Source organism: Mangifera indica, chromosome 18 (assembly GCF_011075055.1).
Source record: "Mangifera indica cultivar Alphonso chromosome 18, CATAS_Mindica_2.1, whole genome shotgun sequence".
NCBI classification, from domain to species: Eukaryota; Viridiplantae; Streptophyta; class Magnoliopsida; order Sapindales; family Anacardiaceae; genus Mangifera; species Mangifera indica.
In genome coordinates this window covers 9,542,356-9,614,444 of record NC_058154.1, presented here as the reverse complement: position 1 = coordinate 9,614,444, position 72,089 = coordinate 9,542,356, and the positions used below count along the sequence as shown (strand labels likewise).

The window sequence follows — 72,089 nt, the reverse complement described above, 5'->3', positions numbered from 1 at the left end:
TCCATTTTTTCTAATTTCAAATTTTGAAACTTACTTCTTATTTTTAATTCATTTTATAATTTTAAAAATATATTTTCACCAAACGGAATGATACCCGAAATCAAATAAAATCTTTCAAGAATTATGAATTTTTGAATTACAATTTATAATAATATTCATCTTTGATAATTTTTATTAAACAACAAAAACTTTTGATCAATATTATGTATACACATTTTTGTGTATATAATTACATACATAAATAATGTATTATCATATGATTGAATATTACTTTATCTTTAATTTAAAATCAATCAATCATATAATAATACATTATTTATGTATTTAAAATATATATACAAAATTTTATTGAAAACTTGTAAACGTGGACACACTAAAATTCACTTCCCTTAACATTTACTCCATGGAATAGAGACACACTTAGAGATTAATAAAACTATATACATATTTTGAATAGGCCAAAATATATATACGAAGACGATTTGTCTCTGTCTTTGTTGAAGAATTTTATATAAATAGATCTCTTTATCTGTATGCAATTTTTTATTTATAGGATAAAAATTAAAATTACATATAATCATATAATTGAATGCATTTAATTCCCAATACAATAATGAATCTACAAAATTATTCTAATTTTGCTTCTATGGTTAGTAGATAACCTCATTTTAGTAGAAAATGATTGTTATCTCATGAAGGTAAGATATAGAGAAGGAATGTAACCTCTATGACATTGGAAATTGAGTTTGACACATTGGGAATATCGAAGAAAGGTACAGACTGTCAAGTTCTAGTTTTCCCAATGTCTTTGGATAGAAGATCTTCTACCTTGCATTCTAAGTGGATTTACGTGTAGGTGATGCGAAAAACCATTGCATGCAATTCTAGTGGGTAGTTGCTTGTCATGATTGGATGTTTCTTTGGTGTAGCTTATGCGCATCTTCTCTAAGAATGAGAATGATCACAAAACAATCGCCTCTTCAAAAACTATTCATCTTCTGCACAAATGAAGGCCTTGTGAGCAAACCAGAGCATTCAATACGAAGATGCTTTTTGAACATTTGGTAGAATCAAGCCAAAAAAATTGCTTCTTCAACCTGCAATTTTGTCCACAACTCTCTGTATGTGCAAACTCCTCAAACAATCAATGCGCGAACTAATTCTTCTGCTGTTGAACAAATCTATGTGATCCCGTAGATCACCTGTTTCATCAAACGAAGCTATCTTGAAGTTGTAATTTGATGAACAGTCTCTTGGGTTGAGTCTTGATTGTAATGAGATTAAGAAATAAGGTTTTGAGAGAGAAAACAATTTTCTTCGAAAGTAAAAGCCTCTACAGATTTGAAGGCTTTATCATCTATTAAAACAGGTATAATATTCAAAACATGTTAATGAAAATATTTACTTAATAAACCTTAATGTTTTTTGCTAGTGACAGCCCGATCTGATTTGTCAATTATTTTTGTCTGCGTACAATGATTTTCCCAGTCTCAGTCTTCCTTACCTCTAACGATATCAATGACGAATCGATTCAAATGCTGGCCAAAAGTCTTTGTAGAGAAATTCTCTGTGACATGCTTCAGGGCCTCTTCACCCATTGTCTTAGCCAACTGGGGATCCTTGATGAGAGTACCCATGGCCGATGCGAAAGCTTGGGGCGTAGGGTTGCAAAGGAATCCAGTAACCCCATTCTTAATCGTCTCCACAGGGCCTCCGCTGTTGCATGCAATTACAGGTTTGTGCGCTGCCATTGCCTCTAATGGAACAATGCCGAAGTGTTCATCCTACAATAAATAACATTTGAACTATGCAATCTTTTTTTTTTCCATTTAATATTAATATTAAAAAAAAAAAACTGTAAAGAGAATGCTGGAGAAATCCACACCTTTGGTGTATAAAGTACACACAGGCATTCAGAGAGAAAGGCGTTTCTTTCAGCTGTGGAGCAAGACGTAACAAACCTAACACGGTTGGCAACTTTATTTTCTACTGCAAAGCGTTTAAGCTCCTCCAAGTACTCAACATTCTCCCTCAAGCGTCCATCATACCCACCTGCAACAAGAGAGAGAGGTCAGTTACTCTTACATCCAAAAACCATGCCAGTAATTCGCTCTCACATCAGCAACAATGTCGCATTCATGTAGCTTTCCCTGCTGGAGTTTATGACTTCCTAAAATTCCATGTTAAACGCCACCAAGAGTTTCATTAATCAACTCCATTTCACTTTTTCACCATGCATTTTACTAGCCACAACATTGTTCGCAAAGACTATTCCAGTTCTAGATGGTATTATGCTTTTTTTCTCCCATTTTTGGCTATGAACAGCAAAGTGAGTTATCTGCAACAACAGACCATAACCAAGAGCCCTTCCACTTATCACTGACTTGGGCCACCAAGAGCACTTTTTACCCTTATGTGTAGCATTACAGCTAACTTCAAGTTATTCAATATAAATATGAACGGAACTTGTATTATGATTCCAGTTCTTACAAGAGATCTATACTGCCATATATTTATAACTGTTTAATGTGAAGTCAAAAATTAATGGGGAAATGTTTCAAAGAGAGTAAGCTAAGACACTAACTCTCTCAAATGTTAAATAAATGAAATATTCCAAGTGCAAAACAATGATGGATCAAAAACACATCCTTAGAAATTTTACTCCCACAAAAACTATGTTTCTGACATGTCACCAAGATACAACTGTTAGATTGAAAATGATCACCTCTCTGGCACAAACATGCCTGTTACATGGGCATACACTTTCCATGTGAAAGATCCCAATGCACAGACATGCTTAATAGTCAGTAGCATAAGACATTTGCCAAACCAGAAATAGTGAGAGACTTGCCTGCAATGGTCAAGGTAACATCAGATATGTTATGATCCCCTTCATGCATTTGAAGCGTAACAAAGGCTGAAAGAGCTAAATCAATATTCTTTTTCCTTTCAAAACGGTTAATGGAGAGAAAATTCAACCTACATCAAAGGAAGTAATAAGAGTTCAGACTCCAAACAGTGACAAATAAAGAATACATGACTAATAACATGATACAATAGTCTTCTAAGAATGAAAAATGAGGGAAGACACAAAGAGGTATACTAATATGTCCATTACTTATTAGAATAGGGTTCATCAAACTGATCCACATTGACTGCCGGATATAGGACAGCTGGAAAAATTCCTCGTGCATGAAGACGCTTGAAAGTATTAGCAAAGGTAGTGGCTGTAAATTTACTATTAACAAGTATCATATCTGCCATTCCTGCATTTCAAAGAAGCAAGTAAAATAGATATATAGCAATATGTTTTTTTTTTGGCAAGTAACATTATATTACTAAAACCAAAAGAGACAACCTAAGCTCATCTTGTTAAACTATCTCCACAAAAGCAAGATAGGGAACAAGATAGCAACTATGAAAAAGAATTTTCTATCACTTTACAAGGACCCAAAAGGCACCCTATACATCAGGATCTCCAGCCCAACACACACAGAACATCAAGAGTACAGGAGGCACACAACACAGCACCCAAACCCTTAGAAAGGAAGGCAGCAGAGACAGACCATCTCTGGCTCAGCAGACTTGGAAAAAAGGTGCAGCATTCCCAGGCAGGCAAACAAAAATACACATATATAGCAATATGTTGCAAAAGAATAATAATAAAATACATACAAAAATTATATTTAAGATGAGCAGCAGAAAACAAGAATTTGGTATCAAACCAGTTGTTATTTCTTCAACAAAGTCTATAGGCATCCTATATATTCTCCTGAGAAAAGTTGTATGTTGAGCCAGTAACAAATCTGGGAAGTGACAATAGAATAAAACCTGACAAAGAAGTGCAATACATGAAACAACTATAGTGCAAGGTATGGCATATAAGAGTTGATTTTAATATAAGTACCTTTGTTGACCCTTTAAGTTTCAAAATTGGGATGACCACAGAAACTTGATCAGCCAGTATAATGTCAAATGGTGACCAATTGAGAAGCACACAAAGCGCAACAAAAATGCATCGCACGTATGCACATAATGCATGAAGACGGTAGAAGATATGGCGAGGTAGGAAATCCCCATACACTGTAACTGGGAAGGTACCTAGAGAGCCAAATGAAATAAATATGGTACATCATATGTTTTTTATTAAAGGACTGGACAACAGGTGAAAGCAGAAAGATCACTTGAAAGCAGGATAAAAGCATCAAGATGTGGCAGAAATAAACTTCAAAAGCTTGTCCATGACCCAGTAGTAATTCCTGTCACCCTCTCTCTAGATGTGTCATGAATATATTAGACATCCAAAAAAAAGGATATATATGTATGCAAATAGGACTTCCATGTACACAAATTTGAGACATGACATACCTTCACATCTATCCAACAGACTGAATTATTGAAATAGTATTAAAGCAATCCAAATTAACCTCAAAACGATACTAAATCTATTATTAACAGAGAGGAATTAGTAGTTACAACATCTGCTTAATCAACTAGGAATTAAGCTGAAATGAGTCAGTACTTCAACAATCAACAAAGTTCTCTAAACAAGCAAATACTATCCAACAAATCATAGTATCAGTTAAATAATTAGCAAGATATTGAAATTAATTTTGTTCCCAGCCCATCCCATCATTTTAGTCTTACATTACTCATGTGAATTAGCTTATATCACACTAATTTACTAAAAATAAACTAAGATTCAATGCCTTTTCATATATGTTTTTAGTCAGAACGCATGCTAACACACCAGTCACATTCCTTATCTTGTACAAAGAATTCAACAATAGAACCACGTACAACTTATAAAAGGAACTGATTCATTTAACTATCCACTTCGAACTTGCAACAGCACTCGTAGATAGCTTGTAGCCTTCTACATAGCACATAACCCCACAAAAAGAGCAAGAAACAAGATACAATAATCACATACAAAGTAATATATATATATATATATATATATATATATATATATATATATATATATATATATATATATATATATATATGTATGTATATATATTCAGTTTCTCTTCAAAACCACAAACTAAAAATAACCCATATTCATCAATCCTCTGCCCACTATTATACTACCATCAACCCTTCTACATCAGGATTATTAACCCACAAACCTTGCAACAGATACTTAGAGAAGACAATGGGTAAAAATTTCAGCTCTAATTCAAGTCAAGTTCATTTTTTATTTGCACTGCCAATTCAACGACATAAAAGTTAAACAATGGAAAGTCACCGACCACCAAGAGTTTCCTCAAAACACCGAGTCTTATCATGGTGAGCTGTAAAAACATGAACATTGTGCCCATGGGAAACAAGCTCAACAGCGGCATCAACAATCAATCTCTCAGCTCCACCTATCAACCATTGAAACATACCCAGATAATAAAATTAAAATTAACAGTTCCAGAAGCTTTACTGATGAGCTACTAAGAGCGTCAAATCCAATCAACTGAACATGGGAATTTCCATTTTTATTTTATTTCCAGCAAAAAAACTAAAACAAATACCGAATAGAAAGATAATCAATGGAGCTTTTTCAGAAACAAAATTACCGATTCCCAGATCGGGGTGTACGATGGCGATGTTCAGCTTTTTGCTTGCTTTGTTCGTTTCCATCGATTTTGCTGCTGGGTTTTGACTTGCAATTAACCGTTCTTTAGGTTGAGTGAGAAGCTAGATGGGTTCGAATACAGCACACAGAACGCATCTTCAATGACTTACTAATGCCGCACTGAAAATATCTTCCCAATGACTATTTCCCAAACAAATTATCACCATTGAAAAGTCTAATTTGTCCATCCTCAATTTTGGTTACATAAAATACTATTACCATAGCAGGTAACTCAAAATTTTACAGGTAAGATAAAAAGTTTGAATTCAAATTTTCCTCTAAAAATTTTAATATTTCACTAATTCTATTAACTTTTAAGATTGATTTTTCAATACAATAATATTATATATGTAATTTTATATATAATTAAATATTAATTTATTTTTTATTTTTAATTATTTAATTATATAACAATTATTATTATTTATACATAAAATTATATATATATCCCTACTCTTTGCAATATCTTGCCTTTACCTTCTTCTCCTACTTATTTATTATTAATAAATATCATTATCTCCTCTCCCTTTTAGTTGTCTCACTTATTTTTTATTATATTATTTTTTTATTTCACTAATTTATTTTAGATAAATTAAAAAATTCAAGAGTGATGATTAAAATAACAAAAAAAAATCATCTGATAATGATAATTGGAGGAGAATAAGAGAAGAAACAAGGTAATGCACCATTGATGATGAAGAATTGAAGATAACGAGAAGAAAATGAATAAAAAATAAAAAATTATAATTATTTTATCGTAACAAAAGGCCAAAAGATTAATTTCCACCCAAGGTTTAAAGTATTATCAATTTTTACTTGCAATTTTTCGAAAATCTAAAATCCCACCTACCATCCAATTTTGTTAATGAATTTTGTTAGTTTAAGGCTTAAATGAGTATTTTACCCTTTTTAAGTGAAATAACCAAAATAGTCTCTAATTTAAATTATTAATTTAATACATTAATTTTGTGATTAAATATGAATTATTGATTTACCTTTCATTATATAATGATCAAATAATTGCTCCTAAAATTGTAAATTAAATTTCTGCAATTTGTTTACCTTAATTACATTTTAGGGTAAACAAATGTGTTGGATTGATTTCATTATTGTGATTGACATTATATGAAACTTGTTAAATTTGTAAATACTATAGTTTTGATTTAAAATTCGAGAGAGTGGAAGATATACTAACAAAGTTTTTGTATATCATCATATGTTATCAATGTGTTGTCGTTGTCTTAGTCGTCATTGTTAACAATACATCGATTTTTTTGCAAATTAATGGGTGCAATTTTTCAAAAAAAAATCTCTCACAAGAAACGCAAAAGGAAAAAAAAAATAGACTCCATTTCTTTTCTTCAACTTTGCGTTTAAACCTTGGAGTACAAGTGGCAAAAACCCATCCATGAATAATAGAATAAAAACAGAAATTTAATCGCAAATTTTTTAAAACTAAGCGTTAAATAACCTTTCATGTGTCATAATTCTATTGGCTAAGTCAATCTAAAATGATCCATATCCATTGATCTTTCATAAAAAGTTGGAACCATCAATCTTGGATAATAATGGCGCATTTAAACGTTTTATAAGAACTGTAATACCTTCAGGTACGTTTTAGGGATATTTATGTCTTTTAATCTTATTTCAAGATATTTTCAATTTTAAATATATATGTTCACATGCATGTGTGTGTGTGTTTTTATATATATATCTATATAAATATATAGATATACATAAAGAAATTAAAAAAAAAAAAAGAAAAAGAAAGAAAAGGAGATAAGGATTATATAAAGAGAAAGGAAGAAGACAAAACAAAAAGAAACTTCAAGACTTTTCTCTCTTCTCTGCCTCATCCAGCAGCCAGCCTTCTTCATGCTTTTTCTTTTTTTTTTTTTGAAGAAAAATGAAGGATTTGAAGGAGTTTTGGAAGACAAGGAAAGAAAAGAAAAGAAAATGAAGCACTTTGAAAGTCTTGGTAACCAAAAGATCTCTTTCTTTTCCCTTTACCTATATTTATATATATATTGGATGCATGTTATATGAATATGTTAGTAAGTTTTGGTGTTGATTTAAAGTGATTTTGGTGATAAAGGAAGCAAGACAAGGAAAAGGAAGCCAACTTGCAAAAAATTAGCTTGAAATATGGTAAGGGGTATCATTGTTGATATGTTACATGTTTTAGGCTTTTGGTTCATTGGATCTATGTTATAAATGATGATCTTGAAGTTGAGAAATGTTGTTTTGTCATTTTGGGTGCCTATGTGTATGATTTTGTTAATGGCAAAGAGTTGGATAATATTTATCGTTTTGCCACTGAATTCCTCCCATGTTTTGGCTGTCTTATCTAATGAATTATGAGTACTATTATAGCTTTTTGGAAAAATCTTTGAATCCTCTTTCCAATGATATATAGCTTGTATGAATTAGAGATCATTTGGACTGTTAAATATTGTATGAACCAGAAAGGACTGTTTTACCAAATAAACAGAGGAGACAGTTTTGCCATTGATTTCGTCTCATGTTTTGGCTGTCTTATCTAATGAATTATGAGTGCTATTATAGCTTTCTCGAAAGCTCTTTGAATCATTTTTCCAATTATATATAGCTTGTATGAATTAGATATCATTTGGACTGTTAAATATTGTATGAACCACAAGGATTGTTTTACCAAATAAACAGAGGAGGCAGTTTTTGCCACTGATTTCATCTCACATTTTGACTATCTTATCCAATGATTTATGAGTGCTATTATATCTTGTTGGAAATATATTTGAATTATATTTCCAATGATATATAGCTTGTATGAATTAGAGATTATTTGGACTGTTAAATATTGTATGAACCACAATGACTATTTTACCAAATAAACAGATGAGGCAGTTTTTGCCACTAATTTTATCTCACGTTTTTGACTGTCTTATCTAATGAATTATAAGTGCTATTATAGCTTGTTGGAAAGCTCTTTGAATACTCTTTTCAACGATATATAGCTTGTATGAATTAGAAACCGTTTGGACTATGAAATTATATGAAAAAGAAGGTTGTCCTGTCAAATGAACAGTGTTGTGAACAGTATTTCACAGTTTTGGAAAGGAAAATAAAGAAAAGAAAGGAAAGGAGAGAAAAAGAAAAGAAGAAGAAAAGAAAGAAAAGCAAAAGAAAAAAGAATTTAGGGCTTAAGATTCAGAGGTCGTCCCAAGAGTAATGTCTAGTGAGTTATGAATAAATTTAGATGGAAGCAAAATTAGTAAGATATAAGACCCACATGCATGCTATAAACTATGAGGGGGCATTTTACACTACACCGCCCGCAGTAGGACACGTCCATAGTAGGATATATACCCCCAGTAAGCTCCGCTCGTAGTAGAGCTCAATTCAGATTCAGAAATTGTGTAGTGAAAGAAAGAAAGAAAGAGAGCTCGAGCTTAGAAAAGAATCAAATCTCTATAGTTAGCTTACAGAAAGTATCAAATAGATACCATATGGGACAAAGTATGACCCAAATAGTAAAGAATGAACTAAATTATCCCTTCAATCTCTTATAGAGGTGAGGATGTGAGGTTGAGTCCTGAGAGTGAGTTAGAACAGGAAAGAAGATAGTTTACTTAATTCTTTCCCCTTACTGAGTGTTCTTATCTCTCACTTTTTTTTATTTCCTGATTGCAGGTACAGGTGATCGAGGTAGTTGCGAGGCAGGGTCAGGTCAGTGAAGATAGATCCGACTGAAGCAGATTATCTCTGATTTATATTACATACATACAGTGACATGCTCTTGTCAACAGTTGTATATGATTACTCCCTGTTTTCAGACGCTTTCAGATGAGTTTTCATATGAGTATATACATTTTTTGTTCGCTTCTAAATTTTCAGTTTTCTTGGAATACTTTCTAAACACTTTTAGTGATGCGTTTATTTTAAAGTATTTTAAAAGAAAAAAATAAACGTTCAGGATATTAATTCCTAACATTTCTCCTTCGGTGGATAGTATTTCTAGAGAAGGTTGTTACAAGAACTATGTTCGAGTTAAGTATTTAATGTTATCGCTTTCATTTAAACTTGTCTGATTTTCTCACCCTAACACACATGTTCAAGAGTCATTCTACCATGCTAGCGATCAGAAATTAATCACCCAACAATTTCTTGTAACATGCCAAAACAACAAAATTTAAAACGTAAATTTGCCACAATAGCAAATAACATAAAGAACTCTTTTAAATTTTTGTCGCTCCTATGTCAACTTTTTTAAAATTCTAGCAGAAGATAAGTTTAAATAAACGAATTTTATATTAGTTTATAACATTTTAAATAGGTGATGTATAATTACTGTAATACCCTTTTCACTTGCAAAATCCGTTAATTTTAACGGTTCATAACTCATGAGTCACTCTTTGGATTTTCAAAAAGTTATGGGTGGCACTCTGGTTAAGCATCAAACTTTGGGTGGGAATAAGTCCTTTGGCCTTGACAAAAAAACAAAACAATACTTTAAACTAAAACCAGACTAAATTTACAAACAATAATAGATGATAAGTGTGAAAATAAAATTGAATAATATTATCTGTATATGTAATTTTAATATATATATAAAATATATTTTTATATAATTAAATATTATTTTATTATTAATTTAAAATTATTTAATTATATAATAATATATCACTTTTTATAATGAATTTATGTATTAAAAGTATATAGGAATAGTTTTATTATATAAAATTTTCTCTCCAAGGAGTACTATGTAATTTCGTAACTTTGTCATTTTCGGCCTACACATTTTTCTCAGTTCGGAGACACTCACCAAGAAGTTGCACGGTGATAAGCAAATAGGGAGCAAACTTGAATTCAGGGGGACGAAGATGACCGGAGAAGAAATGTCGGGGCCTCCCGGCCCAAAGGTTCTGCGTCTCCTCTATTTCGTGGGGGCCGGATGTAAGTAAAATTTGATTGATTTGATGCACAAACACATAAATTCATATTCTCTCTAGCTTTGAATAATTTCAGTTTTAAATTAAAATAAAATCTGATGAAATATTAATCTTATAGTCATCTGTACTGCGGCAATCAACAAGTGGCGAGAACTGGAGCGGAAGTCTCTTCAGAAGAAACAGCAAGAGAGCAATCTATTGACGGATGACGCGGCCAATTCGGTACAAAAAGTGGTCAAATGATAGATCTTGTTATGAAATTACAAATTTTATGGTAATAATGTCGACTTTAATTCATTTTTACATTTCAATTGTGTATTTTGAGTGATTTTGATAGTGTATAACTTTTAGAGAGGTTAGGGTTTATGTTTTGGGTTTTGGAGCTTTCAATTTAGTCGTCATGCTTTGCTGTAATTTTATTCAATAATCTTTTTATTACAATTTCCTAAAATTATATTGTTTGATAAGCTCCTCAAATCCATCTAAATTACCATGCACTGGTTAAAATTGATAGCATTGCTCTGTGTGTGTATATTCAGATGCATGAATTCAGAATTAAATTTGAACTTTGGATTGGACCATCAAATATTGAATTGTTTGGATATCATATTTGACTCATGATTTGGAATTGAATTGTTTTTTTGAGGGGTAAATTTTTTATTATTGATTGAAGACTTGTTTTGCACCACTGGCAACATAGATATGAGAATAGATTTTATATTCAATTTTTTGATAATGGAGTACTAAATATTTACCCTCTTTCTCAAAAAAAATTGAGTTTGCTTAAAATATTTGAGATGCTTTCCTTTCTTAATCAAGCATCCTTTGTTTAGTGGCCATGTGTAAGAATTCAATTTTGTGAACCTAAAAAAGGATAGCAGCTATGAAGTAATACATTTGTCAGTCAGCCGATATTTCCTTAATGAACTAGGCAGGTTTACCTAAACTAAGAATGGACCTACCACTGTATATTGTCTAGCTCAGTACTTGCTTTGCTTTTACTTTTGGTTTACTCACTAGAGGCCATGGTAAGATAAAAACCTGGGGCACTGCAGAGCAAAAATGGAGGTGGAGCAGAGGAGGAATTGTATGTTGACATCAACTTATACTAGGATATTTGAATGCTTTAGCATTAATCTTTTATGCACCGGCTTAAATTTCTTTGTTAAGAACAGTTGCTAGGATGCATGCAATTCTGGGTAGCATGTTGTTCCATGTATTAGATTCTTAAATTTAGTTTACATGATGTTTTATATATTATCATTTTGTTGTGTTTGACCTGATTACCTAGTTATGCAAGTATCATCAAGGATCACTTTGTTTATGCATTTATTTATGATCGTATATATTGCTTTTCATGCTTTTGAAGTTTATGTTTAGGAAATCATGAAGATCATTCACATTAATATGTTATCTTATGTATTAAAAATTATGTACTGTAGTAAGTGAGGTAAAAGTTTTGATATTTAAGCCCTTTGCTCAAACCACAATAAGCATTAACATCAATATCCCTGTTCATGATATCGATTATAAATTGAATGAAAACATTTTCATGCATATCAGTTATGTTTGGATGTTTTTGCCTCTTTCTGATGAAATCCTAGATGTTTTATCGGAAAACCAGCTTCGTGTTTATTGCTTATTGTTGTACCTTTGATATGGATTTAAAACCATATAATTTGCATAATGAAAGACTATTGGTAGCTATTTCTCAGAGTAAGATATTTACCATGAAAAAGTATTATTCTGCATTTTGTAAGGAAATCCTAGGAATAAAAACTATGCACAAATTTGTCTGAAGTCTTCATGAAATTCGAGTAGTTTTGCAATGAATTTTTAAACTATAGATATGTGTACTAAAACATAGTAATGGGAAATCTATGATATTTCCTCTAGAAAGAGAAAGAGGAAATTGATGGGACTAGTTAGAACTTTCAGCTGTGATTTTATATGATTAAAGGACATTTCACTCTCATCTTTCTGGAAAGCAAGAACAAAAAGGAGAATTCCACATCAAACGAAGTCTATAGCTACAAAATTTGTTAGATGTACTTAATATTATGAAATTCACATGCCTAGCATTATCATGAAAGCAATCCATCACTAATGGCAATAGAAATCAAAGAAATTTCATTAGTAATAATCCAACTTTCTTTGTTTCCACATTTTTTGCTAGCAATGATCATATGTCTCCTTGTTATGTCATAAAAAAGGGGTAGTAATGATCATTTGATTCTTGTAGTGGGAACTGAGACTGGAGAACCACTCATGGGTACTCAAATAGAAGTCAAGAAACAATTGTCATTGAGTTTTAGGCATTTTTGTATATATAATATGATGATTTATCATTAAAGTTGTCCATGATTGAAAGTTTTTAATAGGTTGAATAATGGAACAGTAAGACAGAATAATTGGGAAGGTAGAAGAAATTTGTTTTTTAAGTTGATTATTGGTTTTGGGGCAAGCTTGGGTCTCGATCGGCCTACAGAAAAATAGTCTGAACTTAGAATCATTAGTTTTATACATATATATATAAAAAAAATCTGGGTATTTACCATACATTTTAGACATGAACATCAAGACTAAATAATTGGGAAGGTAAAACAAAACCTGTCCTTAAGCTGATTATGAATTATCTATAGGGATATTACATTGACAGAGGGGTTGTGGACTAAAGTTAATCTATGAGCTTACCTAATTCAATACTTAGACAAGTGGTTAACTTTATTTTTTTAGTAGAATGAATTAAAATGAATAATTAGTGTATTGAATTATTTAGATACAGAAAAATTCAATAATTAATTATTGTGCCTATATTATGTATGTTTATTAGTCTCTCCATGAGCTAGTATTTTCTTAATAATAATTTCAATTAAATCTGAGAATTTGTTGTCATGTTACTGGTTTTTCACAAGTCCTTATGAGGACTAAAATGTGATACACGGCGCAAATTTTTTTTTCTTGAGAATTATTATTTTTAAGGCTAAATGTCTTATTCCCACCCAAGGTGTTTCAAAAATTTAAATACTCATTCGTCAGCTGTTAAAATTAACAAAATTCGTTAAATATAAAGTTATAAATGTTATTTAATTAATAATATTAAAAAAATAAAATTTTATCTTATTTTTTCTTCTTATTTTAAAAAATTAACAATTTTCTTTCACTCAAAAGTTTGAAAAGTTATATTCTATCATTTAGAGTTTATTTTTCTAAACCGTACACTTTCCAGCCATCGAACTATTTTCGGTTGCCTTCTTCAGCGCACTAGACTCTCTCTCTCTCTCTCTCTCTCTTTATGCATCTTCTTCTTTGACCGAAATCACCTTGTTGTGATGTCGTCATGCACGAAGATGAAAAGTCGATTCATCTTCATGCACGACGACTCTTCGATTTGTTGTCGTGAGCTTATGACAAACAAAGAGTTGATGAGAATCAAAGAGCCGAATCGAACAAATGGTTCTCATTGGCTCTTTGTCTGTTGTCAGCTCACAATGATGAATCAAAGAGCCATTGTGCACGAAGACAAATCGGCTTTTTATCTTCATGTGTGATGACCCCATACCAAGGGGATTCTAGTGGAAGATGAAGATGCATCGAGTGGGCTGAAGAAGGTGATTGAAAGCAGTTCTAGTAGTTGAAAAACTTAGGGTTTAGAAAAATAAACCTTAGAGAGGGAAAATGTGATTTTTCAAATTTTTGGATGGGAGAAATTATTAATTTTTTAATCTAAGGGAAAAAATGAGATACCATTTTTTTTTTAATATTATTGGTCAAATAACGTTTTTATCTTAAATTTAACCAATTTTGTTAACTTTTATAACTGATAGATGGGTATTTGAGTTTTTTAAACTTAATGAATAAGAGTTTGGAAATTAACTAAACCTTGGGTGGTATAAGTCGATTAATTAATTAATTCTAGAAACAAACATGTGAAATTAATTGTTTCTTTATCTAAAAAAGATAATTATATTTTAATAATTAATTAAAAAATTCGAATTTTAACTGTTTTAATGTTGTCAACGTGAAATAATCTAGAAATAGATGATTACGTGAAGAAATTTTAAAATTTGAATTTAAATTTTGGAAATTATAATTTAAGTAGTCATTTTTAAATTTTAAAAAATTGAATTAAAAGTTTCTTGCAGAATAAAAATGAAAAATTCAATAATATTAATTTTGTATTAATTAATTAATTAATTCTTATGTTGAATGAATCAAAACTACCAAAGAGATTTTCTCAAAGTTAAATTGATTCAACATTATCTAGATAATTATCTATTAAACATAAAATAATAATTGAAAAATATCTTATGAATACATCTGAGGAGACTAATTGGTTGAAGCTATTTCTTTAACAGTGGTTGTTTTTCATCTTTCAAATTTGTTGGTTCTTGGATTCGAGGTATTTATTTATACAAGAACATAGGAATGATTGAGCATTTTAAATGTTATAAAGCTTGAGATGCTATTTTAATTTTCATTGTTTTCGCTGTGGTAATTGTTATTGCACTTTTGAAATTATGCTATGATGAGTATGGTGGAAGTAAAAGTAAAGGCAATACCTGCAAATGTGGAATTGTATGCCCAAAGTGGAGGGTGTGGTGGTGGTCTTCACCATCATGTTTGTCAAGGAGGTGATGGGGGGTGGTCATGGTGGTGGTGGTGGTCATCATCATCATGTTGGTCAAGGAGGTGGTCATTGGGGAGGCCATCATGGTGGTGGTGGTGGTCATCACCATCATGTTGGTCTAGGTGGAGGTGGTGGGGGTGGTCATGGTGGAGGGGATCATGATGGTGGTGGAGGGTTTTGTAGTTGTATTGGCAGATAAATGTTACAGGAAGTTTGGCAACAATTTTATCTTCATGGGAAGAGGTCAAGATATAGATTGCCAAGTTCTCCTCTTTCATTGTATTTAAAATCTTGTGTTACAAACATAATATGATTAGTAAATTTTTGTAAGGCCAAAATACTTATTCCCACCCAAGTTTTACTGTATTTTTAAATGCTTGACCATCAAGTTTCAAAAATCGAAATACCTACCCGTTATCCAAATTCTGTTAAAATTTTTTATCAATGATAAACGCCATTTAATAAATAATAATCGTACCTTCTGCAGTCGTTACGCTTGGTCGGTCATGTTGGGACCAAAGAAAAGTATAAGCTTTTATTGTATAGAAGGCATTATAACTAAAGTACACGACCTCCAAAATCAACATCTACATCCTGTCGCTACCCTTTCAGTTCTTTCAATGTTCATCTTTTGGTGATCAGCACTCTTGTTCATGAAGCCAACCAACTTCCTCATCGGAAGAAGCATGTGGGGGAGAAGGATCTTTAGTCGTCTCCCTCCTGACGCTTTCTTCGTCATTCATCGACAATTTTATCTTTGTCGTTTGATTGGCAACTGATCAAAAAAATCAAAGATGGGTTTATCGTCGATTCGATTTACTATCCCTGTCCATTGTTCGATGATGAACCCTTTTTGTCACTCATTTCATTTCAACAATCGATGACAAACAAGGTTCAACTGAGAACTTGACTGATTGTACTCGAAGACGAATGAAATTCCTAGACCTTTAGCTAATATTCGTCTTTGTCCTATGAGATTCGATCGATTTCATCTATTTTTCTATCATCGAGAGTGACAGTGCATGCCAGAGAAAGATGGTCAATCTCAAAGAAGGCTGCCAAAGTGGATTTTATCGCCAGAAAATGGGTTAGTTTTGAGTTAACCCTAGCAGGGGGAAATTGCTTTACTGGTACTTGACTAGCCATCTCACTCTAATTGTGATCCCAAAATTTGCAAGAAAATAAACAAACCAATAAAAAAATCCCATGAACTATCAAAACTCAAGACACGAAAAATATGAAAGTTATGAAATTTAAGAAAATCTCTTGATTGAGTAATCAAGATTTGAATTTCAATTGATGAATGCCTGAGTCAAGAAATAGAGTCATGATAGTTTATAATATAATATTTACATATCTTATTTATTGTGTATTTTAGGGGTGTTATAGTTAATTTTAAAATTATTGAGGGCATACTAAATTTCCAAAAAATACCCTAAACTTTTTCAAAATTTAAAATAGCCCCTAAACTTTTTTCAAATGAAAAACCCCTTAAAATTTTTGTTAACACCAACAATATTTTTCAAAAATTATAATTTATCCCAAAAATATGATTACATGTTATTGACACCTCTGCATATATTTGTAGTAATAATTTTTTTTATCATTTTCAATTAAAATAAATATAAATTATGGTATAAAATTATTTAATCGAAATTTGATAATAAAGTATTATTTAGTTTGAGAGTTTTTTAATCTTTTCAGTAATATTATAAAAAAGTTGATAGAATTAAAAGTTCAACAGATGGGTGATAAATTAACTTTTTCAATTTAATGGATGACTTTTACTTCATAGAATCTTGGGTACGGATTAGTTCTTTGAGCTAGCTTGTTTTATAAAAGAACACGTTTGTGCAGCAAACTCCAAGGGGTAGGAATATAAAATTACTGATATACCCTCAAATGTTTAAATTTTTACCATGTGCACCCCCACTTGCGACGGTAAACAGAAATACGCATATACAGTCACTCTAACCATAAATTTATGTTGCCATAAAATCCTGTTTTTATATTTAAACATAAACATATATAAACAGTAAAATTAAGATTAAATTCAAATCGAATTAAATTTAAATTTAGATTTAAATTTGATTTGATTCATATAAAACCGAATTTAAACTCTTTTTAAAAGAGTTTAAGTTCAATTTATTACAAAAAAATCAAACTTGAGTATGAGTTTATTGTGAGTTTTGAGTTCAATTTATTTTTAAAATGATACCGTTGTAATATATATTAATTAAAATGATATTGTTTTATATTAAATTTTTTATACTCGTGAGTTTGATGAATCGAATATAACCGAAACTCGAACTTAAACTCAAAAATATTAAACTTTAGGTTTAAATTTGAGGTCAAACTCGCTTAAATTAAACTTGTTTTAAGTTTATTCTAACTTAAATAAATCCGATTGAAATCTAATTATAAATAAAATTATTAAAACAAATAAGATAATATTAAAAAAGGAAAAATGTTTTAGCTGTAGACATACCATTGGCTATCCTTGCATTTACGAATAGTTTCTGCCACCTTTCACAAGAGGCGACCTCCCTGACGACACGTGCACTCCAGTAAAAACACGTGTCAAGCACGCCGCTTCTGCATGCATGCAAACACGTCAAACCACTTCATTTAACCATTTGTACTTTTATCTCATTAATTAATTATCTTAAACTATATTATATAATTTTAATATAATTTTAACAATATCGTTAGCTACACTAACCCTTATATATATATATATATTATTCAATACATAAATAAATATATAAATAATAAAATTTTATATAATTAAATATTATTTTATTTTTAATTTAGAATAATTAATAATATTATAATATATTATTTATATACTTATTTATATATTAAAATATATATATATATATATAATTTCTTTCATTATAAATACTTTATAAAAAATATCCAAATAAATTTGTCATCAAAAATTTTTAATTTACGAAATTTCACTTTTATTTTATTTACTTTGAATTAAATTTTCTTTCAAACTATATGAGTTAATAAGAATATACCAAACCATTTACGAGAAATTTATACGAAGATCCAAATATAGAATCAATTTTTTTCCCTTTTGGTCAAGCGACTTATTCCACCCAAAGATTTAGTGTAAATTCAAACTTATATATGTTAACTTTAAAAATTTAAATACTCACTTATTTGTTAAATTTTGTTATTGTTGTTAAGGACAAAATTGTTATTTAATAAAAATATTTTTAAAAACTAAAAATTTATCACATTTTCCTCTTAAGTTAAAAAAATCTAACAAATTTTTCTCACCCAAAGTTAGAAAAATAAATATTTTCTCTTAGAGTTTTTTCAACTACCACTACTAGAGATGGTAACCATTGAGTTCTCTCTCTCCCAAGTTTTATCTCCATCTTGGTTCATCTCTAGCTATCACCGATCAACGAAGGTTCTCCAATATTTGGATAAACAAATAAATATTTGAGTTTTCGAAAATTAACATATATAAGTTTGAATTTACACTAGACCTTGGGTGGAAATAAGGTTTGTGGCCTTTTTTTTATTGGTAATGGTCGGAAATAGAAACTTCTCGAAAAAGTTGGATAGCAATGGTAATATATTAGTAATGTTTTGATAGAAACTTCCGGGAAAATGGTAATGATAATATTTTAATTAATTTATTATTAATTTAAAATTATTTTATATATATATATATTATTTTTAAAATCATTAACCAACATAATATATTAATGGAAAAGAAAAATTAAAGATAAATAAAGATCGAGAATTTATTAGAGCAATCCTAATACATTGCAAAAGACAAGTATTAAAACCGTCTACTGCATTTTGATCAAACTAATGGATTAATTGCCACGTTGACGGTCCTGATCCAGCCCCCACCGCCGCACTCCGAACTGCAACTCGGCGGCGACGATCAGGAACTCCGCAGCCTGCTGGGTGGTGAGCAATTCCACGACTCTTCTCACTGTTCGAAGGCGGAGATCGTCGGCCTTCTGCACTATCCTCACCAGCTGCAGAATCTTCTCATCCAGATTCGTCCCATCTCCCATTAATTCGCTTGCGCCGTCTTGCCACTCCGATAACTCGTCCGTGATCACATTCTCTTCTTTCACAGTCTCGCATTGCAACTCACTCACCCGCCTGTTATAAAACGCCGTCGTTTTATAAAATCTCTCTTATTGCTATAAAAATTAAATGGAATAAAAATTAATTGCTGTTTTTCCATGGAATAAAAAAGATGAAATTCTATTCGTTAACTCGCCTGAATTGGCTAGGGGAGAGATCACCGAGGTCACCGGTTCTCTGGCCACGAAGAATGTCGGCAATATGAGACTCGAAGAGAATGCTGGACTCGGTGTAAATCAAATGGAACACGGTGGTGGGTCGCCACCCGGCAATCCAGTGGAGGGAGCGCTCGAGGGAGGAGGCCCAAGGGGCGGCGAAGATGTTGAAGACGTCGCGTTCGGCTGCGAAAGCCTTAGCCCCGTAGTACTCGGCGTAATGGTTCATGGTCTTGGCAACCAAGCGCTCCAAGTCGCGGTGCTGGTCGATGGTGGTAGGAGGCCTGGGAGCCGTGGCCAGCTGGCGCACCAGTTGGCTCAGGTGGTCGAGCCAGTTGTTGTAGAAGGTGCTGAAGCTGGTCATTCGGTGGATTTGGGTGGGAATTTTTTAGAGAGACAGCCAGGAGAAGAAGTAGTCTTTGTGGCCTTGTTTTGCAATTGCGTTTGGTTTTTATAGTAAAAAAGGAATTATATGGAGAAGGAAATGAAACGGAAAGTAGCATGCTTATCACGATATTCTGAGACATAATGCGCATCTTATTATAATCAAATATATTATAAAAATATTATATTAATTAAAATTTTTATTATTTTATATTTTAAAATAAATGTGGAGTGGAGATGAATTATGGTGATGTGCGGGCAAAAGGCGCATGCTGACCACGTGGAGCAAGATGGCGAAATAGAGGGGGGCGAATTCATTATTATTTTTCAGTTTCTTTGCCGTGTTCTGGGTAGGTTGTTGAGAATCATTACCCCTGTTTCAACCATTTGATATCAGCAATGGCCATAAGCGTCCATGGCTGGCTGGCTGGCTGGCAGGCAGACAGTGGCCATCGAATGAGTTGGAGTGTAATTAATTAACAATGTCAAATATTTATTACAGGCCGCAAAGGATTTTGTTAAAATAATTATCCAAGCGTATAAAGGAAGTTTAACTCACTGGAATTTCATTTTTCACTTGCCAAAGCCTCATCCTGCAAATCTTTGATTATTCAGTAATTTTTAATCAAATTCATCTCCAAAATAGATTATAAGGTTAGTATTAATTGATTTAATTGTTTGATTTTTCTTTGTTGTTTAAATTTTCATAACGAATATCATATTTTTTTTGATTTAAAATTAGTTGCTTGTGATTAAAAACTAGTAATTTTTAATCAAACTATTTATTGTTTTGTGTCTTGAAACTACGGAAAAATGATAAATTTAGGGTTATATTTTTTAATTTTGTTTAGGAACATAACGTTTTCAAACAAGTCTGTGGGCACTTTATGGATTGAATTGTGGCGTGGCGTGGCATGGCATGGCATGGCATGGCAAATTTGACCATCAACGGGCAGGAAAAACCAGCAACTACAAATGTGGCACGCACTTGTGTTGTTCATCGACACATGGGCTAAATTAAAAGGGGTTACGCCTGTCAAAGGCAAATAAATAAATATTTGCATTGACACGTTTACCAAGGAAAAATGTTTTTTTTCACCTAGGTTAAAATGATAGTTTACATTTTCCCTTTTCTTGTAATTTTTTTTTTTGGGCCAGAAGACTTATTCCCACCCAAAGTATAGTGAATTCCATTCCCACCCACCAACTTTCAAAAACCCAAATACCCACCCATGATTTGGAAAACTAACACCTACCCTCCAAAATTAAGTTAAGATTAAGGGCAAAATCATCATTTAACAATAATATTTAACATTTATATCATTTTACCTTCTTAATTTGAAAAACTAATAATTTCATCCAAAATTAAGTTTTTAAAAAATGACATTTTTCCCTCTATCTAGGGTTTTCAATTTCGTCGATGAATTTTTGACCAACAATGGCCGATCTCTCTCTCTCTCGGTGTTGTCTCTCCCTTCGGTGTTCAATATAGGCCGACGACGTTTGGATTAGATGAAATACAGACGAAGAGTCAAAACTCTTCGTTTGGATCTTTGTCATCCAAATAAAGTCAACTTCATCTAGATGACGACGACGGTTTAGATGAAGAGATCGGTCTCTTTTGGACCATTATCATTATCCAGATGAAGTTGGCTTTGTCTGGATGGCGAAGATCCAAACGAAGAGTTTCCACTTTTTATCTGGATTTCATCGAATCTAGACGTCGTCAGCTCAATGTTGAACATCAGAGGGAGAGACGATACTGAGAGGGAGAGAGATCGCCCATCGTTGATCAAAAATTTGTCAGTGAAATTGAAAACCCTAGGTAGGGGGGAAAATGTCACTTTTCAAAATTTAATTTTAGATGAAATTATTAGTTTTTCAAATTAAGAGAGTAAAATGATATAAATGTTAAATATTATTATTAAATGATAATTTTGCCCTTAATCTTAACTTAATTTTGGAGGTTAGGTGTTAGTTTTCTAAACTATAGGTGGGTGTTTGAGTTTTTAAAAGTTGATAGGTGGGAATTGGTCGTTCACTATACCTTGGGTGGGAAAGTCTTTTGGCCTTTTTTTTTTTTTTTTTTTTTTTATAAAGTATGGGCGGTAAATATTCTAACATTTTATTTATTTTAATACTTGATTAAATTAAATCAATATAAAATTTACTTTTTAAATGAGCATTCGGCATCAAAATCAGAATAGCTGAAGAAGTACGCATACCTTTTAGGGTGCGATTAATGGTGAAAGAACCTAATCCTAGCTAGTAAATATATGCATTATTTATGTATTATTTATCTTTTTATATTATTTATGTATTAAACATAGTTAAACAAATTTTGAACCTAAAATATATTAAACGTGTATTTTATGTTATTCTCATATTGAACAAAAATTATATATCATATTTTACATTTACTGTATTTTTAAATTTTATACTAAACTTAAAGTACAAAATTGTTTTTTTCATTTTTAATTATTTATGAAAATATCACTGTCATTATAAAAAAACCCACTAATATTTCTTTGTTAATTTTCAATTATAATTTTACGTTTTTCTCTTTTGTAGCCTATACAAAGATTCACTTTTTTTCTGTAATTTGAAATCTAAACTAATTAATTTGTTTGTTTTCCCAATTGATTGATACGTTACTTGTTGCACAAAAAATTGTGATTATATATTATGTTATATTAGGTTTAATAATTAATTAAATACTTTACGTTTGAATTGTTATATTGATTTTTAATAGAATATTCGTGAAAAAACACTTAAATTATTATGATATTACCGTATTTTTAGAAATATATTATTGATAATATACCGTATTAAACCTGTATATATATGTTTTGTATTTTCCTTATATGTGAATTTTAAGAATATTTTTTTACAAATATATTTTTCATTATTCATGGTATTATATCTGTATAATTCATATACCATTTTTTTCTAGGCCAAACGACTATTTCCCACCCAAGGTTTAGCGTTTTCTCAAAAGTCCCCCCTTTAACTATGGAAACACCAAACACCCACCCATGGCCGGTTAGATTTAACCAAACCCTAACGGCTGAAAATTTTATCTCCTTTTGCTCCCCTAAACTTTAAAAACTGAAATTTTCCCCCCGCCTAAGTTTTAAAAAATGGCAGTTTCACCCTAGGGTTTGGTTTTGAAATCTCCGGCGACCTCTCCGGCTCCGTTGCCGACGGCCGCTCCCTCCCAAAGCAACCTCTCCTTCCGACGATCTCTTTCCTCCCATTTGGAGGTCCGATCGACGCCCGGAGATGTCGTGGGAGACGAAGACTTCGTCGGGAAGACGAAGTTCTTCGTCTTCCCAGACGAAGCCGACGACCGTCTTCCCAGACGAGGACGACGGCGTCGGCTTCGTCTGGGAAGACGAAGAACTTCGTCTTCCCGACGAAGTCTTCGTCTCCCACGACGTCTCCGGGCGTCGATCGGACCTCCAAATGGGAGGAAAGAGATCGCCGGAAGGAGAGGTTGCTTCGGGAGGGAGCGGCCGTCGGCAACGGAGCCGGAGAGGTCGCCGGAGATTTCAAAACCAAACCCTAGGGTGAAACTGCCATTTTTTAAAACTTAGGGTGGGGGAAAATTTTAGTTTTTAAAGTTTAGGGGGGCGAAATTAGATTCTATTTTAGTTTATTTTTAATATTATAGTCAAAATGACGATTTTACCCCTATCACCGTTAGGGTTTGGTTAAATCTAACCGGTCATGGGTGAGTGTTTGGTGTTTCCATAGTTAAAAGGGGGACTTTTGAGAAAACGCTAAACCTTGGGTGGGAAATAGTCGTTTGGCCTTTTTTTCTATTCCCATATTTACGACCCATAGACATAATGACATAAGAGCCAAAATTGGGGGAAGCTAAGTGAGAGCCAGAGAAAGTTTTTTCAAAAGGCTTGCCTTGGTTCTTTTATATATTTTGTGATTCCTTGGGAAATCAATTGTGGGAACCGATAAATTGAGTTTTGCTTTCAACTAAACAGAGTTGATGTCTAGTTTATACTATTGAAGTTTGTCGTGGTGACGAGATTGAGGTTTAGTCACATGACTGACCTACAGTCATATGTGTCGGCTAAATGATACATTTTTGCCATAAATTGATTTTCAAACGATATCTTAAAATCTCAATCGATCTTTCATATATAATTTCTTATTAAATTATTAATATTTTTATAATTTTACCAATGTGTTACGTTATAATTATTATACATGAATATACAATGAATTTCAACAAATAATTATGGAATGTACCCTATGAAATTGCACATGTTTAAAATATATATTGGAACATAATTTGTAAAATGTTCATAAAACCCCTATATTTCTATAATTACGATCTCTCCTAAAGGTTTAAAAATTTGTAGTTTAGCCCACTAAGCGTAACTACACCCAGCGCACCTGCCCCGTTGACCACACCTGGTCCGCCCAAAGTACTCCTGCCCACGGTTTCTTCTATTTTAGCATAAATTCTAGGTCAAAATCACATCAACCTTTTATTCAAATGTAGCATAAATTCTACCTAATTGGAGGATACGTTCCTCCTGTGAAATAACTTAATGAAACGAACATTCTAGTCTTGAAACAATCGTTCCACCTATTGAAATTTAATAGGTCTATATTTATATAAAACGATCAATTCAGTTCTTGAAATGAACATTCAATTAGGATTTAGTTTATGTATCGAACAATCATTCGTGTCCTTAGAATAAGTGTTCCATCATAATATATACACAAACCTAAAAAATATTTGAAACGATCTGTTTTCTTAGATTTTTTCTATGATTCCAAACACAAAATCCAGCTTTAATCCATGTAATGGTTGATTTAACCCCCATCTTTCAATGCCTACTCAAACGTATACACAAATAATTGTCAAACAATCCATAAATTATATCAAACATTACATTCATCACTTTTCCCACAATCATCACTACCCAATATTTCAATAACCACAATAATCATAATCAAAACACTCCTAAATTGGATCACATCAATCAACATAATGCTCCAAATCTCAACAACATCATACAATCTTTATTATCATGCAATAAACCAAATCTTTCGATACGGGGAGGATCCTAGTTATCTTTAATTTGAAGAAGGATCAAATTTTGCTAATGGACTCTTTTGGACCTCTGATATTGGCGATTGGGGTTGAAATTCATGATTTAGGGTTTCTGAATCATAAACACAATTATAAGTAATGGATGTTAGGTTCGGGTAAGGATGTCTCTACATAGAATTTTTGAGTTAATGATTGTTGGAACATGCGTTCAATTCTCTGAAATTTGAAATGGTTGTTCATTTGTTTTATCTACTTAACTAAACATTGAACAAATGCTCTATCCTGTGAAACGCTTATTCTAACCCTTTTTTACTTGAACAATATTATGTATACCCACTTTGAGTATATAAATAGATGCACATTTATATGTATCATCATGTTAAATATATTTTATCTTTAATTTAAAATCATCAAATCACATGATAACACATATCAACTTTATACCCATTTATATATCAAAATAAATACGTATAATTTTATTATTTTTACTTATACCTACTCAGCCATATGATTCAATTCCCACTTTGATGTATCTATATCACATATATTAACATCAAGTCAAAAACACATATAAAAAGACCAAAATAGCTTCATAAAATGCCTATTGACATTACATGTCCCACTTCCTTACAAAATTTGGTCTTCAAAATTTATTCAAATAGTTCGAGATAATGATCTTTCATATTTTGCTGTACCTCCTAGGTAACTTTCTTTACTTTGTGATTCTTCTTGAGAGTCTTGACTAAAGAAATATTCTTTTACGAAGCTTCTTTATTTTCTTATTTAGAATCTACACTGATTGCGTTCCATTTATTATGTTGCCAATGAGGTAAAATTAATTCAATTGTAACTTTTTCGAAATAACATTATAAATTTGTACTAATTTTGAAATTCTCATTTATTTCATATAGACAGGGGGCTTGCCACACCAGCCCAACTTCCAACTTGCAAGGACATGATTTGTTATTATAGTAAATTATTATAGACTTGTAAATCAAGTGAAACTTGTCCAGGCCTTGGGATAAAACTTGTGGGTTGGTCTGAAATGGCCTGTTAAAATATATTTAAAAATTAAAATTAATTAAAAATTATGATTTAGTAGATTGGGATGCAAAATCACATGAAGCAACCTGTCAAAGATTTACAAAGGCACAACCTAAATGGTCTAGAGCTGTATCGTAAATCTTTCAATCCTAACAGAGTTGGCCGACCCCTAGGGCTGGATTCGAGCCGAGCTAGCTCTAGCTCAAGCTCGGCTCGACTCGATTCAAGCCCGAAACGAGTCGGGCTCTGCTCGGTTCGATCGAGCTCGAGCCGAGTCCGAGCTAGCTCGGGTTGGCTCGATATATTTAGGGCTAGATTCAAGTCGAGCTAGCTCGAGCTCAAGCTCAGCTCGGCTCGGTTCAAGCCCGAAACGAGTCGGGCTCTGCTCGGCTCGATCGAGCTCGAACCGAGCCCGAGCTGGCTCGGGTTGGCTCGATATATTTTTTTAAAAATTTTTTATACAAAAAGACGTCGTTTTGATCCTCATATATACACAAAACGGTGTCGTTTTGATATGAAAAACGAACCGTTATCGAGCCGAACTCGAGTCGAACCGAATCCGGCTCGAGTCGAGCTCGAACCGAACTCGAGCCGGCCATTAAAATACCTAGCCGAGCCCGAGCTGGCTGCAAGCTGAGCTCGGCTCGGTTCGAATCCAACCGTACCGACCCCCATGCATGACGCGTCGCCCGGCCATCTCGATATAGGTCAGTCATGTCATGCTGTTTTTCATGAATAAATAATATTTTAATAATAATAAACGTCTATTTTCAAAAGCATTTATTAATGAATTAAACATGGTCAAATTTGTGCCCTCATTAATAAACACATATTAGTCGCCCGTCACAATCTCTTATCATCAACGGCCCGTCACTTTACACTCTCTCACGCTCTCCTTTCGTTACTCTTCTTCTCCAACAAAACCAAATCTCTCTCTCAACAAAAATCCAAACATTTCTCTCTGTAGTTTCAAAATTATAATATTGTATATATTTTACAGACGCAAATGTCTCTGAGAAGGTCATTTCTCTCTCGAAGGATCTCGAGATCCTACAGCGAGACACATAAATCTTTGAAAGAAATGCGACTGGGCGGAGCCGGTGACGACTTGGCTGAGTCGGACTCGGCATCCGGGTCGTGGGCCGGGATGCTACCTGAATTGTTGGGGGAAATCATAAAGCGCGTGGAAACGAGTGAAGATCGGTGGCCTCAGCGCCAAAGCGTCGTCGCTTGTGCGTGCGTTTGTAAGAGATGGAGAGATATTACGAAAGATGTCGTTGGGTCTCCTCTTCTTAACGGAAAAATTACTTTCCCTTCTTGCCTTAAGCAGGTCATTTTATTCTTTTAATTATTGTTTTTTTTTAATTTTATGAAATGAAGTGTTGATTGAGTTGAATCTTTGTAATTAGAGCTTGATTGAGGGTTTTTTTTTTTTTTAAATGTGTTTTCTTGTTTAATTTAGGTTATTTTGTTGAGTTGATGGTAGGTTTATAGAGTCATTGTGTTATTGAAAGAGTAATAGTTCAAAATTTTTGATTTTGGGATTAAATTATGTTTGAATAGACACAATGAACAATTTTACTGAAATTTCTCTTAAAAAAGTTTGACAAGTATCTGATAAAACAGGAAGATTTTTGAAAGTTCATTTGGCCACCTGTCATTCACCTCTCTTCACAAAACCACTACCTGATAAAGCAAGAAGGTCATTTTGCCCACAAAACTTTAATTTCTTCCTAAAACCATTGTCTGAATCGTCCCATTTGTATCTCCATTTTTACGTCCCCCTCACCTCCATTATTCAAAACCAGAATAGGCTGCCGTACCATCCTCCGTAACCACCTCAAATCAAATCCTTTATCAAAACCAAAACAGCCCAGCGGCCCATTCATTCACAGTCAATTCAACTTAAACCAATGTCAAATGTCTTGTTGAGCTCACTAATGTTGATCAAACACAGAGACTAAAATTGGTCTTGTAAGCTATGGGTTGTTGATTTGCTGTTTGTCAATTAAATTGTATACAGTTCTGGGATTGATGTCTCTGTTATTTCATTTCTAAATGCAGCCGGGTCCTCGTGAACTTCCTCGTAGTTGTCTGATAAAGAGGAATAAGAAGACCTCAACCTTTTACCTTTATCTTGCTTTGACGCCATGTAAGTTGCTTTTCTTGAAGTTGAATTGGTCATAGATAGAGAAGCATGAAAGCTGCTTCTTGGTTAGACTTACTGTGTTTTCTCAGAGGTGACTATATATTTAATTCACACATGCAGTTAACTAGTAATAAATTGAAAGGGATATGTTGCATATTTTCAAATCTGTATACTTTTAGGTCTTGGTAGGGACATGAGATTTTAGTCAACTTGACTTGGTCTCAACTTGACAATTTTCAAGTTTTCAAAAGCAAATTAATCCATTTTCCTTTGATATATTCTGATTACTTGATCATCTCTTAAAACCATTTTTGGTTATACAATAATGGGATAGGTATGTTATTGGAGCAAACAAAGTTCAACTTTCCTTTTATATCAAGTAATTTTCCAAGTGAAATTCTCCCTTTTTAGCTGTTGAGAATGAACTGTATTGAATAGAATGTTTGTAATGGTACCCCCAACATCAAAATATCCATGGAACTAAAGTTGTTCATGAGCTAGGATATTGTGTTATTCTTGATCTGGGATTTTGATACAGGTTAATTGTAGAATGGACTGTGACGACCTTTTTGGGATTATATAATAGTGTTTATTAGTAGGATAATTACCCATTCATGCATCACTTAATTGTATTGCGGACCTGTCCAAAATTATCCTAATGACTCGCTTTCTTAATTGCTAAAATTTTCTCTTTCTAACATTGTGTAGAATTTAGTAGAATAGCTGACTTCGTATCTTATAGTCTATAGAATAGCTCTACAAAAGATTAATGGTGCAACGAATCCCATTTTCCTGCCAATTATATCTATTAGTCCTTGAATTCTTAGCCATGCCTTCAGCATGTGGGAGACACACAGGCTGGTCACTTGGCACTGACCATGACTATTACAACTTCTGTGAATGTGAATACAATAAATTGAAAAATTAAATCATGGATCCAAAATTTGTTCTTTCCACTTTCAAGTATATATGCCATGAAAATGTTTGTTTAAATTTCGATGGCTTCTCTTATTCTTTGGCAGTTGTGTATGAAAAGATTTATAATACGTATGGTGCAATTAGTTAATCAACTTGATTGGGTGAACAACCTAAGGTAGTCACATATCTGAATAAGTTTCATTCTAATTCATTTCTACCAAGATGTTAGAGGTTAACTTTCTATCTTCCCTCATTTTTGGATATGTATTGCAGTTTTTGCTTGTAATTAGAACTTTGATTGCTTTGATTTTAAACTCATGCTCATTCATTTTTTCCCAATTTCTTGCTTCTAGCATTCAACGATAAGGGAAAGTTTCTTTTAGCAGCCCGGAGATATAGGCGTGGTGCTCACACTGAGTATATTATATCACTTGATGCTGATGATCTATCTCAAGGAAGTAATGCCTATGTTGGAAAATTAAGGTACAATGTTTATTTAAAGAAGTTCTTGTGAGGCATTATAAATAATTCGCTTTGTTCATAGTACAACTATCATAAATTCGATGGTTGTGCTTCGATGACACTTCAACTATATGTGATTAAATTTGGCTTTTCAAGTTTTCTCTTACCGTGTGTGTTGAGTCTTCATGAAAGAGATAGTCTTCTTTTCAGGGTTCATTGTGGCATCTATTTCCTTGCAACCTTTTTTAGTTTATATTCTCACTTGCCTTTAAATTTTTGCAGTTCGGATTTTCTTGGCACAAACTTTACAATCTATGATAGCCAGCCACCACATAGTGGTGCAAAGCCTTCAAGCAGTAGGTCTAGTCGAAGATTTGCAAGCAAGCAAATAAGCCCTCAAGTACCGGTGGGCAATTTTGAGATCGGACAAGTCTCATATAAGTTTAACCTCCTGAAGTCAAGAGGTCCAAGGAGAATGGTTTGCACTTTGAAGTGCCCATCATCAGGGGAAACTACTAGTGACAAGTATCTGGACAATTCCAAGATGAAGAAACCAGACACTGCTGTCTCTGGATGCACAGTTTTGAGGAATAAATCACCAAGGTGGCATGAGCATTTGCAATGCTGGTGCTTGAATTTCCATGGACGGGTAACTGTAGCATCAGTGAAAAACTTTCAGCTAGTAGCAACAGTGGACCAAAGCCAACCTGGACAAAAAGGAGATGAAGAAACGGTTCTCCTCCAGTTTGGTAAAGTGGCAGATGATACTTTTACCATGGATTACAGGCAGCCACTGTCAGCCTTCCAGGCATTTGCCATCTGTCTTACAAGCTTCGGCTCAAAATTGGCTTGTGAGTAACAAAGTTCAGGTATGTTATATGTAGTCACCAGTTCAGATCGATGTTTTATGATTATTGCTTCACTTACCGTATTCTTGAACAGTTTTGTGGGAGGAAGCATATTATGTACATGTTGCTGTTGTATGAATACAACTTTGTTGAATTTTTATTATTTGCTTTAATAATCTCCCTAGGATTTAGTAACAGGAGTAATGCTACATGTATAAACATATTGTACAAACTTATTCATATAATATGATGTGATAATATCCTATTAATTAATTTTGGATTGAGAGAAAAAGTAAACAATCATATTACTCAATTATTAGTCATTCCAGTTTGTACATATACGTTCGTAAAATTTGCTTGTACATATGGTTTTACTCTTAATAACACTTTCCAAGAATTGAGTATTTGGGCGATTTGGTTAGAGTTCGACCGTTTGGTGCTGGGATGTCATTGTACTGATTTATTAAGATTTGATTTGTAAACCAAAAATTGTAAAACTTTGCTTAAACTGAAGAATTTTACTTGTACGTGTAAACTCTAAAACATGAATGAGAGATTCCTTCTAGTTCCCACAACCCCGCCCAGAAACCGCATAGTGCCCGTTGGTAAAACTCAAATAAATAATGTTACATATCCATTTAATATCATCAAACTTTTAATTTTAAATGATGTGTTAGGGCTGTAATGGAGTAGGGTTTACCTAAGTATTGTTGGGTTTGAGTTCAGTGTGATTGGGTTTATGCAAGGTTTGAGTTAAAAAACAGAAACTGTTGGCTTGAACTCAACTTGAAAGATAATGGTTAACTTTTATGGTTATATATATTTATCAATTATTCTTATCTATTCAAAGTTTAGTGTTGGATTGTAGGTGCTAATTTTAAAAGGTAAAGGGCTTGAGAAATTTTATTATTATAAAATATGCAAAGTTTAGGGGTTAATTAAGTTTTAGCAAGGGTTAGATTTGAGTTAAGTTAAACCTAAATAGGAGACAACTCAAGCTCAATTTAATACGATGAATTTATTAACAGGTTTCTAATGACTCAGAAAATTTGAGATAATTCGATTTAAACTCGAATCGGAGTTATCCCACCCAATTAAAGTTAGGTTAGTCCAAGTTAAACAATTGAATTGAGTTAATCTGACTTAGTTTGAATTTAATTTGAAATTTTTAGAAAGTAAATGTAAGATTTTAAAAGAATAAATATAATATGGTAAGATTTTACAAATTTATTAATATTACACAGTTCAATTGTAGCCTTGCGCTCCTATCTATCATATCTCATAAGAGGAACTGATCATTCATGATTGGATGACAAGGTTGGACAATTTGTACAATTGGCCACTTGAAGGGTACAAAAAGATACAATTACGCAAATAAGGCTCCATTCAACGTACTAGATTAGAAATCTTAGTGGAATCAAATTTGACCTTTGAAAACTTGAAGCCTGCACCTAGTGACGCGCGGTTGATAGCTCCAGAGCTTCACAAGCTGCTTGGAGACCAAGAAAGGGATCTGACTGCAACTGGGTCAACATTCTTATTCAACACCACCAATTTCTCTTGCTTTCGGTGGAATGCCAAAGAAACAATTCAATTAATACAAATGAGTTAGACCATACTTATCAATATTTTTTGATATATGATATATATCTTATGATATGATACAATATAATTGAAAGATGATATATATTATAAAATATATCAAATTTATACAATACAATGAACGTATCATATAATATAATACGATATATATTATCGATATGAATATATATATATATATATTTTAAAAAATAATGATATAATAAGATTATATATGAAAGTTTTTATAATTTTACAAGTACTTGTGATATTTGTCCAAATGATGATATATCAATTATAATTTTTTATTATTTTTATTAATATTTTATTAATTTATTTTTTAAAAGACATATCATACAATACAATATAATACACCATATACGATATGAAAAATTACATTTTCAATATATAATACAATATACTGTTCAACTACCATGTTAAGAACTACAATATGCTTTAGTAAAAATCAACCAACAACTATCCAAACGAAACTGAGAGGCTATTGCTAATAGAAAATGATTAGTCTAAGAATTCATATCCCAATTAATTTTTAATTCAAAATTATTCAATCACATGATGATATATTATCTATATGCTCAATTATGTATACACAATTTTATTGTATGCGTGATCCCAAAGTGATATAACATTGGCCTGTAACTTTCATAGAGAACATGTTATCTTCTAGCAATAAAACTATATGTTCTCATTTTAAATAAACAAATAGATATACATTTAATGTATGTTATCATGTAATTGAGTGATCTTGAATTAAAAATATATTAACACTCAATTATATGATGACATATATAAATATGTAATTATTTGTATATTTAAAATAAATATGTATAATATTACTCCCATAAGAGATGCCAATGACTGTATACTGCACAAATCATTTTCAACACGATTAGAGTAGAATGATAATGACACTTTCTACTTATGATGCAATATGTGCTTGAAATAGAGTTAAGCGCAAGCAAAGGCAAAGACCTCAAAGATTTATAGCGGTCACAAAGAGCCAAACTGCCAAAGACACTTATAAGCAAGCCATGACAATGGTAGAACAAGCTCGTATACACCACCAAATTTAAAGACTCACTCAACGACAACATTAAAAGTACTGGAAGCAGTTTCCTAAGGGATCCTCTTTACTTCTTTCCTCGCAGTTTTTTACCAAAAGCCCTTTCCAGCTTGGTAAGTATCTGCTGATTAGGAATGGCTTTACCTGATTCATACTCCTGTAGAATTTGAGGCTTCTCATTGATCAGCTGCACAGAAAATGAAGATTTAGTGAAATATCCTCAGAACAAGCTTAGTTCAGAAAAGTAGTTAAGAAAACACCTCTGTTTGTGTGTGTATAGAGAGAGAGAGAGACCTGAGCAAGTTGAGATTGGGTGAGTTTCTTTTCAGTTCGCGCCTGGATAATTGCTTTCTTGAGTTCAGTGGGTACTCGTTCATCTGTTCATTAATGAAAACATTACATAATTAAAGCTAGAATGGTTTTATCATTTTCTAATAAAAATATTGCAAAGAGGATAAAAGAATGCACAACACACCACTTTTTTTAAATTGAAAGTTGGAAACAACAAACTTTAGTGTGATTAAGGTAAGGAGAGGCTGGCATGAAAAAATTTCTTGTAATACCCATTTAGACGGCTTTACTTCCCAGTATCACATCACAGAATATTTATCAATTATGAAAGGTAATGAGAAACGACTTTGCTGGTTGAGAACAAATAACAAAGAGGGAAACAAATTCAGCAGCATGCGATATACTTCTTGATAGTCTTAACAAATTAAATTTCAATTCTTAAACCCTTGATAAGATTTATAATCTCTTGATTCCATGATTTCTGACCATTCAATTGCTTAGACTATTTATGTTATAACTGTGGAGCATCAACCACAATCCTGGGCGTACTTATGAGGGGAATAAATTTTTGGAATTTTATAGGCTGACTTGGAGACCTTAGTCAGGCAATAAATGAGGGGTAGCAAAACATTTCGAGGTTCAGCTATTTTAACAGTATGCAGCCACTCATGTTTTCCATTATTTGAACAAACCCTCCAACTTTCAATCCTCTACTACACTGATTGTACAATACTAGTTAACCTAAGAACATCAGAGATGCTTCAGACATGATAATCCACCCTGCAACCACTAACTAGCTACATTTTATGCAATATCAAAACAGATGACACTATCAAATGATTGAAGTTTCGCATCTAGCAAACCTACTGATCACTATATCAAAGCATTTTAAAGACAGATTGGCAGTATAATAAAGACAGAATCAATAACTTGAGAATGGATTGGTCGAAAGTTTTTCCTCTGGGAAAAGCTCTATAGACCTTCCAAGGCTATACAAGGTACATATTCTAATAATAAAAAGTAAACAGAGTTTAAGATACAAAATATAAGAAAAGGGCCACTCACGAGTAAGATTCTCAGTATCTTCATCAAGTTTCCTTGTGTTCAGAGAAGTGCTGCTAGAGGCAGCCTTGTTTGTGCCAGCATTTGCTGCAGGAGAAAGCAAGAGACATAAGTAATTAAACAGCCCATAATTGCATACTTACAAACAGACTTTTGCAAGATCACCATCAATCCAATCATATATCCTTAACACAGGCATAGGGTAAATAAATGCCTTCTCGTAAACGAATATCTCGTTACAGCACCCACCAAACTGATTCAAACAAGTTTGGTGTCAACATTACTCATTGTTCAGAATGATCCAAACAACAGGATAACCATCTCATTTTTAATTCAAATTTTGATGCCATACATACAATACAAACACAAACAAACACAAAATCAGCTTGCAAAATAATTCATTTCAGAAAAGAAGTACTCAATTTAGGATGATTGAAATTCAATATCAAACCCATCAAAGAACTTTTCATCTACACATTCCCATTAGGCAGAAATAATAACCCACTTAAAAAATGAAAAACCCTCAATATTCAATATAGAGATTATTCATCTCCCAAAAAAAGAATACAAAACCTATTGACAGAAAAAGAACAAGAAAAAAGAACAACAATTCCTTTTCAGCTTATATGAAAAACCGTTCACAAAGATCATATGGGCATCTAAGCGTAAGAAAGAAAAGAACAGTTTAAAGATTAAAAGGTAAAAATACAAAGAGAGTTAACATTTTTTAATAGTTTCGATATCGGCGCCAGCGCGACGGGCGGCGTTGACAACTTTCTCGTCCTTCTTGGTGGCGGCGTTGGGGGCTTTTTTACGAATGACAACCGGCTCCCAGTCTTGTGAGATAGGTCCAACTCCTGCCATTTGCGCAAAATGTCTCAAGCTCTGTGTTTCCCGTTGATTGATGGATTGGTAATGTTAGAATTGCAAGCTTGATGAGAAATGCCCTTTGATCTTATTTTTTTTGGGGCAATCAATTAAAATATTCTTATTCGATGGTTTCATAGATATCAGTTAAAACTCTTGAGTAGGCAGACCTGACAAATGGACGAGTTTGATTGGATACAGATTGGGTTAGAATGAGTATGGATAAAACGAGTTCAAGTAAAAACAGATTGATTTACATTAGTAAGAATTATTATACATAATCGTGTTTGGTTCTGCAGGTATAAATAGACTCACTAACTGATACCCTTAAGATTTTAACTTTTTTGTTTTTTAACTTTTTCTTTTATGTAAGGCCAAAAGATTTATTCTTACCCAAGCTTTGATGTAGGGATGGTAATTTGAACCCGATTTTAGGGGTTTTGATTCTCTCAGACCCTAACGGGGAGGAGATTCCCCGATAAAAACGGAGAAGAGGACGGGGATAGAGAGGGAGATGAAAAAAATCTCCGCAATCGGGGACAGACCAAGGATGGGGATACATGTGTCCCCTCCTCGCCCCGCCCTTTCCCCTCCCCGCCCTCATCCCTATCCCCATCTTTTTATATTAATATATTTATTTAAAATACTAATATATTTTTTATAGTTTTAAATTATTTATGTTTTTCAAATTTGTTTAGATTTTTGTTGTATATATTAAAATAGTTAATATATTTTATTTGTGATATTTGGAATAGTGGGTTAATTTTAATTATATTATTTAATATATTTATATTGTGTTTAGAAGGTAAAAAAATTTTTTTTTTTTGCGGGTACGGGAAGGAGATTTTTCTCTGTGGGGATGGGGAGAATATTTTTCTTTGTGGGGAGGGGACAGGAAATTATTTTCATCCTCGTAACGGGGACGGAGATTGATATCCCCTACAAGGACGGGGACGGGGACGGGGATTGAGATCCCCCCCTACCCCTCCCTGTTGCCATCCCTACTTTGATGTATTTCTAAATTCTCTTGATAAGATTTCAAAAATTTAAACATTCATCGTTTTGTTAAAATTCTATATTATACTTAAGGATACAACTGTTATTTAATAAGAAATTAAAAAAAATAAAAATTTTATCTTATTTTCCTCTTTAGTTTTAAAATTAATAATTCTTACTTTTCCACTCAAAATTTGAAAAGTTATTATTTTACTCTAGAGTTTTTTTCTTTTTCCTCTTCAACTATTATCTCCGACACTTGTCACTTTCTCTTCTTTCTTTGTTGTAAATGAACAAATATCGACAAATGAAGACAACAAAGGTTGAAGACCAAAGAATGATGATGAAGAACAAAGATGACAAATCGAAGATGAAGAGATTCGTCTTCATCAAATCATCTTTGGACAACAAGATCAGCTTCGTTTTCTATCGATTCGACTTCGAGAGAAGACGAATTGCATGATGGAAGGTTTGTCTAGAGTTTATTTGACAGACAACGGATCTAAAAAAGCTGACAAGGATGATGGGTTTTGTGTCTTCATTTGTTTCTTTGTTGATGCTTGGACGAATCATCTTTGTTTGTTTCTTTGTCTGTTGATGGTGTCTTCCAAGTGGTCGGAACGAGAAAATGGGTGGAAAGCATCGACTGTTGGTGGGAACGAATGAGATGTCTAGAGAAGAGAAAACATTCTATGGTAAAATGGTAACTTTTTAAATTTTAAGTAAGAAAAAATTATTAATTTTTAAACTAAGGGAGGGAATAAAATTTTTTTTTTTTTTAAATTTTTTGTTAAAAGATAATTTTACCGTTAACTAAAATAGAAAATTATAAAAAAAATTTAACCTTCTCTTTATTAATAAAATAGATTTGCATTTCAGCATGCAAGCTATAGAGGTTAAAAAAAATAAAAAGAGCAAAACAACCTAAAAAAAATTAATTGAGAAGCGACTAGGGAAAGAAGATCAGCCCTCTTCAATAATCCTTGGTAAGTTTGGCCTCCAGTCTTCTGACTGACTATACCTCACAGCGGACAGTCAATTATTGTAAAGAGGGTTCCCCAAAAAAAAAAAAAAAAGAATCTAGTGGAGAAGAACTTGGCTTTGAAGTTTCATAAAAGAAAGAAAAGAAGAAATACCGAAAGAGTAAAAATTTGTGGAGAGACTTCCAAGTTTTATAGACTTTTCAGCAAATGTACTGGCCGAAACTTCTCTAACCAAAAAAAAAAAAAAAACTCTTCTTTGTCTTCACCATATCTACTCTTTTTACCTTTCCTTCCTCATTAACTTAAACGATATTTTCAACCACTTCAATCACTGCAAGCCTCGTTGAGTTGTTGATTGAAGAAATTTATTAAATATTAATATTTCTTTAATAGAAATCAACAGTAGAATGCAAGTTCAAACATCACCACAGGAACCATGAAAAGATGACGAGAGTAAGGTAAGGTAGGTTTGAAAATCCATGCTTAAATTTAAAAGCATTTTTAACATTTGAAGTTGAAGAGGGGAGAGAATATGTAGAAGAATTTAGTATTTGCGGGTATACCCGATTTTTTATATGGATATGGGCCTAAAAACTCAAACCCTATTTCCATTTTTAGAGCAGAAGCTCGCGGATACTAGCAAGCGACCCATCCCATCCACTCTGTCAGGTCTACTTGGGCATTTGGTTTGGGGAAACCTTTATTAGACATATAATCTATTTTTATTAATGGTATTATTTATATAACATTTATTTAATGTGACAGTTAAATAAAAGTAATCCCGTAATCACTATTATAAAATAAAATTTAAAATTTACTATAATTTTATTTTTATTTATTAAATATTTAAGATAGAAATATTTTATTTATTAAATGTGAACAAGAGCGAGAAACCTATAAGTATGGTACATATGCTTTCGTGAGTGTTTCCCTCTTTGAAGGGAGATTACTAGTATGGGACACACGCCATTGTTCATTAGGAATTTTTATATTCCTAAATCACTTTAAATGAAAAAATAAAAGATTATTAAAAATTGTTGAGATCTCGGTTGGGAAGGTGCAGATGTCTTCATGGTGGATAACTGTTATGAGAATATTTTGTCAAATATTTTAGATTGATTCAATTTTTGATAGGAATGCAATTGTTTTTTCGATCCAAAGAGATTTTCTTATTTGGTTGTTAATTGCTTGTCGAGACATTTAAATGGTCTTTGATGTTTAACCTTAATTTATTGGTAGTTGAGACATCTAGCCGTAAACTCACCCACATTTTTCTTCATATTGGCCACCAAAAACTCTTTTAATTTTTAGTAAATCTTCATACTTCTAAGATGGGCCATGTAAAGAGTAAAGAGTACTCTGAACCTCTTTCAAAATCTATTTTATTTGTGTAATCCATAAACATCATGGCTTCCAAATTATATAAAATGATTACCAAAAGATTTCATTTTACATCACCATAACAACAAAGCATTGAACTCTTACTTGTGAATTCAAGCGGGAAGATTTGATGTCGCCAGAAAACCTCTTCTCCCATTGAAAAAGGAAGAACATCACTCTCTGATTATAACTGAAACGAAATTGTGGGGTAATGGCCTTATTCCACTATTACGTGTCTTATCTAATTTTTTTTTTTCAAATTACAATTGCTTGAACGAGCATTCATCCAATTAAACAATCATTCATCCTTTCAAAATTTCTTATGAGACACGATATCCACTTATCCTGTGTGACACCATATGAACAAACGTATTTCTTTAATGTATAATCATTCATTAATCAAAATTTACTCTCAAACACTTAGCCAACTTTTTCTTCTGCATAAAGTTGAAGTGACTACGCAAATTATGGGTACCGTTTGTACAAGATTTTCTCTCCTAACTGATTGGCCTGCATTACTTCATGTTCAATGGATCCAGTCTTTGTGGAAAGTCACTGGAAGCAGTAATGCTCTTGGTAATGCATGTATATCGATTACGTGTATCGGTTTACAAATAGCAAATCAACACTGTTGCAGACGTTAAAAGCTCCTCATTTTAGTGGACAAACCACCGAGTTGTTGATGACTAAAAACTTGGATTGTCTTTCTGATACTTTCATCATTGTGTTATGTTCTTGCTGTGGTCGAAATCAATCCAAAGTTCTCAACTTTTCTCACCATTTTAGAAGAAAGCCAATAGGATCATTCCTCTACATTCTACTCTTGAGGTTAATACAAAAGAGGTTGTATATTCAACCTTGCTGAAGTCTTTAATGGTATAATAGCTTTTTATTTGTTCAGCCAATGAAACCTTTCTGTTGATGTATTTATTTCAAAATTAACCATTTATACTAAACAGAATCTTAAGAGCTCGACAATGTTACTTATTTTAGCAATTTGGTTGGTTCATTATTACATTTAATGGGTCTTTGGATAAATGGATTTTCCACCAAAATGAAGAACAAACTCTTGCTTGGGAAATAAGATAGAAAATTAATGTTCAAATAACATGGGAACATGCATAAAAAACTGAAAGATGAAGGCCATCATGTTGGGCCTTTGACAAAGCCGATTGTCATGCATAAAAATGTAGGAGGACCTACATATGGCAGCAATCTTGTATTATTACAGAAATTGAAAGATACAACAGCATTTTCAATGCTTGATCAATGATGATACACTTATTAAACGGGTAATTTTATTGAAAGCAACCTATGGGCAATTGCCAATTCCAGGACTTGGAACTGACGTGTCCTTTGCAATCAACCTCTCGTTTGTATTGTCAAATTTTCCACAAGGAGGTGTTATAGTGTCCTTATCAAAGGCACTTAAAACCAAATTTTCCTCCAGGGTGGGGACCTTTATTTTCTCCAAAGTCAACAGGTTTCTTCCTTCCAAAGAGGGGATATAGAAGATAGTGATCATGAGAAAAAAGATAGGGGCAGTTTTGCTCAGAGAACCCATGTGGGGGAGAATATGTAAGGTGTAGAATAATTTGCAGAGAAGGCAATTAAGTAATAAGGTGATTTATATTGGCTTAAGTTGTGCAAGCTATATAAAAGGGAGGAGAAGAGCGAGGGTCAAATTAGTGAGGCTCCTGTGGACAACTTCATGTGTTTCAAATTGAAAGAATTCTTTCTTAGTAACTTGATAGACTGCCATTCTGAATGTTGAGTTTGGTACATTAGAACTAATCTGAAGGGATTTCTTTCCTTATACTTTCATGCATTAACCTTCATTAATGTTAAGAGACTTTTATTTCTATATTATAGAATGAATATATAAACAGAAACTGAAGTTTACCACATTATTCCTTCTTGATCCGCATACAAAATTTCATTGCTAGAAATTTTCATATTGTGGGTTAACATTAATTATGATATTGATTTTATAAAACCAAAAATTAAATAGTTCAATAACAATTTACCAATACATTTAAGTGATTAATAAAGATAAGTCAATACACTTAAAAATTATTATCTAAATAAACAAAATTATTTTAGGTCTAAAAATTTATTAGACCTTTAAAGGGTTCAACAACTTACTTTATATTACTTAAGTCTCCTCTTTAAAACTCATACAATATAGTTTTACCTATTAAAAATTGTCATTCAAACGAGTTTTCATAAACGAAAGATCAATCATTTCAATACAAATAATTTTTAAAGGTTTATGGATTCAGATTGTTTAGTAGTGTTCCAGATATTTATATAATCTTAAAGTTTTTATTTAATATTTTATACTTTATGCATAAATTTTGTAAAATTAGGATAGCATAGTTTTATGTTTGTTCATATAAATGAAATGTTACGTTCATATATATTTCTGCCTTTTCTGTAAATATCTAAAGGCTGTAAGCCACTTGTTATAGAGCAAAATAGTGAAAAGTAATACAGATTTAAGGCATCTAGCCTACAAAAACTATGAGAGCAGTGTTAAACGCAATAAACTATTGATCTGATGACCAATCAGCTGGAGTCAATTTTTCTTTTTGTAATGGGTTATGTCTGCAGAAAGTTTAAGTGACTACGCAAATTATGGATTCCATTTGTAACTGAGGAGCCGACTTTACTTCTTGTTCAATGGATCAATCGACTATGTTGGAAAGCCATTTCAAAGCATTACTGCTCTTTGTAATGCATTTATGTAGGTTGCGTGTATGGTTTTACAAATAGCAAATTAACAGACGTTGAAGCTTCCGAATTTACTGGAACACCAGAGAGTTCGTTGATGACTGATAATAGTGATAATCTACTATAAGCGAGGAGTAGTAACTCCAAGCAACAATGAAGAAGAGAATGAATTTTCCTGAATTTTCATTTATTGCGTCTTATTCATTTTTTCAAAAGATTTTATAGCATTAGAAAACATTAATTCCATTCTAGGGACTCCTAATAACAGAACGTTATCCCAACTTTCCTAATTGTATTATACTTAGAGACTGAAACACAGTACTCTAATATTATTGTCCCGTCATAAACTTCTTATTTTAACCTCTATAATCTTTGAATTAAACTGGAAGTTGCCTATTTCTCTCTGAATATTTCTTTCACTGTTTGCACCTTCCCAACATTACCCTCCTTTTCTGGCGTAACTTTGTCCTCAGGGTTGCGAAGAAGTAGACCATACGCAGCAACAATTTCGGCAACATCCTCCCACATTGATTCTTCTTGTGGTAATCTCTATTATTGCACCAAGAACTGCTCCACGCCCACGCCATCTTGTTGGATTGTACAATGCTCACACTCATAAGTATTCCTTGTTGATGCAATGTTCATAGGCAATGATATTGCATAACATTGCATGGTGGACATATCTGATGCCTCTGTTGACTACCACATGATGAAATTAGTAAGGATGATAAGTCTCACGCTACAATGGCATCAACATGTGTAAATGGTTGGTGAACATTTATCGAATATGACTATTCACATGGATGTTTGATACATTGTCAATAATTTATCGTAAAATCATACTAATGTACCATTAATCCTTAGATTTGAAATGCCTCAGTTGCCTTCGACATGAATGCATATAGTTCATGTAATGTATAATCATGAGATTAATCAAGTCTTGTGCAATAAGTTGGTTTGGTCACATATCGTTTGTATGCAACAACATGTGGTAGTCAAGTGGGATTTGTGGGCTTGAGATTCTATGAACTCGAGTTTCTAAGCAAATTTAATAAACATTGAAAAGGGAATCTCTAGTGAGAGTAAAAAAATTGTTTCATGGAATGTGTTGCACGATGGCATTGTTTCAATGTGTTGATTAAAAGAAGAGTTTTGACATACTATAAATCTGCTCTTAATTAGAATGAGACATCAGAGAGATTTTACTACATTGTTAAAGTTTATATTTTATTGTGATTTAGAGTTTATGACATTCTGCTAGGTACTTAAATAACCATGATGAGTAAGAGCTTCATTCATAATGGATTATGATGAAGCATACTGAGATTTCATATTGGACTAATTTATATAAAAATTAGATGAATAAAAAAGCTGATCTTGATGATGACATCATATCGGAAATTTTTTGACCGTGCGGTGTACTGTTTTAAACAAAACTTCCCGTTCATTTTTGTTTCTCCGTGATCCCCTAATTGAAGAAAAGGAGGAAATAGAACTCCTAATATGGTGGAAATATAGAAGTCTTGAGCTTCCTTCAAGCCCATCTGAGGGGCACCTATGGTGACGTGGTTACCATTTTACACAGTTCATTTCTTTATAACGTCAATCACAGCAAGAACATTGCACAATTGCCACCGAAGTATCATCAAGTTGCACATACTGTTTTCACCTCTAAATTCAAACTCTTAGTCGTCATAGAACTCGATCTTGTACGCTAAATCATGCAACTATAAACGTCTGCTCCAGTGTTTAACTTACATTGATTAGTTAAGCCATACACGCAATCGATTGAATAGATTCATTGCCAAGAGCATTTCTGCTTTATAGTGGCTTTCCACAAATAGTGGATCCACTGAATAAGAATTAAATTCCAGGCATGCAGCCCATCAGTTACAAATAGTAACCCTAATTTGCGTAGTCACTTCAAACTTTTGGCAGATATAACCCACTTGGAAAAATGCAGTTTTGACTTTAGCTCGCTCCTGTTCAGACCAAAAGTTAATGGCATTAAACACTGCACTCAAAGTACTTATTGAAGAATGATCTTCCGCTTCTCGGGGTAGCTTGAATAATAAAAGACATAGATTTAAATTCATTTTGACGGTATTTTAAAATTAAATTCTTATACTTACCCAGTGCAGTAATAAACTTGTCAAAATGTGACACTCCATTATTTAATTGTATAACCTCACCAAGTTAGTAAAATAGGTGATGAGATTGTAACATGTAAGTTTTTCTAACTCTGATATTAATGGCACTTGAAAGTGATCAACAATAATGAAGAAGCCTAAAAGTAAATGCATAAAGTACAAGGACCCTCAGCTTAGTTCTAATGTACCTAACTTAACCTTTACAAGGATACTTCAGGAGGCTACTAACAAATGATTCTATCAATTTCAAACAGATTGAAATTCTTGACAGAAACCAAACTACTTTGACCTCTACTGCCTTATATATAGCCATATAACTTAAAGCCAGTACAAATCACTGGATTCCTCAATTATCTTTTCTGCAAATTTATATATCGCCTACATTTTGTCTCCAAATAACTTTCATGGCTTCTTTCAGCAAAACCGCGCTTATCTTTGTTCTTGTGATCTCTATCTTCTATATACATTCTTTGGAAGGAAGAAAAGTCTTGAGCTTGGAGAAAACGAAGGCCGCTACCCTGGGAGACAATTCAGTTCTAAAAGCGTTTGGAAAATTTGATTATAAATTGGCTAAAAAGGAGAGGTTGACTGCAGAGGACATTTCCCAGGATGGCCTAGTTGTGGATTCAACATCTGTTCCAAGTCCTGGACAGGGCCATCGCCCATAATTTTCTTTCAATAAATTATTATTATATGGTTTCTAATAATACATCTCTAAATATTATTGTGTTATTTGATGTTGATCTAGCCGGATAGAGTGCTATATTATGACCATAAATACATTTTAGTGCATGTTGATTAAACATTTTATATGTTCATGTACTTAAAATGTGTAATAATATACGATATTAGCCAAATACGCCTACATTGTTAATATTATTTTGGGTTTGTAATGTGGCACATCGGAATTATGATTTTTTTCTGGGTTCCCAGTTATGATTCTACAATTGATTTTTTTTTTTTTGGAGAACGATTACACCATCCTTATAAACAAAAGGTCAGTTCGATCTTTTGGAACAGTAACCGACAACTCTTGCCAGATTAAAATGGTCAATGCTACATATCGTCTCTGCCTCTTGGTTCATATTAGAGTATAACAGTCTTACACAAATTTTAGAGAGCTGTCAGTTCATGTTTTCTGGTCATGGTCGAGTTGTTTCTTTTTAGTTTTCAAGTCAAAAGACACTCAAACTGAACTGACCAAGTTAGAATTGTATTGAAAACATTTAATCTGAACTCGACCCATATTGACCGTTTAAGAAATGGATCGTGTCATGTCAAGATACAATTTGTTTCAACCTGTTAAAACTATTTTGACATAAAACAACAGGTTTTATAAGGATTCAATAAAAGTATAAGATTTGTATAGACAACAACAAGAACGAAAAATAATAGTGGACTGGCATAAAAACCACAATCAACTAAATTTAACTTGCTATAAATTTTTTAACAAATAAATAAACCTGCTTAGTTGTTCTTTCGTCGAGTGCTACATAAATCTTAGAGTGGTTGAGGTTTTTGGTGTCCCGAAGGTCTTTTCCGGTGACTTTTGAATGTGGTCCTTCTCCCTCTCGTTGTCTGTCCTTATCTCTCTCTAAAAATTTGAAAGAAAAAGCATTATGCTTCTCCGCTTAAGCCTGCTTCTTTGTACATTTTTTACCAAATAACATTGGTCATGACCATGTAATCCTCATACACGGTTGTCTTGATCGTTTCATCCATTTTTATCATGTCCCATCCCATGATCTCTGGAGACATGTTTTATCTAATAACTGATATCATGTACAGTCATGCACGGTTGTACATGGTGACCAACTTACACTGTATACGTTTATTGGATGTATGATCATGCATAGGGCTGGATTCGAGCCGAGCTGAGCTCGAACACAGGCAAACTCGGTGTCAGCTCGATAACTGTTCATTCAAGCCGAGCCACGGCTTGAGCTCGTCGAACGTAATGAAAATGCAGCTCATGTTCGAGCTCGTTGGCTCGCGGGCCTTTAACGAGCCTGGCTCGGAATACATATCGAGCCGAGCTACTCGCGAGCCTATAACGAGCTGAAAATCGAATATGTTTCACGATCCGAGATATCGAGCTAGGCTCGCTTATTCTTAAAGAGCCGAGCCATCGAACCGAGCTGTCGAGCCGAGCCTAACGAGCTTGTTCACAGGATCATAGTTTCAATTTCAAAATGTTATTTTCGTTTAAACATTGTTTAATACATTTTCATTGTTTGTAAATCAATCTATTTATATATTATAAATATTTTCAAGAATAAACACAAAATTAATTCAGCAGATAATCAATCCCTGTAATTTCTATTCTTGTTTGTTAGTTGTTAGTTGTGTATCGAGCGAGGGTTTTTCTAGTTTTCATAATAATTTTTCATTTTTTGGGCACTAACTTAATTGACTTGACTTCTTTTATCCTATTTTAATCCGTATACATTAATTTTAACTGAATTTTTTTCTTTAAATAAATTAAAATAATTTTTTAATTGGATAAACAATTTTACCTTAATTTTTATTTATTATACAAATGTAAAAAGATTTTGAGTTAATAATCATTTTAACCCCATCTCTAATTTCATCTAAAATTCAAAATAAAATAAATTTTATATCAAAATTACTTTAATCTATGTAAACATTTAATTATACTATATGTTATTTAATTTTTCAAATTAAAACTGAATTTTTAAATTTGATTGTATGGAATCAATCATCTTATATTAATCACTTATTAAAAATAAACAAAATAAAATTATCTTAAGTTTTAACAAAACAGTTAACAGGTTGGTGTGACACATGAGTAATTTTGACAAAATTTTTTTTTATTATATTTGTATAAATAATAAAAATTAGATTAAAATTATTTAATCTAATAATAAAAATTAAGCACCCACTTGTATTGCGATTTAAATAAGGTCAAAATTTACAATTGTCCTTGTGAATGTCAACTTGAACCCATGTGAGTGAATTGATATTGCTTTGAACAACAGGATTTCATGTGAGAAAAATTCTCAGATGCAAAGGGAAGTTTCCTGGTGGAGTTGATATTGCTTTGAACAACAGGATTTTGAGCTGCATCTGTGCTTGTGGGTTTCATCAAAGTAGAGTTACTTGGCATGTAATATTGATTAACAGTCTGATGTCCTGGAGTGATGTTCTTTAGACTAGTGTGCTCTTGGGCGCCCAAATTAAGGTTTCATCTTGGTTGACTATTCTGTTGGCTCATCGATGTTTTTCTTGGCATGCAACCCAAATTGAGAGTAGCTAACAAATAACAAATATCATAGATTGGGAAGAATCACACATTGTAAATTTTCACTTTGAGAAGAATAGCACTTCTTAACTAACAAAGCTCGCGAGCCTTGATGAGCACTGGCTCGCGAGCCAAGGCAAGCTGCTCGACTTAGAGTTCGTATTCAGGCTTGAGCTCGGTTTCTCTAAAAATTGAAGCTCGAACTTGGGATCGGGCTCGTTATTACCTGGCGCGTTTCCGGCTCGATCGAGTTGAGCTCAATTTTGAGCTCTAGTCGTCTCGGCTTGAATCCACCTCTAATCATGCACCTTTAACATGCACGGTCTTACATCTTCCTACACTTAGAAAAAATTAGAACTCATGTTGGAAAAGACCAAAATACAAGCATGCACTCTTACGATACATGGTTGTACAACATACTTCAACAAATAAATGCATACAAAATATTAAACAAATACTTAAAATGACTTAAATACCCTTAATACGTACTTGTGGGTGTGACATGGGCCATCAACAATTCGATTTCTCTTCTTTTATTTTTACTTAGTGGCAAAATATTGTGGAACTGACACTACTTGGATGTTGTTGGCATGAATGCTCAAACCCAATTTTCACAGATTGGAACCACTTTAGATGAAAGGATTAGTAGAAAATGGGTCATCAATATTGTGGATTCAATTAGGTTCCTAAAATTTGTGGTTTAAAATCAAGTTGAGAGTTTGACACAAAGCCATCTATTATTGACCTAACAAAAAATTTATAGGTCACACACAATAAAAATTGACCAAACTTTAAAGACATAAGATTATTAGAGTTGAATCCAATTTGGTATTCAGATAGAAAATTTTGATTCTTGATATGTTTTTGGGCTTAAAGTGCAATTTATTGCTACTAGGGACCCGAGTGTAATAATCTTAAGGTGTTTAAATGTGGTAGAAATTGTGAAGTTTGGGTTTTATCCAATTGGATAAGGATAAAATCGGATATGGATAGTTTAACATGTGTATGACTATGCATGATCTTATACGTGTGTGCATTATCCTTAAATAGGGATTATCAATGCATCTTATCCACCCCAAAATCTGGATAATTGCAGATAAGATTAACATCATGTGTATGATCACATATCCCTATGAACAATTGTGCATCATCTCTATATAAAGAGACATGAATTCAAAATTTCATAATTTTTCGACCTAAACACATTGAGCAGGCTCGTGCATATCAAACACTTACCTATTCATAGATCACCTAGGAGTCTTCTTATGACTATTTGAGCCTTTGCTTCATGTGGATACTAAGGTGCAACCTTATGCTTGGGTTTTAGAGTAATTGTAGCCTTTTTCAACCTTGTCAAAGAGAATAAGGCTCCAATGTTGGTATGACATATTTGAAACCCCTTATGTTTGTTTTTTAACATTTTTGTAACACAATTACTATAATGGATCCTACACTATTATGGCATAATGTGATTGTCTTTGTAAAATTTTAAATTACATATTCCACTGTGCCTATATATTTCACACCATAATTTCCCAACATTATCCAAGACTTTTTATGTAAAAAAAGTAGACCTTTTAGCTTATCTCAAAAGGCATACATTGATCGTGTGCTTAAGAGGTTTAACATGCATAATTATAAAGCAAGTGATGTGCATGTTATGAAATGAGATAAGTTTAGCATCAAATAGTGTCCAAATAATGAGGTTTAAAGAGAATCCATGTGAAATATCCCTTAGGCTATGTCATTGAAAGTTTGATGCATGCATAGGTTTGCATGAGACCTAATATAGCTTTTGTATATGATGTTTTAGGTCGATACTACTCAAATCCAAGTCTTGGTCATTGGGTTTTAGAATGATGCTAATGCTTAAGGTTTGGTAAAGAATTAATAGAACAAGAAGATGCATATAAGAATAACAAACATGAGAGAACATAATCAGAAGAAAGAAACGTTAATTACATTGACAATTTTTTTGCATAACTAACTTTTTCTCCAACGTTTTACACTTATATTTCATAAGAACATTAAAACAACTGATAATGTTGTTAATTGTCATTATTTTGATTTATAATTCCCTTATGTTATGTGAAAATTTAATTCAATCTAATGAAATTATTTATCTTTTTGCATTAGAAAGCTTTGAATATATTTGGAGTTAAGTTTAGGCCAAAACGACTTAAAGTGAATCAGATTTACGAATCAACAAAATCTGTGATGCTGGCTAAGCATGGGCACGTGTAATGACGAGAGCAAATTTTGAAATTTAGATTTTTGTTGCCTCTATGTGTCTAAATGTTTTGTTAATGCTTATGGTTCTAACCTTTCGTGTTTATTAATTCTCAACTTTAGCTGAATCCCCATTATAACCTAAAATAAAGTCCTTTTGATTTATACATATATATAATCTAAGTGGTGGAGATTTGGTGCATAAGCAAACCTATGGTAGAATGTTTGTATTGGAAGAACTTGAGCGAAATACTGAACCATTAAACACATGAGTGGTATGAGTGATAACTGTGAGGAGATTCACCAAAACTTCATACATGCTATAGAATGCGATTGTCTTGATTTGTCTTTGTGCGCATCTCTAAGTGAAGTTTGATTATGATGTGTGTTGTTTCTTAAGTTTTGGTTGGTTTGAATTAGGGATGACAATGGGGAGGGGATATCAATCCCCGTCCCCGTCCTCATAGGAGATATCAATACCCGTCCCTGTTACAGGATAACAAAGAATCCTCGTCCTCTCCCCGTGAAGAAAAATCCCCTCCTCGTCCCCGCGGGGAAAAATCCCCTCCCCATCCCCTCCCAGTCCTCGCGGGGAAAAATCCCCTCCCTATACCCGTATTCCTTTATGTATTTCAATAAATAAAATAAATCATATTCTCCCAAAATATCACTTGCTACAAAGCTACAAAATATTCATTGTTATTTTAGTTCAAATACAAAGTTTTCATAAAATCTAACAATATGCATTAATCAATCTCTTCATTAGTAGCTTTTCATGTATGTGATCTAGGGTAATTTTATAATAACATTAAATTTAACACTTTTCATTTAGTTCAATTGATTTTATCAAGTTTATAATTTGTTTTTTGTGTGTAAAACCTGGTGGATTGATTGACTAAGTTTTGAAGTTGAAATAGAATTAATTTGGTGCATTTGCATTTTATGATAATGAGATTCTGGGGTTTTTTTAATATATTAGATTAATAGTTCAGAAATTAGTAAAAGTTGATAATTGATAATTCAAAAATTAGTAAAATTAAAGTTATAGTTTTAATAAATTATAATGTAAAAATTTCTAGAACTTAATAGTTTAGAAATTATTATATTAATATATTAGATTTAGGGGGTGGGATGGGTCGGGCCGGGCAGGGGCGGGGCGGGGAAAGGAGGGGAGGGGAGGGGAGGGGAGGGGCGGGACGGGGACATATGTATCCCCGTCCCCGACCCGTCCCCGATTACAAAGATTTTTTTCATCCCCATCCTTACCATTTTTCCCGTTTTTATCGGAGAATCCCCTCCTCGTTATGGTCGGGGAGGGTCAGGGCCCCTAAAATCGGACCCAAATTGCCATCCCTAGTTTGAATCTTAAGGTATGTACATTTTTTGGTATCATGAGAAAAGAAATTGATGGAACCTTTTTGTTTTTGTTTTAAATGATAATTGTGGTTTACTCGAGGACAAGCAAAAGATAAGCGTGGGAGAATTTGATAATGTTGTTAATTGTCATTATTTTGATTTCTAATTTCTTTATATTGTGTGAAAATTTAATTCAATCTAATGGAATTATTTATCTTTTGCACTTAGGAAGCTTTAAACATATTTGGAGCTAAGTTTGGACCAAAACGACTTAAAGTGAAGCAGATTTACGAATCAAAAAAATCTATGATGTTGGCTAGGCATGGGCACATGCAATGACAAGAGCAGATTTCAAAATTTAAATTTTGAAGTCCAGATCAATTGAGATATTCCAAAAAAGTCAAGATTTGCTTCGTAGAAAATGGGTGATTATTAGCTGGAAAAAGGGGAACACTTTCTAATAAGATAAGGAATATACAAGGATGAGACGAAGGGAAATTTGGAAAAGGATAAATATGTATATATATTTTTCCTTTTAGGAAGGGATTATTTTTATTTTTATTTCGAGCTTATCTAAATGAAGGGAGATATATATAGATACTTTCTTTTTGGAGCGAGACAATTAATTTTTAGCTTTCATTTCATCGAAAGGAAGGCAAAAGGGAGGATGACATACAGTGGTTGAATCTTTTCTCTTGGTTGAAGGGATCTGAAACCATGAACTACAAGTTGTGAGATTTTTGCTTTTTAATGCATCTTTTTTAATTATTCAAGTATTGATTATCTTTCTGAATTATATTTATGCTTGTGTTGTTTGATTGTTAAGACGCGTGATTAGTTTATCACTTAATATAATCTAATGCTAGTTTAGGTGTTGAATCCATAATTGTTCAATTCATCTAATCAAAGTGACAACTGATATTTATTGTTTGCTATGTTAGCAATCATAATTCCTAGGGAAAATAATCAATTGGATTAAATGCAACGTCATACCTTTGTGTTGTCTTATTTCGTTGGTCTTTCTAATTCTTAATGCTATTGTTTAATTAAATTCGAGATCGTATCTGAGTTGTTAATCAATAAGGATTAACTGGAATACATGTTTTTGGTTAACTAATTATAAAGAAAGACAGGTAATTAATATCACAACGAATATTTGAATAATTAATTTGATATTTTTGGGTATCAATGATTAATCATAGTTTTAATGGTGGATGTGACCATAGACCAATGTTTGTTTAATTGATTATTTATTTTAGATTATTTTGTCAATTTTTACTTACTGTTTTTAATTATAATTCGTATTCAATTCAAAAACCCTCAGTTTTATTGTTTTGTGAGATAAGTAACAGTTTACTAATTAGAACTCTTTGAGAGAACGATCTTTACTTTCCTTTACTATATTTTTCTTGCAGGAATGTAGGATTTTAATTTGGGTGTCAACAATAGCACTTACCAACAACACCATTCCATTAATTCCTAAACGACATCAAATTTCCAAAATGACAGTATTCCTCTTCATGTAACTCCCAAACGATGACCCCATGTCCTTTTCCATTTGCGCCATCCACTATGTTTCTTAGCATTTTACATCAACTAACCCCCCTCGACTATCTTGTCCTCAAGGGAAAATGAAGGAAATTCGGCATGAATGGTGTCTGTAAACTCCCAGGTAACTGTAGATGGAGATTCGTTCTGCCATTGTATAAGAAGTTTAACAGCTAGTGCATGGTGTTGTCTCACCAATTTCCTTTCAAGGATGCAATGAAACTAGTGTTATGGAGTAAATTGTGGAGGTAGTGTAGGTGAAGCAACCACTCAAGCATAAACCGTCTCAAAAGTGAAACATGGAAGACATTATGAATAAGAGCATCACAGGGCAACTACAAATGATAAGCAACTTGTCCCACATTGTCAATGATAAAAAAGGGACCAAAGTATTTGGGCTGTAATTTTTTATTTCTCGTATGCATAGACATTTGACAATAAGGTTGAAGTTTGACATACATTTGGTCTCCAATATGAAACTGCCTCTAAGAGTGTTTTCGATTGGCTATAAGCTTCATATGCTATTGGGCTCTTAATAAATGTTGCTACAACACTTGGATGGTATCTTCCTTGGAACATAACAGGGCATCAACTTTAACCACATTTGAATCCTTAGGGAGGTAAGGAATATGGATGGGTGGAGAGTAGCCATAAAAAGCTTCAGAGATTGGCATTTGGATACTAGAATGGTAATTCATATTATACCAATATTTAATTAAAGGCAGCCAATGAAACCAAGTATTTGGAAGCTCCCCTACCATGCATCTAAGGTAACCTTTTAGGTAGTAGTTGACCATTTCATTTAAGCCATCCGTTTGATAATGGTATGCCATCGAATACTTGAGAATGACACCCTGCAACTGAAAGAGCTCCTACCAGAATTTGCTAATAAAGACAGTACCTCAATCACTAACTATATTTATGAGGTTCCCATGCAATTTGTAAACCTAGTCTAAGAAAACTTGTGTAACCTACTGTACAGAGAAGAGGTGTCCCAAGGTCATAAAATACGCATATTTTGTAAAGTGATCAACTACTACTAGGATGACTAATTTGCCTTGTGATTTAGGCAAGCCTTTAATGAAGTCCATTGTAAGTTCACTGAATACTCCATAAGGCAAGGGTATTGGTTGTAATAGTCCAGATGTAGCGATATTTTCGGGCTTATACTTTTGACAAGTAAGACATCTTCTAATGTAATTCCTGACAACACTCTACATGCCCTTCCAATAAACTACTGATGACAGCTTCTTCATGGTAACTGTTGGTACGTGCTGTCGTTGACACCCAAATTAAATCCTAAATTCCTGTAACAAAAAATGTAGTAAAGGAAAGTAGGGATCGTTCCCTCGAAGAGCTTTGATTAGTATGTCGTCCCAACTAAATCGAAACAAAGAAATAAGAGGGGAGTTTTGAGTTGAATGCAAATTATAAAGAAAAACAATAAATAAAAATTCAGAAAAATAATCTAAAAGGAATAAATCGATTTAACAAACCTTGGTCTTCGGTCACATCCACCATTGGAACTACGATCGATCATCGAAACAAAATATCAATTTAATTATTCAAATATTCGTTGTGGTATTAAATTAACCTGTCCTTCCTTACGATTAGTTAACCAAAAACATGTATTTTAATTAACCCTTATTGATTAACAATTCGGATACGATCTCGAATTTAATTAAACAATAGCATTACGAATTAGAAAGACCAACGAAGCAAGACAACACAAACGTACGACGTTGCATTTAATCTAGTTGATTATTTTCCTAGGATTATAGCTTCTGACGCAGCAAACGATAAACCTAGTCGCCACTTCGATTAGATGGATTGAACAATTACGGATTCAGCATCTAAACTAGCCGTAGATTATATTAATTGATAAACTAATCGCGCGCCTTAGAAATCAACCAACACAATCAATAACAAATAATTCAGAAAGATAATCAATACTCAAATAATCAAAAAGATGCATTAAAGAACAAAATAAATCTCACAATCATTGTAGTTCCATGGTTTCAGATCCCTTCAACCAAGATAAATTATTCAGCCACTGTAGACCATGCTTTTCTCTCTAATTCTCTAAGTACAATGGTTGATAATTCTCAAATAAAAATAAGAGTATATATATTATCGTCCTACTAAAAATCTGGAAATTGAAAGTGAATCCTAATCTCCTAATCCAATCAAGCAAAGTGATACATATCTTCCCAAAAAGAAAGGAAAAGATATGTATTTTTAATATAAATCATTCTTCCAAAAATATCATTCCTTATTTAGCTCAATTAATCCTCTTTTCTAGCTGGTGATTATCCCTTTCCTTGGAAGCAAATCTTAATATTTTATGGACTCTTGCAACAGATCTGGACGTTCAGATCTGCTTTCCGGATTCTGCTCTCATCTTTCACGTGCCCACGCTTAGTCTGCTTTACGAAATTTCCAGTTTAATATATCTGCTCCAGTTTTTTCTCTTTTTGGCCCAACTTATTCCAAAATTGCTCAAAGCTTCCTAAATGCAAAAAGATAAGTAATTCCATTAGATTAAATCAAATTTCCACACAACATAAGAGAATTATAAATCAAAATAGTAGCAATTAATGGTTTTATCAAATTCCCCCACACTTATCTTTTGCTCGTCCTCGAGTAAAACAAAAACAAAAACAAAAACAAAGCAAACACAAAAATGTTCCATCAATCTCTTTTTTTCACGATACCGAAAAGTGTGCATACCTTAAGATTCAACCCAACCAAGATTCAAGCATCAACACACATCATTATCAAACTTTACAAGGGAGTATGCACAAAGACAAATCAAGATAATCGCATTCTAAAGCATGTATAAAGCTTTGGTGAATCATCCTCACGGTTATCACTCATATCACTCATGTGTTTAATGGTTCGGTGTTTCGCTCAAATTCTTCCAATGCAAACATTCTACCATAAGCTTGCTTATACACCAAATCTCCACCACTTAGATTATAAACATGCATAAATCAAAATGACTTTATTTTAGGTTGTAATGGGGTTTTGGGTAAAGGTGAGGATTAATGGATATAAAAAGTTAAAACCATGAATATTAACAAAAACATTTAAACACCTAAGGGGAACAAAAATGTAAAGCTAAAGCCACCACATTCACTATATTTCTTTGCTAATTGCTATTATCTTTCTCTTCTCTCTTTTTCAACTTCCTTTTTTTTTTTCTTTTTTTTTTCTGTCTTTTTTTTCTTTTCTGTCATAACATTTTTTTCTTTTCTTTTTTTTTTTTCTTGAATAACTAAGAGAATTGGGTAGCAAAGATAACAACATAAGGCAATCTCAATAGCACTCTCCATGCCAACTTCTTTTCATCATCTCTTCTTATACAATTAAGTTCCATTTTCCCCCACACTTAAATTTCTCAAGATAACAAATTCACCAAGCAACAAATTTAAGTTTAAATGCCTTGCTCATTTTCATGGTTGGGTGAGGATTTTTACTTGAAGGCTTGGGTTTGTAATATGGTTTTAGCACAAAGAATCCAGGGCTTTGTAAGGCTCAAGGGGCTAACTAGGGAAATTTAAAATAGGTTGGCTTTTTAAGCTAAAGGTTTTAAACAAGAATGCCTTTATCATTTTCATGCATGCATATTTCAATGTGGTCTCGAAACGGTTCAAAGCAAGTTCTAGAGATATATTCACATGGGAGAATATCACTCATCAAAGAAAATATAGATTGATATGAATGTTTCAATCTTTTTCGGCTCAAAACTCACGGGTTAAATAAATTCACCTCAACTTTAAACAAACTCGAGCACTCAATTATCAAAATTTGTTTAAATGCATGCCCCTAATTAATCTAACAAATCAGTGTACAATGCTCTCCTATTGAATTGGCTAAATTCCAAGGCATGCATACAAATTAATTCATTCAAAGTGAGATTAATGGACTGTTTAGCTGACTAAAAAACAGGGAGGGATACACTAGCTGCCATAAAAATCAAACTTTATCCAGCAAGGAGCATCAACATAGACAGAACTAAGTAAAGAAAAAAAAACTATGAGGCATAACTGAATAATCATAACACAAAAGAAGACAGAAAAAAGAAAAAAAAAGAAAAAACTGACAGAAAAATAAAACAAGTAGAACTGAACAAACTGAAAGCAGAATAGAAGGATAAAACATAAGAATAGAGCAGAAAAAAAAATATATAACTGAAAAATAGAACAATAAACAGTAGAAAAATAAAACACAAATAAACCTTCCCCCACACTTAAACCAAACATTGTCCTCAATGTTTAAACAAAACAAAATAAAATGAGAACTGAAATTTAAGAGAAAAGGAAGAGGAAACTTCTCTGGATTTGGGGAAAAGGAACAGTAGTTCGAATTCTGAAGAGTTGCAATTGATAGAGGATTCTTTAGATTGTGATGACAACTCTGGCGTAGGAGGCCTCCGATGAGTGGGTTTTTGCTGCTCTTTGATGTTGTGAATGGGTTCTGACCATGGTGTTGCAGAATGGAGGAAAAGGGCTGCTAGGTTTTTATTTTAGGTGGAGAGAAATTTTGAGGTATGGGTTTGGCGAATATGGTCTCTGGAAGCAAATAACCCAGCCTTATAATCACACTAAATCATATAGCCCCCTTGAATTTAAGAAAATAGCAAAGCAGAAGTTGGACTTTTGACAGAAGCACATGACCCAGTTCTAGAACACCAAAATACCGATTTCTCCCCATGAACATTCACAGACAGCTCACTGGAACCTGGCAGGAGGAAGAAGATGATTGAACAGTAACATAAAAATAAATCAAAATAAACCTAAGCGAAAATCATAAAATAATTGCCAATTAAATATCCAAAAATCATAAAACTGAAATTTAAAACTAAAATTGAAACACATAAACCGAAATTAAAGCAAATGTCTAGAAAATTAAAATTTAAGCATTAATTAAAATAAGATTGAAAGCTTGGGTTGCCTCCCAAGTAGCGCTTTTGTTTACAGTCGTCGGCTCGACGTAATGCCTTCATTTATTTATCCAGGATCTTTCAACTCCACTTCTCTGATGTTTTCAGCTGGCACTCCTTTGTAAAACAGTTTGAGTCTATGACCATTAACTTGAAATACTTTTGATGTCGCTACGCTTTGAATCTCTAGCTTTTTCGGAATTTGCACTAGTTTCTCTTCTTGCTGCTCATTTAACTTGCTGGAAATGATCACTGGTAAGGTTTCCCCATCTCCAAGGTACACATATTTAAGGTGATGTGGAAGAGATTTCAGCTCCAGCTCTGGTACCTGCAAAATAGAAGGTAACAATTTTTCATTAGGCACTGGTAGCTCAATATAAAATAAATTACCTGTATTTTTCAGCTCTTTGAGCTCATTCATCTCTGTCCCTACATTCTGCACATCTGAAATTAATTTAAATTCATCTCTTTCTTTCAATATATTTTTATGGTTAGCCACCTTTAACTTATCATCACCATCAAGTATATCCTGCGCTAGAGAATCAATTAAATCAACTGAATACACAGGAAAATCCACATCAGAATATTTCATAGCATCATAAAAATTAAATTGGACAGCTTCACCATCAAACTCCATGGTCAATGTGCCTTTGTGAACATCAATTTTCGTTTTAGCTGTTTTCAGAAAGGGTCTTCCTAGCAAAATAGGTGCAGATTGGTCATTATTTTCCATGTCAAGAACATAAAAATCAGCTGGAAAAATTAATTTATCATTAACCTGAACAAGAACATCTTCCATTAACCCCTTGGGATATACATTTGATTTATCAGCCAACTGAATAACTGTGCCAGTTTTTTCTAAAGGTCCAAGATTAAGAGCAGAATAAATGGAATATGACATTACATTAATAGATGCTCCTAAATCTAACATGGCTTTTTCAATTTTTGTTCCTCCTATGGTGCAAGGGATGCAAAACATACCTGGATCTTTGCATTTTTCAGGAAGATTTTTGCGAATTATGGCTGAAACATTTTCTCCTACCTTGATTTTTTCATACCTTTTGAGTTTTTGCTTTCTTTTCAATGTACACAGCTCTTTCAAAAATTTAGCATATCGAGGCACTTGTTTTATTGCATCAAACAGTGGAATATTGACTTCACAGTCTCGAAAGGTCTCATATAAATCCGCATTACGTTCGTACTTCAGTTTTAAAGCTTCAGGAAAAGGAGGAACAAGTTTGTATTCGCTGAAAGGAGGATATTTACCTGTCACTACCTTTTCGGACAAATTATTTTCTGCTGTCAATTTTTCTCTGTTTTCTGTTGGCTGTGTTGGTGCAAGTTGTGCTTTAATTAGCATCTCCAACTCCTTTCCACTCCTAAACATTATGGCACTAACATTCTCCTTTGGGTTCATCACAGTTTGTGACGGCAGTTTGCTTGAATTTTGTGCTTCCAGCCTATTGATTGCAGTAGCCATTTGGCTCATTTGATTTTCCAGATTTTGAATGCTAGTTCTGGTTTCCTGCTGAAATTTCATAGTGTTAGTAGCCAAACTTTTAACAATATCTTCAAGAGATGTACCTGAATTAGAGTTTTGAGTTGGTTGCTGTTGTCTAGGAATATAATGCTGTTGGTATGGCTGAAAATTATTTGAAGGCTGATCCACATGTGCATTCCCATAACGAAAATTAGGATGATCTCTCCAACCTGAATTGTAAGTATTTGAATAGGGATTATAATTATGATTTCGCTGCTGCTGTCCTAAAAATTCGCCCACTGCATTAGCATGTTCAGAGCAGTCCTCCTGAAGTGTTGGGCACATATCAGTTGGATGTCCTCCTATCGAACAGATTCCGCAAACTTTCGCTGTCTCTGTTTTTCCTACAGCCATTTGACGTACAAGAGTAGTTAGATCATCAAGTCGTCTTTCAAGAGAAGATACATTTACCTCATTGAAGCGCCGAGACGAATGGTCTAATCTATTTCCAAATTGTTGTGAATTTGATGCCATATTTGCAATTAAATTCTGGGCTGCTTCAGGTGTTTTGTCAGCCGATGCTCCACCACTTGCCGCATCAATCATATTTCTCTCATTCGATAGAAGTCCTTCATAGAAATATTGAATAAGCAGCTGGTCACTAATTTGGTGATGTGGACAGCTCGCACAGAGTTTTTTAAAGCGCTCCCAATATTCGTATAAAGACTCTCCAGTATGCTGTCGAATGCCACAGATTTCTTTCCTTATGCTGGCTGCTCTTGATGCTGGAAAAAATTTCTGCAGAAATAATCTTTTCATCTCATGCCAAGTAGTGATACTTCCAGCGGGTAGATAATACAACCAATCTTGCGCATCATCTTTCAAAGAAAATGGAAAAGCCCTCATCTTGATTTGTTCTTCGGTTACTCCATTCGGTTTCATTCCGGTGCACACCACATGAAATTCTTTTAAATGTTTATGAGGATCTTCACCTGCAGAACCACGAAAAATAGGTAAAAGATGAATTAGTCCAGATTTTAATTCGAAGGTGGTATTAACATCTAAATTCGGAAAAGTAATGCAGTGTGGTTGTTGATTTAAATTTGGAGCAGCAAGCTCTCTTAAAGTCTGATTTTCAGCCATGTTTTCCTCTGTTTCGTGAACTGCCTTGTGTGCGTGCAGTCTCCTTTTTGTTTCTTTTCTCAACCCTTTTGCAGTCTTTTCAATTTCTTGATCAAATTGTAAACTAGCTTGTTTCGAAGATCGCGTAACAAACATACAAATTAAAAACTCCCCGGCAACGGCGCCAAAATTTGGTACGTGCTGTCGTTGACACCCTATATTAAATCCTAAATTCCTGTAACAAAAAATGTAGTAAAGGAAAGTAGGGATCGTTCCCTCGAAGAGCTTTGATTAGTATGTCGTCCCAACTAAATCGAAACAAAGAAATAAAAGGGGAGTTTTGAGTTGAATGCAAATTATAAAGAAAAACAATAAATAAAAATTCAGAAAAATAATCTAAAAGGAATAAATCGATTTAACAAACCTTGGTCTTCGGTCACATCCACCATTGGAACTACGATCGATCATCGAAACAAAATATCAATTTAATTATTCAAATATTCGTTGTGGTATTAAATTAACCTGTCCTTCCTTACGATTAGTTAACCAAAAACATGTATTTTAATTAACCCTTATTGATTAACAATTCGGATACGATCTCGAATTTAATTAAACAATAGTATTACGAATTAGAAAGACCAACGAAGCAAGACAACACAAACGTACGACGTTGCATTTAATCTAGTTGATTATTTTCCTAGGATTATAGCTTCTGACGCAGCAAACGATAAACCTAGTCGCCACTTCGATTAGATGGATTGAACAATTACGGATTCAGCATCTAAACTAGCCGTAGATTATATTAATTGATAAACTAATCGCGCGCCTTAGAAATCAACCAACACAATCAATAACAAATAATTCAGAAAGATAATCAATACTCAAATAATCAAAAAGATGCATTAAAGAACAAAATAAATCTCACAATCATTGTAGTTCCATGGTTTCAGATCCCTTCAACCAAGATAAATTATTCAGCCACTGTAGACCATGCTTTTCTCTCTAATTCTCTAAGTACAATGGTTGATAATTCTCAAATAAAAATAAGAGTATATATATTATCGTCCTACTAAAAATCTGGAAATTGAAAGTGAATCCTAATCTCCTAATCCAATCAAGCAAAGTGATACATATCTTCCCAAAAAGAAAGGAAAAGATATGTATTTTTAATATAAATCCTTCTTCCAAAAATATCATTCCTTATTTAGCTCAATTAATCCTCTTTTCTAGCTGGTGATTATCCCTTTCCTTGGAAGCAAATCTTAATATTTTATGGACTCTTGCAACAGATTTGGACGTTCAGATCTGCTTTCCGGATTCTGCTCTCATCTTTCACGTGCCCACGCCTAGTCTGCATTACGAAATTTCCAGTTTAATATATCTGCTCCAGTTTTTTCTCTTTTTGGCCCAACTTATTCCAAAATTGCTCAAAGCTTCCTAAATGCAAAAAGATAAGTAATTCCATTAGATTAAATCAAATTTCCACACAACATAAGAGAATTATAAATCAAAATAGTAGCAATTAATGGTTTTATCAACTGTAACCCCAGAATGTCTACCTAGAGGTGAATCATAGAATAAGGAGAATAACTAATGTTGTAATTTTGAATTAGCAACAATAACTAATTTTCCTTTCCTCCTTAACTGTCTATTAAACCATTCATACTTTCTGTAGGCATTAGCATTTATCTTTTAGCAACAATGATTTATTTCAATGTAAGGTCCTGATACCAACCTGCCTCAATCTTTGACAACAATTCTCTTTTCTTTACCATAGCTAACTGTAGCTAACTGCAGGAGTTCTCCAGTAGCTATCTGAGAAAGAGAGTCAACTGCTATATTTTCTTCACCTTTCTTATAAGCAATCTCATAATCGTACTACATAAGCTTAGCCAACCATATTTGTTACATAGGAATGGTTATTTTTTGGTCAAACAAATACTTCAAATTATGATGGTTCATTTTAATCACAAAATGTTGGCCTCTCAAGTAATGTTCCTACTTTTTTAAAGCAAAGAGGATTGCTAATATCTCGGTCTTGTAAACTAACAGAAGCTGATTCTTTAGAGAGAGTATCTTACTGATGTATAAGAACAACACCTATACCTCGAATGGAAGCATCTGTTTCTACTCAGAATGTTTATGACATATTAAGGATTGTAAGTATTTAAGCTGTGCATAACTAATGTTTCATGATATCAAATAACTCATAAGCAACTGTAAACAAAGCAAAATTATCCTTCTTCAAGAGGTTAGTAAAAGGTTGAGCAATCATGCCATAATTCTTGATAAATCTGTGATAGTATCCAGACAACCCGAGAAAGCCTCTTAACTGCTTCTATGTTCTTGGCATTGGTCATTCCTTTACTGCTTGGATCTTTTGTAAATCAATGGTTACTTCTTTTCCAGATATAATGTAACCCAAACATTTTACCTTGGTAGCTCTAAAAGTGCACTTGTTTTTCTTTGCACCAAGTTAATGTGAAAACAACAATTCCAAAACCTTTTCCAAGTGATGCAAGTGAGTTACCTTATCTTTGTTATAGACAAGTATATCATCAAAGAAGACCAACACAAATCTTCTCAAGTGAGGCCTGAATATGTCAATCATAATATTTTGAAAAGTAGATGGAGCATTGGTAAGCCCAGAGGGCATAACTAAGAACTCATAATGTCCCTCATGAGTTTTAAAGGTTGTTTTATCTATGGATGAAGAATGCATCCTAATTTGCCAATATGCTGAGCGCAAATCAATTGTAGAGAAAATGGTTGCCCTCTTACTCATCCAAGAGCTCTTCTATCAATGGAATTAGATATCTATATTTAATTGTCACTTGATTTAAGACCCTATAGTCTATACACATCCTCCGAGTGTCATCCTTTTTTTGCCTAAAAATCACTAGACTTGAGTATGGGTTGTAACTATTCCATATCACTCTAACTTAAAGCATTTCCCTAATCATCTTTTCAATGACATCCTTTTACAATCTGCCATACCTGTAAGGTCTTAGGTTGATTGGTTGTACCCCTTCCTATAAGAGAATTATGTGATCTTGGCTTTTAATTGGTGGTAGTCCCTTAGGTTCCTCAAAAACCTTGTTATACCTACTAAGTAAGGTTGTCAACTCATGTCATTCCTCTTCGGTCGATGGCCTAGAATCTTGCACTTCATATAGCTGTTGCACTACCTTTATTGGTTAAGCCAAATTAATTAAATTGATGCCAATTGTTGCCTCTTTTGTAGTAATTTGCATAAATGGTTTCCTTAATTTACAATAATACCTTTGTTACCTTCCTTTTGCAAGAAATATAAATGACCTTCCAATATAAACTTCATGGTTAGTTCTTCAAAATTTAAGAGCACAGTGGTTAATATACCTGTTAAGTATATCAACTTCATAATTCTCAAGTGGGAGTGTATAAACATTAACCAAAAGCCACTAACCTTGTACTTTGAACTTCAATTCCTTACACCAACCTTTGTAGTGCAACTCTTGGCCATTGGCTACTGTAACATAGACACCTTTAGCTTATTGTATAAGACAACCAAGTTTGTGAGTAGTTTGCTCACTTAGGAAGTTATGTATACTTCTTGAATCTATTAAGATATATAGCTTCCAGATGTCATGCATTTCACATAATCTCATAATCCTTGCTCCAAGTGACCTTTGCAATGCTCAACCCATACCCTTCTAGCACTACCTCTTCCTTGTCTTCTTCCATAATCTCAACCCCCTCATTTCCAGATATATATAGCTTCCAGATGTCATGCATGTCATGCTTGCTTCTTCTTACATCAATGGCCTGGTGTGTATTTTTCATCACACCAGAAACGAATTCCTTTGGCTCTTTTCTCATCAAAGATTCAATTTGTGGCTGTTTTTGTAAAGTATGGTTGTGGTAGTCTAGGACCACTTGGTGTAGGCAGTAAGCCTGAAGATGTAGGTGGCTTTAGTATTAGATTACTGACTGCTGCATCAAGCACTACCAATCTCAAATTCACTGGTATCTGAGGGGTTCTTGCTATTGGTTTTGGTTGGTTACTCAGTGCTGCCACCGTAATTTCTTAAAGCTTGGCTAAAGAATAAGCTTCAATCAAGGTCTTGGGCTTAAGCATCGTTACAAGCATCTGTAAAAGATCTATCAGGCCAAACAAGAAAAAACTAGGGGTTTGGTCTTCCTTAATACCAACCCTTGGATACAACTCTTAGAAGGCATCTAGATATTGTTGAAAGGTGCTTACTTGTTTCAAGTTGCACAAATTAGCTAAAGGATCATCGTAGTCATAACTTCCAAATCTTGCTCTCATTGCCTCTACATACTTTTCCCAGGTTACTACCATGTCATTTCTTGATTTCATAAAGCTTTAGTGCCATTAGATTGCTCTCCTTTCCAAATGCAATGTTGCAATCTTGATATGATCGACAATTGGAGTTGCATCCACTTCAAAGAAACATTCCACATTCACTATCATGTTATCAAAATCATCGCTATAGAACCTAGGGAAATCTAGCCTTGTTTGGCTTTCCCATTGCTGTCTAATTCTTGGGTTGGCCTTGCACGCCCTTCTTCACGTCAATTAGTAGCCTAGTTTATCACTTTTGCATGTTGAAGACTTAAGCTGCGAATGATGTTCTTAAGATCTTCCATGGGTTGTTGCATTCGATCTTGTGTCTTCTGTAACCCTCCCTTGCTGTCGAGTTTCTGCCTCAACTACCACTTGAGCTATCATTTGGATGATCTCCCTCTTAAGTTCTTGATTACGAGTCTTTGCCATAGCTAGGTCAAACTCTAATACCACTAATGCTAATGCTTAAGGTTTGGTAAAGAATTAAAAGAACAAGAAGATGCACAGAAGAATAACAAACATGAGAGAACATAATTAGAAGAAAGAAATGTGAATTGCATTAACAGTTTTTTTGCATAACCAACTTTCCCTCCAACATTTTACACTTATATTTCATAAGAACATTAAAATGTCACCATTCCATTAATTCCTAAACAACATCAAATTTCCAAAATGACAACATTCCTCTTCATGTAACTCCCAAATGACGATCCTATCTTGCGTTTCGATTCAAATCAAACAACACACGTCTTTCTTCTTTCTTCTTTCTTACAGTCTCGCCATCCACTGTGCTTCTCAATAGTTTGCATCATAGAACTAAGAATATAATGAGATAATTGCAAAAAAAAAAAAATTTTGGTGGTTATGTGGATGATCTAAAATTAACTTTTGGATTAATTTTGTTTTTTTGTTTTCTCACTAAAGGAATCATATCAAAGAAAAGGGTTAAATAGTCATTAGTGGCATCCTCAAACATGCACATTGATTTTGTAGCTTGTTGTGGGCAGTTTCTTAGGTTGTATGTTTAAAGGATTTCATTTCTAGATTGTTTGTTATCGATTCTATTTCTAAACACCTCACGATCCATTGTGATAGTAGTGTAACTGAGTTTTTAACTAAGAATCACAAGATCACTAGTAGATCATAACACTGAAATAATGTTAACATATCTAACATAAAAGAACCTTGTAAAGAAGAGAGACATTATGGTAGAATATAACAATATAAAGTTGATGTTGACTAATCCTTTAACTAGGGGACCAAGGCTAATAGCCCTTAAGGTCATGTTGAAGACTAGGTGTTTTGAGACTTTTGATATTTAGGGTTAATGAGAATTTTATGTTACAACTTACTAACTTAATGATTTTTGTTTCTATTGGATCATGATAATTTTGATATACTTTTTTTTTTATGTGTGTATGTATACATACACACACACACATACATACATACATAGAAGATATACAATATTGTGTCTCATGAATAAAGATTATTTGTTGAGTATGACAATTTGGGATTTGTTTTTTCTTTTTTTTTAAAACATAAAAGTTAAGAGAAACCATAGAGAGGCCTAGAGACAATAACATGTTTTTGTTATCTCCTATTAGGTGTTATTCCTCCACACTATCAATTGAATATATTAATGTTGTCTTGTTTAGTAGTGGTATTCACGTGAAACAAATTAATGATAGAAGTGTTATCATTAGACTATTTCATTTTCTTGAAATGGTGATCACTCTAAAGTTAAATATTATTTACTAGAGAGTCAAACTTGTTTTTATTTTTTTTAGAATTAAAATAAAAATAATTTATATTGTCCAAGTGATGGAATGTTTGATAATTTCTTAAGTGGGGTAATTAAGTTTTAATTTTGTAAAACCAACTATATGAGTATTTCAATAAAAGCTTAAAAATGGGTGGATGCATATCTTAATCAAAGTTTTAAGGTTTATCAGATTTTTGATAGGAGAGTCAAATAGTTTACTATATACTTATTAGATTATCCAAAACCAAACATAGAATTTTAAAAAGTATAATAGTTTTACCCATTAAAAATCATCATTAAGTAAGATTAAATAACTAAACTCGATCATCATTCTATATGGATTCAATAACATGGTGAAATATGAAATTTTAATAGAGGAAAGTCTTAAAAAGATTGCTGGAGCTTTTTTTCACCACGTTCTCTCTGGTGTCCACTAAATTGGGTAACTTTTAACGTCTGCACCAGTGCTAATTTTCAAGATGTAAAGCCACACACGCAATCTATATAATTGGATTACCAAGAGCACAAATTTACGTTGTCACTTGAACTTTCTGCATAAGAAAAAGAATATTTAACTCTAGCTGATTGGTTATCAGATTAATATATAGTTTATGGCATTTAACACTGCTCTCAATGTTGCCCAAATCTACACGCCTTAAATTTTTGTTAGTTTTCACAATTCTCTCCATTTCAAGTGGCCTGTAGCCATGTAAATATATAAAAGATGATAAAAATCTGCAAGCAGAGTCAGACATAGAAAGCGCTCAGCTTAGTTCCCATATTCATTATCTATTTTAAATGCATATGTATTTGCTTGAGGTGGAACAAACTCAGTTTGAATCCAGTCTCAACATTCAAAATGACACTCCAGCAAATTACTTCAACTTCAAACACATCAAGTACAGTACTGACAGGAGCCGAACTGATTTGACCCTTTGGCTTCTTCACCATGATATATAGTCAGAATAAAGCATACAAACAAGTATAAATCACCTCATTACCTAATAATCTTCCCTGCAAATATATTCTTACTGCCTACCTTTTGTTTCAAAGTATGTTTCGTGGCTTCCTTGAGCAAAACGGCTTTTATCTTTGCTCTTCTGATTAGCATTTTCAACAAATCCTCTTTGGAAGGAAGAAGTGTCTTGAGCTTGGAGAAAATAAAGCTCCCTGCCCCAGAGAGGAATTTGATTCTAAGTGCATTTGACAAGGGCGCTGAAACACCTTCTGGTGGAAAATTTGATTATAAATTGACTACAGACAAGAGGTTGAATACAATGGAAATTTCCCAGGATGACAAAGTTCTTGATTCATCAGTTCCAAGTCCTGGAATTGGCAGTATGGCATGATTTCCCGCCCAACATTACCCCCTATATAATTGTTGAATAAGTTTATCTGTTATTGTTTTAAGAGTTTTTTATTTTGATGTTGCTACATTGAATAATAAATCGGGTTTAGTATGTAAGAGTGCTATGCTGTAAGCACATATATGTATGTGTATCATTGAAGTAGCATTCAGAATGTTCATGTAATTTCAAGTTGTGTGATACAATAAACTAGCCGGGATATGTGCCGTGCTATTGTTTATTTTTTGGGCTTTTATGTTTTTAAATGCAATAAGAGGCATGTATTTTCTGGTAACAGAATGATTATTGAATCTATTTGATGGTGAAATGGTCAAAAACTATGTGCGTTAAGAGATTTATTGATCATTGTCAACAACTTACAAATAATACAATGAAGAATCATATTATTATTTTTGTTGGGTGACGAAAAAGACCTAAAAGTAGGGTTAGATTCAATTTGAGTAGAGTTAAACGTGAGTTTAAATTTGTCTCAAAGTTATTCTAGTTTGACTCACTCAAGAGGAGTGGAGCTCGAATTGAAGCTCAAGTTGAGTTTTGAGTTTAGTTCAACATTATTGTCGAGCAAAAATAATTAAAATAATGTTATTTTGATACATATTAATCAAAACGACAATATTTAAGTCGATTTATAAAAAAATTTTACAAGCTTATAAGTTTGATGAGTCGAATACTTCTTGAGTTTGAGTTAAAAAATATTTAACTTTCAAACTTAAGCTCGAGCTAGAGTTTGCTTAAACCAAACTCATTTTACGCTTGTTCAAGCTAAGCTTGATTCGAATCCAATCTTATCTATAAATGTAAGCATATATTTGTAAACAATTTTGATGCAAAAATTTGAAAGGGCTAATGCAAGGGCTGACTTGGGATCAATTCTAGTAGGATGATGAAAGTACTGGTAACCTGATCAGTGATTATTAGAATCTAAGGAGTTAAAATTTACCATTGCCACCTATAGAAAGGCGTGTTTCTTTTCTGTCAGAAGTATTGGTTAATCAAATTAAAAGAACGACCATCTACATCTCTCATATTATGTAGTAAAATCTTGCATGTTAGGTCTAAAACTAAAAATTCAATCATATCATAGTATCTGGTAAATGGGGTTACTGAAGAAATAAGCCTTTTTAATTCTCACATTTAGATTCTGGACAATCCATGCAAAACTAGAAAACAAAATCCAACAGCTAGTTTAAATTTACCTAACGCAACATTCACAGGCTATTTCATAGCACACGTCTAGTGATTGACAGTGGCCAAACTATTTTGACCTTTGTGCTTCTCTTCCCTTACATAAACCAAGAGTCGCAATGCAAAATCACCTCATTACTTCACAATATTCTTTTCTCTGCAATACTGCATTTTGTATGGCTTCTTTACGCAAAATTGCTCTTACCTTTCTTCTTGTTGCTATCTTCTATACATCTTCTTTGGAAGGTAGAAAGGTCCTGAGCACGGAGAAAATGAACATCCCTTTTGATGTACTGGAGAATTCAGCTCCAACTGCCCTTCAAAAGGGCTCTGCTACATTGTCTCCAACTGGTGAAAGTTACAATGTTGCTACAGAATTCAGCTCCAACATTCCTTGCAAGCACATTGCAAGGGATGACCGAATTTTGAGGTCTGTTCCAAGTCCCGGAATTGGCAATTAGACTATATTTTCCTCCCAAATGGATATCTATGAGTATATTTTGGGTTAATAAATATGTCTTCCAATAAATGGAAGCCCTCTTAAATAATATTCTTGTAATTGTGTTATTGTGTCATTGTCATGTATGCACAAACCAAACGGATCAATAATAATTCAAGTTACTAGTATTTGAAGTCTGGCATGTTATTCTTATATCTACGTTATCATGCATACTATCTCACCAATAGATGTATTGCTTAATAAGTTTGTTTTAATGCTACATATGTGTTATTTCAATTTACAATGTTAAAATATAAGATTCAGTCAGTTTGGCGTGAATGCATGTCAGCAAAGGTTTAGTGTCAAGGGATGAGGTTGCATCGACGATTATAACCCAGCAAGTTTCCGGGATAAAAGTAAGTGCCAGGGAAGGTCGTTCCCTATTGTCTATTCCAACCCCAGTTCTGTGTCAATAGAAACCCTATTTTTAGTGGTATTAGTTGTAATTTCAAGCTTCTATATATAATCACCATATATAATAACAACATATGCTCTTTTTTATATATTAGGATTCTAAATACAATGTATGAGATTTGAATCTTATAACGAAGTTATGTTTATATAACTTTGGGTCCTCTAATCTCACCACTAGCTTTTGAGATATGGTTTTCAAAAATTCATATTATTTGGTATCAGAGTCTAGCGTTAGTAGAGAGCTAGAGTAGAATGTGGTAGTATGTTAATATTCTAAGTGTAAAGTATGAGGTTTGAATCCTATATTAGAAAATATGAGTTTCTAATATAGGGTTTATATGACTTTTAACTCTCCAATTGCAAAGATTTTAAGATGTAGTTCTCCCAAAGTTCATATTACTATCATATACTTTATGGATCATAGAAACTATATCCAATGTACAATTAACATGATACATATATCTAATTCAGCAGTTATCCAATAAGAGTTTACAGGCACATCAGATCCTTTGAGAAAATAAATCAATTACCATATCTACCTACTACACAGATATCATCTACGACCTGATAGAATTGATGGGGTAACATAAGAAAATAACATGTATAGGGCATTGTGGGTGGTTTTACATTGAAAAATTTTAAAAACAAAAATCTAAGTTCCAAATTCACCAATCTCTCTAAGACCTTATCCAACATTGAGGCTAAAGGCCTTAATTTGTTTGCAAGCACGAAATAGCAATTTATGTTGAAACTAGTGACTGTTTCATTTATAAGATGCAATGTACATGGGGTCTTGTTGCTCAGTCAGTGAATAGGGGCTCCACTCCCCAGGCAATAAATAGGGGCATAAGGAGCAGCATCCTAATACTAATAAGCAGTTTAGGTTTAACTCATGAAAAGTCTGTTTATGATTATTCTTAGTAGATTTTTTCTTAGAGATAAGAATCATATATAGAAGTATATTCTCATATATATGTGATAAAATAATACATTAATAAATGCATTCATTATAAAAAGAAATATGAGAAGATATTGACATATTGATTATGCTGAATATAAGTTTGTTTTAGGTAAACTAAATAAATTGTGTTATTTCTCTTTACCATTTATATTAGTTTGAGTGTGAGAAAATGACAAAGAATCTAAGAAAGGCCCTAGAATCCCTGCACGAATGAATTGAAATTGCTTCTTTCACGACAACATAATAATCATTTAACGAAATTTTTTAGAACTTTTAGTGGCATTATAAATGCTACTAATATTTTTACCGACATATAAACAAATGTCACTATATCCTTTGTCGTTATAAGTTTTAACAACAATTATTTGTAATGTTAGTATAAACACAAAGTAATTATTGCTAAAAGTTAGATGATGTAGTGGTAATCATTTATGATATTTTCATTGGAAATAACAAAATTACACAATATAAAAATTATAAGTGATAGTTTAGGTTCACTCAAAACATATATTTAGTTAGTTAATTAGACTTTGTGAATAAAAATATATGAATGAAAAAAAACATAGATCTTTTGATCCTGGTAACTCTAAGAAATAATTCAATATACATACATACATACATACATACATACATACAAATATATATATATATATATATATATATATACACACACACACATATATATACTTAAAACAATATCAAACATATTAAAATGCATGCAAATCCTCAAAATATAAAGATTTAGATCTACCCAAGATTTAAAAAAGAAGAAGTTAGAAAAAAAATAATCAAGAGCAAACAAAAAAATCAACAAACATAAATATAAAAAAAAGAGCCACAAGACAAGTTACTATTAATATACGCAAACAAACCGTTTGATTTAATGTGCAAAAGAAAACTATTATAAAAAATCCTGTAAAACCACAATAAAATTAACCGAAAATAAAAATAATAATAATAGAAATAATCTCAAATAATAGGAAAAATCCTTAAAATGTAAAGAAGTTATATAAAATTAAAACTCAAACTTGAGAAAAATGAAGTCTGGTCAATTAACTCCTATACAAAACCCTAAAGCTTATATAACCAATCAAAATTATAAAATAAAAGAATAAAACTTTTTATTGAAATTAATCGGAATCTAGTTGAATAAATCATGAGAAAACATCATTTTTAATGTAATAAATTACCCGATTAACAATAGAAAATCAAACTTTTTGGAATCTCTTAGTGCTCTTCTTAAAACAATATTTTTTCTCCTTAAAGTAATATCTCAAAAGAATTCAATAAAGCAATAATTTTCTTCTTTAAAACAAATTTTCTTAATAAATCAAATTAAGAAATTATCTCTATAATTGAATAATAATAATTAAAAAGGCATAAATATATGTTAATATAGTATTTTTAACTTATACAATAAAAAAGTAATTTTATAGCAGCAATTATTATAAAGTCACTATAATTTTTTTATTTTTTATTTTATAGCGACAATTATTATAAATGTCAAAATAAATTATTAATATTTTGACTTCCCATATTTTTTAGTGACTTTTAAAAAAATGTCAATAAATACCAGTTTTTGTTGTATTTGTTTAATTGATTCATAATTAGATGAAACGCTTATATATAGATGTAATCAATTATGGAAATCCTTATCATCGGCTTAATTTTTTAATTTGGAACATACCATTGGATTTAAGCTAGGTTTTTAGAGAATTTTTAGCTGAAATTCTTTTATAGAGAGAAAATATTTTTTCTCTCAAAACTTCCACAATCCATTAGCCATCACAAGTGCCTCTAACAAACTTTTATGCTCTTATGTGTTTGTGGTTGTCTCCATGTGGACGAGTAAAGCCTTTACTACATTGTCGAGGGATGTGGAAGAGTTCGAGATAAATTCGGATGAAACTTTACATTAAGGAACCTTGGTTCTTCAAACCCTCTTTGTATATGTATAATAGCCCATGTGTCCTATGGTGGTTGTTTTGTTCTCAAAATTTTAATGTTATATATGTATTATGTTGTTTTATTTGTTAGTTTTAGGATGACAAAACACCAATATCAATTTCAACATATCTAACTTGGATAAACATTGCTAGGAATTAGCCCAGTCAACTTATCCTCTAAAT

At 32.8% G+C, this 72,089-nt stretch overlaps 5 protein-coding genes and 1 non-coding gene across 7 annotated transcripts; 3 read left to right on the top strand and 3 right to left on the bottom strand.

Annotated features, from left to right (window-relative positions):
* Positions 1 to 1,311: 1,311 nt before the first annotated feature.
* On the bottom strand, positions 1,312 to 5,767 carry LOC123202187 (alpha-1,3/1,6-mannosyltransferase ALG2-like). The gene is made up of 8 exons (XM_044618010.1): positions 5,571 to 5,767; positions 5,256 to 5,372; positions 3,908 to 4,101; positions 3,726 to 3,831; positions 3,119 to 3,266; positions 2,852 to 2,979; positions 1,886 to 2,052; positions 1,312 to 1,784 (listed from the first exon to the last, which is right to left on the bottom strand). The coding sequence occupies exons 1-8, from the start codon at positions 5,632 to 5,634 to the stop codon at positions 1,491 to 1,493; spliced, it is 1,218 nt and encodes a 405-aa protein (XP_044473945.1). The 5' UTR covers positions 5,635 to 5,767; the 3' UTR covers positions 1,312 to 1,490.
* A 4,605-nt stretch (positions 5,768 to 10,372) lies between these two features.
* LOC123201610 lies at positions 10,373 to 11,843 on the top strand. 2 transcript variants are annotated; one of them, XM_044617185.1, is made up of 3 exons: positions 10,373 to 10,561; positions 10,676 to 10,831; positions 11,613 to 11,843. In XM_044617185.1, exons 1-2 carry the CDS (start codon positions 10,489 to 10,491, stop codon positions 10,798 to 10,800), a joined length of 198 nt encoding a protein of 65 aa, XP_044473120.1. In that variant the 5' UTR covers positions 10,373 to 10,488; the 3' UTR covers positions 10,801 to 10,831; positions 11,613 to 11,843. The 2 variants fall into 2 exon arrangements, with proteins under 2 accessions (XP_044473120.1, XP_044473119.1); XM_044617184.1 differs by lacking the exon at positions 11,613 to 11,843 and having other exon boundaries at positions 10,374 to 10,561; positions 10,676 to 11,019.
* A 7,086-nt stretch (positions 11,844 to 18,929) lies between these two features.
* Positions 18,930 to 19,900, bottom strand: LOC123202394 (protein DOG1-like 4). The gene is made up of 2 exons (XM_044618317.1): positions 19,449 to 19,900; positions 18,930 to 19,327 (listed from the first exon to the last, which is right to left on the bottom strand). The coding sequence occupies exons 1-2, from the start codon at positions 19,829 to 19,831 to the stop codon at positions 19,030 to 19,032; spliced, it is 681 nt and encodes a 226-aa protein (XP_044474252.1). The 5' UTR covers positions 19,832 to 19,900; the 3' UTR covers positions 18,930 to 19,029.
* Positions 19,901 to 26,861: 6,961 nt separating this feature from the next.
* On the top strand, positions 26,862 to 30,628 carry LOC123201264 (tubby-like F-box protein 7). The gene is made up of 4 exons (XM_044616689.1): positions 26,862 to 27,308; positions 28,043 to 28,130; positions 29,399 to 29,528; positions 29,790 to 30,628. The coding sequence occupies exons 1-4, from the start codon at positions 26,985 to 26,987 to the stop codon at positions 30,364 to 30,366; spliced, it is 1,119 nt and encodes a 372-aa protein (XP_044472624.1). The 5' UTR covers positions 26,862 to 26,984; the 3' UTR covers positions 30,367 to 30,628.
* Positions 30,629 to 32,843: 2,215 nt separating this feature from the next.
* On the bottom strand, positions 32,844 to 35,373 carry LOC123201439 (multiprotein-bridging factor 1a-like). The gene is made up of 4 exons (XM_044616948.1): positions 35,093 to 35,373; positions 34,374 to 34,457; positions 33,312 to 33,394; positions 32,844 to 33,204 (listed from the first exon to the last, which is right to left on the bottom strand). Exons 1-4 carry the CDS (start codon positions 35,232 to 35,234, stop codon positions 33,085 to 33,087), a joined length of 429 nt encoding a protein of 142 aa, XP_044472883.1. The 5' UTR covers positions 35,235 to 35,373; the 3' UTR covers positions 32,844 to 33,084.
* A 23,590-nt stretch (positions 35,374 to 58,963) lies between these two features.
* Positions 58,964 to 59,070, top strand: LOC123202507. Its single transcript, XR_006498980.1, has one exon. It is a non-coding gene; the product is annotated as a small nucleolar RNA R71 (small nucleolar RNA).
* The last annotated feature ends 13,019 nt before the right edge of the window (positions 59,071 to 72,089 follow it).

Bases quoted from the DNA above. Each gene is read 5' to 3' on its own strand.
- LOC123202187 (XM_044618010.1), bottom strand. From the start codon at position 5,634: ATGGAAACGAACAAAGCAAGCAAAAAGCTGAACATCGCCATCGTACAC. The intron at 3,832-3,907 runs GTACTTATATTA...CTTCTTTGTCAG, and splicing joins AACTTAAAGGGTCAACAAAG to GTTTTATTCTATTGTCACTT. The intron at 1,785-1,885 runs GTGTGGATTTCT...TATTTATTGTAG, and splicing joins GTGTACTTTATACACCAAAG to GATGAACACTTCGGCATTGT.
- LOC123201610 (XM_044617185.1), top strand. From the start codon at position 10,489: ATGACCGGAGAAGAAATGTCGGGGCCTCCCGGCCCAAAGGTTCTGCGT. The intron at 10,562-10,675 runs GTAAGTAAAATT...TTAATCTTATAG, and splicing joins CTATTTCGTGGGGGCCGGAT to TCATCTGTACTGCGGCAATC.
- LOC123202394 (XM_044618317.1), bottom strand. From the start codon at position 19,831: ATGACCAGCTTCAGCACCTTCTACAACAACTGGCTCGACCACCTGAGC. The intron at 19,328-19,448 runs GCGAGTTAACGA...GTTTTATAACAG, and splicing joins CTCTCCCCTAGCCAATTCAG to GCGGGTGAGTGAGTTGCAAT.
- LOC123201264 (XM_044616689.1), top strand. From the start codon at position 26,985: ATGTCTCTGAGAAGGTCATTTCTCTCTCGAAGGATCTCGAGATCCTAC. The intron at 27,309-28,042 runs GTCATTTTATTC...TTCTAAATGCAG, and splicing joins TCCCTTCTTGCCTTAAGCAG to CCGGGTCCTCGTGAACTTCC. The intron at 29,529-29,789 runs GTACAATGTTTA...AAATTTTTGCAG, and splicing joins GCCTATGTTGGAAAATTAAG to TTCGGATTTTCTTGGCACAA.
- LOC123201439 (XM_044616948.1), bottom strand. From the start codon at position 35,234: ATGGCAGGAGTTGGACCTATCTCACAAGACTGGGAGCCGGTTGTCATT. The intron at 34,458-35,092 runs GTTAACTCTCTT...TTTCTCCTGCAG, and splicing joins TATCGAAACTATTAAAAAAT to CAAATGCTGGCACAAACAAG. The intron at 33,205-33,311 runs GTCTCTCTCTCT...TTTTCTGTGCAG, and splicing joins CCCAATCTCAACTTGCTCAG to CTGATCAATGAGAAGCCTCA.